Source organism: Zingiber officinale, chromosome 1A (assembly GCF_018446385.1).
Source record: "Zingiber officinale cultivar Zhangliang chromosome 1A, Zo_v1.1, whole genome shotgun sequence".
NCBI lineage: Eukaryota > Viridiplantae > Streptophyta > Magnoliopsida > Zingiberales > Zingiberaceae > Zingiber > Zingiber officinale.
Genome location: NC_055987.1, coordinates 161894215 through 161966303, shown reverse-complemented (window position 1 = coordinate 161966303; position 72089 = coordinate 161894215). Strand labels below are relative to the sequence as shown.

Genomic DNA, 72089 nt, shown 5'->3' with positions numbered 1-72089 from the left:
GTTAATCTCAGCAGTTCGTAACATACTAAGTAGCTCGGGCAGTGGCTTGTCAATCTCGTTCATGTTATAGTTGAGAATGAATTGACTATAGCTATCCGGTAAGGACTGCAAGATCAAGTCAGTGGCCAGCTCTTGGCCAAGTGGGAACCCCAGTCTTTGTAGGTTCTCTATGTACCCAATCATCTTGAGTACATAAGGACCTACAGGAGACCCGTCTGACATCTTGCACTGAAACAGTGCCTTCGAGATCTCAAATCTCTCATGCCTCGCTTGTCCCTGATATAGTTGGCGAAGATGCTCAACCATATCAAAAGCGCCCATCAACTCATGTTGCTTCTGAAGCTCTGAGTTCATGGTCGCGAGCATTAGACAGGACACATCTAATGCGTCGTCTTGATGCTTCTTGTAAGCATCTTTGTCGGCTCGCGGGGCATTGGCAGGAGGAGCCTCCGGAATGGGCTGCTCCAGAATGTACAGCTTACGCTCCTGGGTGAGAACTATTCTCAAGTTCCTGTACCAGTCCAGGAAATTCGCTCCGTTGAGCTTGTCCTTCTCAAGGACAGATCGCAGGGAGAAGGAATTCGTGTTCGACGTCATGGTTATCTACAACAGAAAATTTGCAGAAATAAATATCATATTCTTTAAAAATCATTTAATTAGGCCTTTTAATTAAATGATGCTCCCACTGAATTCTATAATTCTTGTGGGACAAGATCCACATCATACTAACCCTTGAGTTAGCTTTGGCTAATACGCCCAAGGCTTAGTATGATCGGTAGGTAACGATTACCAATTACATCTCTATGCAACTCTTGTTTATAGAATCAATATCCGCATTTATATTAAAACTCGAGTTAGCTTTGGCTAATACGCCCGAGAGTTAATGTGATATTGACCTATCTTTCCAACTATTGGAAGAATGCCTATAGTTGACTCGATCCAACCGAGTAACTATGAATACTCAATCTAATTGAGTTTATATTCACCCATGCGTTGATAGACGGGACCAAGATTGTCCCTCCGTACCCTACCAAGATAATATGTATTGCTCTGCTTTGGCAGATTCAACAATACATGTGATCGAGGTAGTAATAGGTATCACGGCACGGTTAGGCATTAGAGTTGAGTCGATTGAGATCTAATCTAATCGAGAAGGGATGCATCTTGTGCACGACTTAGATCTAATCTAATCGCAAGGGTGCATCATGTGCACGACTTAGATCTAATCTAATCGTTAGGCACTAATTAATTAACTACTTATTAAATATGCATCACATACACAAGCAATTAATTAATCTATTTGTCATTTAGTCATGGCCCTACTACAATCTTCTCAAGCCAATGAGAAGATCGATTGGTCAACCTAGGGTCAACAGCTTCTCCAAGCTCCTCCCTTTGACCACCTTGTGTTGCTCGTGCCCGCCTCGGAACTCCGTCTCGTGTGGACCCTCCACCGCTCCAATTTGTACATTACAATTTGAAACTCGAGTTACATTCGAGTCTAAATCTAATTTACAACAAGAAAATAAGAGAAGGCACGACGCGCAGGTCGCAAATATAATACAACACTCGCAAACACATAACGGCACGCAGGCCGTATTAAAAATTACAACACAACCAATCATATTGGGCTTTGGGCCATGACTATCACAAATTAATATATAATTCAAAATTATATATTTTTCATAATTTTCTATAATTTTAAAATTAATTTTTACAATTTTACGAATAAAATTTCCCGGCGGTCCCGTTTCGGGCGCAATAGAGGAACGGATCCCCTTGAGGGGCCCAGGGGCATCGCCCCTACCCGCGATCTAACCATCGCGAGGATTCCTTTGCGATCCAACAGCGCCTAAACCCGCTGTCCCAAAACGATTTGGGTCGAGACATTGCCGTTTCGGAAAAATCTTCCCGGCGGGTTCGTTTTTAGCGATTTCGGGTGCGATCGCGGAGCAAATCCCCTTGCGGGGTTAGGGGAAGTACCCCTACCCACGATCTAACCATCGTGAGTTGCTCCTTTGCGATCTAATGGCACCCAAGCCCGCTGTCCCAAATGAATTTGGGGCAAAAACGAAGCCGGTTTTGAAAGAAGCCTACAAGTGCCGAGACACTTGTGCTTCGCTTCTACGGAAAAATTACCCATAAAATCATAAAAAAACTAATTTTTACAGAAAATCACAGAAGGTTTTATTTTTCATAAAAATAAAAACAAACTCGTACAAGCCTTGCACGTGGCTCTGATACCACTGTTGGGTTTTTTCGGGCCGCGAAAATCGCTTTTCGCGTCGCGGAAACCCCGAATCGCCCAAGCCACGGATCTCGTGCAAGGTAAAACCGAATGAAAATACAAGTACGAGTTTGAAAACTTTAATCTACAGTAGATCTACATAAGGATAAACCATTTATACCTTTGATGCGATGCCCTTCGCGTTCCCGCTCGTCCAAATGATGCCGGATCTCAAGACCGTCAAGCGCCGGTCCTCTAGAAGTATCCACACGGACACACTAGATGGAGATGACCAAAAACCAAGGTGTGCTAGCACCTATGTGGTTCGGCCAAGAGAGGAGAGGGAGAGGGAGAGCTTGAGAGGGAGAAGGAAGAAGATGCACACAAGTGAATGAAAAAATCAATTTTTCACCCAAAAAACAAAGTGGCCGGCCACTTTCAAAAATCACATTAATTGCATTAATTGCAATTAATATGAAACCATTAAGAGAGTGGCTTTGTAACTTCCATGAGGTGGCACCCATGATGATGTGGAACATCATTATTGGTCCACCTAATGCCAACTCACCAATGAGGTGGCAAAAGGTCAAGTCAAAATTGACCTTTGGTCTTCCTTCTCAAGTCAAGTCAAACTTGACTCAATCTCTACCATGGTGGATCTAATCCAACCATTTGATTCGAGCCAACTTAATATAATGAATCTAATTCATTAAATTAAATTGATTCAATGAGTCAAAATCTAAATTAGACTCATTTAACACATGAATCAACTTGAGTCGAACTCAAGTTAGCCCAATTAGGATTACTCTTAATCCAATTTGATTCATCAAATGAATCTAATCCTCTTGGTTCATCATATGAACCTAATCTCCACCTAATTGCCCTAAGTGTGTGACCCTATAGGTTCTTGTAACGTTGGCAATGCCCTAAACCCATTTAGGAGCATAAGTAATGAGCGGTATCTAGCAACACATCATTACTACCCAAGTTACAAGAATGTCGAGATCCGACATCACCTTGTGACTACCAATTGTGACTACTCACAAAATAATGACAAGTGTCCTTCTATCCTAGACATCTAGATTGATCAATATGAGGCATAGACCGTGTCATCTGTTGGTGCAGTGAGCACCAGATGATCGAACCTGAGTTTTGATTATGGCAAAGGGCTCAAAGTTAAGTGGTGGTGTTATCTAACAAAGTTCATGGAGCTTGCAGGAAAGTCCTAAGTGTTACTTAGGCAAAAGTCCTAGCTGCGGTTAGGCAGGTGAAAACCCTAGGGGGTGGTAACCCTAGGTCATAGGGGGTGGTAACCCTATGCGGAAAAGTCTTGGCAGGTCGATGGCTTCAGGCAAAAGTCCTAGGGGGTGGTAACCCTAGGTGGAAAGTCCTGGTGTCGCGAACCAGGTGAAAGTCTGAACTGGCCGGTGAAGCGGATGTTCAGCAGAAAGTCCGGAAGCATCGAGTGCCGAGCAAAAGTCCAGTCGATCTGGAGGATCGTACTGGCAACAGGTAAATCTCCTGAGTGGAGTAGGTGAGGACGCGTTCCCCGTAGAGGGAACAGTAGGCGTCGGGTCGACCTAGGGTTTCCGGTCGGAAACCCGAAGTCAGACTCGGACAGTCCGGAGACTGTCTATACTTTATTTTATGTGTACTATGCTAACTTTGTTTTGCAGGGTATGTGTTTTGGGACTAACACATTTTGCAGGAACAAAGGAGCAAGTTACAACTCGGATGAACAGTGTCCGAGGCGCCTCCATGGAGCTTGGAGGCGCCTCGGGTGCGAGCCAGGAAAAGGCCAGCGCAGCTGACTGGAGGCGCCTTGGATGGAGTTCAAGGCGCCTTGGACCGGAGGTTGGAGGCGCCTTGGATAGGATGAAGGCGCCTTGAACCAGATAGAGTTCGACCAGGTCAGTGCTGATCCACGCGGGTGACTCGGCTCGTTCAAGGCGCCTTGATGAACAGTGTAAGGCGCCTTGAACCCTCTTTATAAGAGGTCTCGACCAGCAGCTCTCGACAACAATTCACAAGCTTCCATTCTGCTGTGGTCTGCTCTAGTGCTGCTTCCGAAGTGCTGTTGCAATATTCCGACGACCCGGAGCTCAGATTTCCTTTCTACTACTGTTGTCGGTATAATTTTAATTATAGTTACATTTTGTAATTCATCTGTAATATCCATACGAAATTATAGTTGTTGCCCACGGAAAGCGATCAAGGATCGCGGGCCTTCGAGTAGGAGTCGACCTAGGCTCCGAACGAAGTAAACGACCGTGTTCTTGTGTTTATCTCTTTTATTCCGCTGCTTTAATTACTCTACGAACGTGTTACGATTCTGATAATCGAACGATTTAGCCGCGAGCGCTATTCACCCCCCCCTCTAGCGCGATCTCGATCCAACAATTGGTATCAGAGCGGGGTCGCTTTGAACTGGTGCAACCACCATTCAAGCATTTTTTGTGGCTTTGTCGTGTTTATAGGTTAAAAAATAAACCTTACGCCTTTCGTTTTTTCCCTCCAAAATAATTTTCGAAAAATTCATTTTCATCCTTTCACGGTTTATAAGTATTAATAAAATATTGAATTTGGCAAAATTTGAAATAAAATTTTTTTAAATACTTTTTAAGAATATTTTATTATTATTTTATTATTTTTTCTCGAAACTAGTAAACTTCTATTTCTATCCTTCCATACAACACTGCTAATCCAGGATCAAGTCCTGGTACATTTTTTTGCTATTTTTTTGTGTGCAAGGTTCTCTTAAAATGGCATTCCAAGAAGGATTCTGCACCGTCCGACCGCCGCTCTTTTCTGGCGAGGACTTTGGATACTGGAAGAACCGGATGGAATACCACCTCAAGACACAAGTCGAGATGTGGATCATCATCCAGACCGGACTCGAACTTCCACGTGACGACACCGGAGAACTTATCTCATGCATCAACTGGGATTCTAGCACAATGAAAAAAGTTGAAGCCGATGCCAAAGCAACCTGCATGCTACAATGTGGCCTAACCAATGAAGAACTGAACCGCATCGGCCCCTTCGAAAGTGCAAAAGAGTTGTGGCAAAAGTTGATGGAACTACACGAGGGCACTTCCGACGCTCAAGTAAGTAAGCATATTTTAATAAATGATTTATTTGAATTAGATGAGCAGAATAATACTACTTCGGCCGAGGAAGGTGTTACGATGGTTGCAGGTACAAGTCAGACAGTGGAAAAGATATGGTCCGAGTCTTCAGATGAATCCGAGTCCGATGAAGAAGAACCAACGAGCTTTCTCGCGTTACCGGTGCAGGCTAACATAATTGACGAAACCGAGTCCGAACTTGAGTCCGAAGCCGAGAGCGAGTCAGAAACAGAGTCCGAGCGAAGCCACGGATCCGCATCCGTTTCCGAAGGCCAGATCCCCACTGTAAGTTCTTTTCTCGCTGAAACTCAAATAGATGAATTAAAGAATTTAATTCCTTATTTGCTTAAAAAGTTGGCTAAATCCAACGTCCGGGTTAAGTCGCTCCAAAAGGAAGTAACAACCCTTAAGGAAGCGACTACCTCGAGTTCTTTAACTGAATTAGTTCAAATTGAAAATTCGACTCAAGTCCAACAACTTGAGGAAGAAAATTCCAATTTGAAAACTCAAATTAAAGAACTCAAGGACACGTTGGAACGGTTCACCTTGGGCTCCAAGAAACTAGATCTGATTCTTGGAAAACAGCGAGCCGTTTACAACAAAACTGGACTTGGATTTAAAACTAAAATAAAATACAAATCATATTTATCGCTAGTTAATAGAAATAGTAGAAAAATTGTCCAAGCATGGGTGCCAAAATCCAATTTGGTTAATCAAGTTGGAACTGGTCACTATTGGGTCCCCAAGGATCAAGTCTATTATCTTGATAGACCATATCGAGGCTATGATCCAGGGGGAGCTAATAGAAAAACAATATTAAAAACATAATTCAAAATTCAATTCAATTCAAAATTAAATTCAAAATTAAAAATTCAATTAAAAATCAAAATTAAATTCAAAATTCAAAATTCGAAATTCTAAATCAAATTCGAAATTAAAATTCAAAATTCTGAATTCAAAAATAGATGGTGGATCCAAACTAGCTGGCACCTCCAACTGAACTACCCGACAGGGTAACTGAACCTAATTTACCCGAAATGGGTAAAACAAGAGTAGATTACCCGGCAGGGTAATTAAGGATAATTTAAAACGGACTAGGTTTAACTTGACCCACAGTACTGGTGAAGTTTTTGGATGATAGTACGTTAGGGAAGCCTTGGGCATCGCATGTCTAGGAAGATATGACTTCGACCTGGTGCATTTGGCCAAGTGGAACTGACCGAAGCTACCCTTAAATGGATCCTAACTAGTTAGATCAAGGATTAGTATTAAGTTCAATGGGTAGGACTATTTGGGAAACCTCGAAGGCATGGTTACTTTAATGAGTACCTTGTGACTCACCATAGCCCAGAAGTTTATCCAAAGAATGCTTACTTGTTGAACCCAAAGCTAAACCTGAATCTAACACAAAGTTAAATCAAAACCCTTAAATTGAACTTCAATTCATCTCACAAAAATTATAGGATTCCCTGATTGAAAATTTAGATCGGGTGAGATGACTAGGAAATTAAATTGACTTAACTTAAATCAAATTAATTAATAATTAAATTATTTTAACTTGAATCATTTTCAAATGAAAATCTTTTAAAACTCATTTCAAAAATCTTTTGAAAATCAATTTCAAAATTATTTAAAAATCATTTCAAAAATCTTTTAAAACTTAATTTCAAAATCATTTCAAAAATCTTTTAAAACTTAATTTCAAAATCATTTCAAAAATCTTTTGAAAATCAATTTCAAAATTACTTAAAAATCATTTCAAAAATCTTTTAAAACTTAATTTCAAAATCATTTCAAAAATCTTTTGAAAATCAATTTCAAAATTATTCAAAAATCATTTCAAAAATCTTTTAAAACTCATTTCAAAAATCTTTTGAAAATCAATTTCAAAATTATTCAAAAATCATTTCAAAAATCTTTTAAAACTCATTTCAAAAATCTTTTGAAAATCAATTTCAAAATTATTTAAAAATCATTTCAAAAATCTTTTAAAACTCATTTCAAAAATCTTTTGAAAATCAATTTCAAAATTATTTAAAAATCATTTCAAAAATCTTTTAAAACTCATTTCAAAAATCTTTTGAAAATCAATTTCAAAATTATTTAAAAATCATTTCAAAAATCTTTTAAAACTTAATTTCAAAATCATTTCAAAAATCTTTTGAAAATCAATTTCAAAATTATTTAAAAAATCATTTCAAAAATCTTTTAAAACTTAATTTCAAAAATCTTTTGAAAATCAATTTCAAAATTATTTAAAAATCATTTCAAAAATCTTTTAAAACTTAATCATTTCAAAAATCTTTTGAAAATCAATTTCAAAATTATTTAAAAATCATTTCAAAAATCTTTTGAAAATCAATTTCAAAATTATTTAAAAATCATTTGAAAATCTTTTAAAAATTATTTGAAAATCTTTTAAAAAAAATCTTTGAAAATTTCTTTTAAAAGTTATTTGAAAATCCTTTAAAAATTGTTTGAAAATCATTTGAAAATTCATTTCAAAATTTAATTGTAAAATTCTTTTATTCATTTCAAAATTATTTGAAAAATCTTTGAAAAACTTATTTCAAAATTATTTGAAAAATCTTTGAAAAACTTATAAAAAATCCTTTGAAAAATTTATTTAAATAAAAAATCCTTTGAAAAATCATTTTAAACTTATTTCAAAATCCTTTGAAAAATCTTTGAAAAACTTATTTCAAAATCCTTTGAAAAATCTTTGAAAAACTTATTTAAAAAATTATTTGAAAAATCTTTGAAAAACTTATTTAAAAATCCTTTGAAAATTCATTTCAAAAATCTTTTGAAAATTCTTTTCAAAATCTTTTAAAATTAATTCAATTACTATCAAAATATTAATTTAAAAGGATTTAAAAATATTTAATTCTCAAATTCTGATTGCTAAAGTTAACTCTAATTAATTTTCAATAAATTCTCAAAAGTTTAGCATTTTCTCATTTGGAACTTAAATTTTCAATATTTTCAAATATGAATTTCGTCTCAAACTCATTCATAAGTTGCACATGTTTGATAATCTAGAATGGATGAGCTGGAATTAGGATAATATAAAGTTCTTCTTATGCTTGTACTCTAAGACCCTAAGAATTTAATTTGGCATTAATTAAGGGGGAATGAACAGAGTCATGCTAGTACTTTAAGGCTAAACAAATTCCTTTAGGGCTCTGATACCCAATCAAGTTAAATAATTTAATTTGACTCATGCTTGGACACCTAAACTCAAAGAATTTATTAATGCATTTATTTAAAATTTAAATTATCTATGCAACAATTCTTTTCAAACACCTTACGAATTGAGCTAAGTACTTCACCTAAATTTTTTTTAAGTCTAGTACTTAACTATGCTACCCTTTAGGGGGAGCTTAAATTAACTAGACTATTTCTCTCTTCTTAATTCTTTTTGATTTATGTCAAAGGGGGAGAGAAAAGTCAAAGTTAAGAAATCAAGAATGAAAGGGGGAGCATAAACTTTAAATTTTATTTATGCATTGATGCTTCTGGTTAACTTTCATTATTTATTCCTTTATTTAAATGTTATGTTTTACTTAACTTTGAACCAAGATTGCCATAATCAAAAAGGGGGAGATTGTTGGTGCAGTGAGCACCAGATGATCGAACCTGAGTTTTGATTATGGCAAAGGGCTCAAAGTTAAGTGGTGGTGTTATCTAACAAAGTTCATGGAGCTTGCAGGAAAGTCCTAAGTGTTACTTAGGCAAAAGTCCTAGCTGCGGTTAGGCAGGTGAAAACCCTAGGGGGTGGTAACCCTAGGTCATAGGGGGTGGTAACCCTATGCGGAAAAGTCTTGGCAGGTCGATGGCTTCAGGCAAAAGTCCTAGGGGGTGGTAACCCTAGGTGGAAAGTCCTGGTGTCGCGAACCAGGTGAAAGTCTGAACTGGCCGGTGAAGCGGATGTTCAGCAGAAAGTCCGGAAGCATCGAGTGCCGAGCAAAAGTCCAGTCGATCAGGAGGATGGCATCAAGTATGTTCTCCCGAGTGGAGTAGGTGAGGACGCGTTCCCGTAGAGGGAGTAGGCGTCGGTCGACCTAGGGTTTCCGGAAAAAATCCAACCTGACGGTCCGGAGACTGTCTATACTTTATTTTATGTGTACTATGCTAACTTTGTTTTGCGGTATGTGTTTTGGGACTAACACATTTTGCGGAACAAAGGAGCAAGTTACAACTCGGATGAACCGGCGCCTCCATGGAGCTTGAGGCGCCTCGGGTGCAAAGGCAACTGACTGGAGGCGCCTTGGATGGAGTTCAAGGCGCCTTGGACCGAGGTTGGGCGCCTTGGATAGGATGAAGGCGCCTTGAACCGATAGAGTTCGACCGGTGGTCTGATCCACGCGGTGATTTCGGCTCGTTGGCGCCTTGATGAACAGTGTAAGGCGCCTTGAACCCTCTTTATAAGAGGTCTCGACCAGCAGCTCTGAACAACAATTCACAAGCTTCCATTCTGCTGTGGTCTGCTCTAGTGCTGCTTCCGAAGTGCTGTTGCAATATTCCGACGACCCGGAGCTCAGATTTCCTTTCTACTACTGTTGTCGGTATAATTTTAATTATAGTTACATTTTGTAATTCATCTGTAATATCCATACGAAATTATAGTTGTTGCCCACGGAAAGCGATCAAGGATCGCGGGCCTTCGAGTAGGAGTCGACCTAGGCTCCGAACGAAGTAAACGACCGTGTTCTTGTGTTTATCTCTTTTATTCCGCTGCTTTAATTACTCTACGAACGTGTTACGATTCTGATAATCGAACGATTTAGCCGCGAGCGCTATTCACCCCCCCTCTAGCGCGATCTCGATCCAACATCATCCTCTAATCAATCTAAATCTTGAACTCCAAGTAGATTCACTCGATCAAATGAGCTCAACATCTAATGTTGACTCATTTGGGCATGGCCATGCACTTAGTGGTCTCACTCTATCAAGAATACCGATGTCGCTCCCGTCATATGGGAGGGATAGATTCCATCTACATCACTCACATCCCTCTACATAATTCATTATATACCCAGTAATCGCCTTTATAGTCCACCCAGTTACGGGTGACGTTTGACGAAACTAAAGTACATAACTCCTTATGTAGGGATCCATGGTGACTTCAGGTCTAAGGACTAATAGTCATACTAATAGCCACATGAGAAAGTATATGACACTCATATAACGATCCATGATACTTTCTCATGGCGGGTCATTCAGTATACATTCTCTAATGCATACCCATGTGTCAGCTTGATATCTCTATATCCATGACTTGTGAGATCAAGTCATCGAGCTGACCTACATGCTAGTCTTATTGTATTAACATTGTCCCTGAATGCTAATACTCGACTAGGAATGATTTAGAGTAGTGTTCCCTATATCATCTCACTATCGATTCAACTAATCGATTGATATAGGTATGAACCTTCTACTCAAGGACGCTATTATACTTAGTTTATTTGGCACTAATATAAATAAGTATAATAACCAAACAAATGCCTTTATTAATATACAAGAATATGATATACATGAGTCCGTACAATCATCAAATGATTGGCTCTAGGGCTCTAACTAACACAATCATGCCCTGGAAGTTTCAATGTGTTGACAATTATTTAAGTTTAGGTTAATACGGTGGAACTAACATGCATTGTGAGTTTGCAGGAGGAGTTTCTTGCAGGTCAGAAGACCAGATGCAAGAGAAGTCCAAGAAGGTCGAGGACTGGATTCTTGGCAAAAAGAGTTCTTGCAGGTCAGAAGACCAGATGCAAGGCAAGAGAAGTCCAAGAAGGTCGGGGACCGGATTCTTGGCAAGAGAAGCTCCTGCAAGTCACAAGATTATGTGTGTGATAGGTTCACTGTCAGATATCGACTGGTAAATCGATTTAGACATGGTTGTGCGACAGATTGCCTCTGAATCGATCAGCCGATAGATTGAAGGTAAGGCAATCGATTGGTAAGGTTCTGCGCAGCACAGAATGCATCTGGATCGATCAGCCGATCGATTCAAGGTACTGAATCGATCGGCCGATCGATCCGTGAACATTCTGTGCGAAGCACAGAATCGTTCTGAATCGATCGGCCGATCGATCCATGAACATTCTGTGCGAAGCACAGAATCGTTCTGAATCGATCAGCCGATCGATTCAAGGTATTGAATCGATCGGCCGATCGATTCACGAAGTTGCGATTTCATGAGCAAGTGGCTGAATCGATTCAAATGCTGCCCCAATCGATCCAAGTCAAATAAAAGTATCTGCACCGTTGATCTTGACGCGATGGCTTCCAACGGATACTTGTGAATCGATTGGGATATAATCTCAATCGATCCACGGCAACGGCGGCGTGAGAAACGGCTAGTTTTCTCAACGTTTAAAACACGGGAAGAAACTGAAAAATAGATAACAACGAAAAATATACTGTTCCATTGCTCTCCAAGTCTTTTGAAAGCTCTCAAGTGATCAAGATTCAAACAAAAGGGTTCAAGCTCCTCTCCACTATGTACTGAAGTCTCACCTGCAAAGAAGAAGCCGGTTAAAGCTTGTAATCCTTCTCTTCTTCTTCTTTGTAGTGTTTGTAATATTTACTTTGAAGAGAAGGGAGAGTTGTATTTCTGTTAAGGTTTCTCCACCTTCGGTGTGATTCCGAGAAGGAGGGTCTTTGATAGTGAAAGAGTGTGAGTGGTGTGGATCCTTGGACTAGTCACCTCCTTGAGGAGGTGGATACCAAGTAAATACCGGTGTTAGCATTGCCTTCAGATTTTCGCTGTGCAAAACAAAGTTGGTCAGCAAAAGAAGTGAGTCATTCACCCCTCCCCCCCCTCTAGCTTAACCGATCCTAACAAGTGGTATCAGAGCATTGGTTTGCTTTTAAGGATTCATCATCAAGAAAGCACAAGTTAAAGAGCTACAAGATGTCAATGAAGGAGGGGCATAGTACTTCACGACCACCATTCTATGAAGGCAACAATTTTGCTTATTGGAAGAGCCGCATGGAACATTATCTCATGACCGAAATTGATATGTGGTTCTCAATCACGGAGGGATTCATGGCGCCAACTGAAAATGGAAAAATGCTTGAGTCATCAAGGTGGACTGCTGAACAAAAATTGAAGGCTCAAGCAAATGCAAAGGCGATTGTGACTCTTCAATGTGGATTAAGCTCGGAACAACTCAACAAAGTTGGACCCTTTAAGAGTGCCAAGGATTTGTGGGATATGCTTATTGAACTAAATGAAGGCACCAAGGATTCAAGAATTGCAAAGAGTGATTTGTTGATAAATCAACTTCAAAACTTCACCATGAAGGATGGAGAAACGGTAAGCTCACTACATGGGAGATTCAATGAACTCCTAAATGGTCTTCATTCAGTTGGAGAGAGTGTGGAGAACCGAGATCTCATACGGTATGCTTTAAAATCTTTCCCAAGAAACTCTTTATGGTCATCCATGGTGGATGCTTATAAGGTTTCAAGAGATTTGTCAATAGTGAAATTGGATGAATTATTTTGTGAACTTGAATTGCATGAGCAAGCTAACACAAGCCATAAGGAGAAAGGTATAGCCTTGGTTGCAGGTGAAAAGAGCAAAAAGAAGCACAAGGAAAAGAAAAAGGAGAAGAAGGAGTCATCTTCAGAATCTGAACAAGATAGTGATAGTGATAGTGATGAAGATCTATCATCAAGTGAAATGGCAAACTTCGTTCGAAGAATGATGAGACATTCAAGGAAGTTTGACAAGAAGGATGTTAAGAAAATCTTCAATGATGAGAAAAGAAAAGGTAAATCTCTTGTGGATTCTAAGAATAAGATTGATGTAATTTGTTATGAATATAAGAAAAAGGGGCACTACAAAACGGAGTGTCCAAAATTGAAGAAGCAAGAGGAAAAGATCAAGAAAAAGAAGAAGGCGTTGAAAGCCACATGGGATGACTCATCATCAAGCTCATCGGAAGAAGATGAAAGGAAGAGCTCAAAGCACATGGCTCTCATGGCCTTAAGTCATGTAGAAGACAGTGAAGATGAAGATAGTCATGAAGAAGATGTGGAGTCTTCAAGTGAGTCATCATCTAGTGATGATGAGGTAATTTCTCCCAAACTTGATAAGATGTATGCCACCATTGCATGCTTAACCAATGCACTAGCTAAATCAAAAGGGAAGGTTAAAAGATTACAAAATGAATTGAAATCACTCAAAAATGAAATTGTGCCATGTGAAAGTTGCATGCTTCATGAAAATGACAAAAATGATGTTGATGATCTTGAAAAAGAAAATATATCATTGAAATCACAAATTGATGATCTTAGATGTGCTTTAGTAAAATTTACTTCAAGCTCAAAATACTTAGACATGATTCTAGGAGCTCAAAGAGGCGTGTACAACAAAGCGGGATTAGGTTTTAAATCTCAAGATAAGGAAGTTAAATTCATGTCCCTAATTAGTAGAAACCATGCTTCAAGGGTTAAGGTTGTTCAAGCTTGGGTACCCAAGCAATTTGTTATTGATGCTACCGGACCCAAAGTGTGGGTACCAAAACATTTGGTTCATCGTGTTTAAATAGGCATGCGAAAAGGGGGAGCATCCAACAACATGGTTCGTAGATAGTGGATGCTCTAAGTATATGACGGGAGACTCATCAAAATTTTCATCATTTAGACACAAAAGTAAAGGTACCGTTTCTTTTGGTAATAGTGGTGAGCTAAAAGTTATTGGAATTGGAGATATTAGAATTTTCGAGAAATTTGTAATAAAAAATGTGTTACTAGTAAAAGGCATGGCTTTTAATCTTTTGAGTGTTAGTCAACTATGTGACTTGGGGTATAGAGTTGAGTTTAACTCATCTCAATGCCTAGTCAAACATAGTGAACTAAACACCAATGTTCTTATAGGCCATAGAAAAGAAAATATTTATCAAGTTGAACTATTTGGTGCTACTAATGTGTTTGCTAAGTGTCTCATGTCCAAAGAAGAGGAGACGTGGCTTTGGCACCGGAGACTCGCTCACACCAACATGAAGAATATCAAAAATCTTTCAAAGAAGGAGTTGGTGCACGGATTGCCAAAGTTGAAGTTTCAAAAAGACAAAATATGTGATGCATGTCAAATGGGTAAGCAAACCAAAGCTACTCATAAAGGTAAAAATGTTGTAAGTACTTCAAATGCTTTAGAGCTCATTCACATGGATTTATTTGATAGTAGTAAATATATTTCTTTAAATGGTAGTAGATATTGCTTTGTGATTGTGGATGATTACACTAGATATACATGGGTGTTTTTCTTGAAACATAAGGATCAAACTCTAGATACCTTGATTGCGTTTTGTAATAGAGTAGAAAATGAAAAGGCTCATAAGATAAACAAAATAAGAAGTGATCATTGAGGTGAGTTTGAAAATCATAGATTCACAAGTTTTTGTATGGAAAAAGGCTACAAACATGAGTTTTCAACCCCTAGAACACCTCAACAAAATGGAGTTGTTGAGAGGAAAAATAGGGTGTTACAAGAGGCCGCTAGGAGCATGTTAAATGAATATTCATTACATAGTTTCCTATGGGCTGAAGCAATTAATACAGCTTGTTATGTCCAAAATCGAACTTTAATACATAGGTTTCTAGGAAAAACACCTCATGAATTGTGGTTTGGTAAACAACCTACAATTAAGCATCTTAGAGTATTTGGGTGTAAGGTCTATATTCTAAACACCAAGGATCACTTGGGAAAGTTTTCCGCTAAGGCGGATGAGGGGATTCTTGTAGGTTACTCAAGTCATAGCAAGGCATACCGAATTTACAACAAAAGATCAAAACTAGTTGAAGAATCACTAAATGTTGTATTTGAAGAAAACCCCTCTTTAAACTCTATAAGAACAAACGATGAAGAATTACAATTTGAGTTAGAGAAACTAACACTAAATGAGGTAAATCATCAAGGAGAAGAAAATCAAGAAAGTGATGGTGAGAAAAATGAACCTTTGCCACTTGAACCCGAAATTATAACAAATCAAGACTCAAGACCTACTAGGACTCATGTAAATCATCCCTTAGATCAAGTAGTAAGAGACATTACTCAAGGAGTGAGAACTCGATCTTACTTTAGAAATGAAGGAAGTCAAGTTGCCTTAATATCTCAAATAGAACCAAAAACCATTGATGATGCCTTGTTTGATCCGGATTGGATTTTAGCAATGCAAGATGAATTATCTCAATTTGAGAGAAGTCAAGTTTGGGATTTAGTTCCTAGGCCTAACAACAAATCAATTATTGATACAAAATGGGTTTTTAGGAACAAACTTGATGATAAAGGGATAGTGGTGAGAAACAAAGCTAGATTGGTTGCTAGGGGTTTCAATCAAGTAGAAGGGTTGGACTATGATGAAACTTATGCACCCGTAGCAAGATTGGAGTCAATTAGAATGATGTTGGCCTTTGCCGCCCACAAGGGCTTCAAATTGTACCAAATAGATGTAAAATCAGCATTTTTAAATGGTGTAATAAAAGAAGAAGTATATGTTGAGCAACCACCGGGATTTAAAAATTTGGAGTGTCCAACCCATGTATATAAACTTAAAAAGGCCTTATATGGACTAAAACAAGCTCCTCGGGCTTGGTATGAACGATTATCAACATTTCTAGTATCAAAAGGGTTTCATAGAGAAAAAATTGATCCTACTTTATTCTTGAAAAATAATGGTAATGATTTGTTTGTGGCCCAAGTATATGTAGATGACATTATTTGTGGTTCCACAAATAAAGACTTTTTAAATGAATTCATTAATCACATAGAGAGTGAATTCGAAATGAGTTTGGTTGGTGAGTTGACATTTTTCCTAGGATTACAAATTAAGCAAACAAAAGAAGGCATTTACATTCATCAATCCAAATATGTCAAAGAGCTATTTAAGAAATTTGGAATGGAAAATGCAAAGGAAATATCTACCCCCATGGCCACAAATACTAAGTTGGATAAAGACATTGAGGGGAAAGAAGTTGACTCCAAAGTGTATCGTAGTACTATAGGAAGTCTTCTCTATCTCACGGCTAGTAAACCGGATATACTTTTCGTCGTAGGTATATGTGCTAGGTATCAATCTTGTGCCAAGGAGTCACATTTGAGTGCCGTTAAGCGAATTCTTCGTTATCTCAAGGGGACTCAAAATGTTGGTCTTTGGTATCTTAGAACTGAAACTTTTGATCTAGTGGGCTATACCGATTCCGATTATGCCGGATGCAAGTTGGATCGCAAAAGCACTAGTGGTAGCTGTCAATTTCTAGGGTCCTCTTTAGTAAGTTGGTCAAGTAGAAAACAACATTATGTAGCTCTCTCCACAACCGAAGCGGAATATATTGCCATGGGAGAGTGTGTATCACAATTATTATGGATGACTCATACTCTAGAAGACTATAGACTTACCTATAACAATGTTCAAGTACTTTGTGATAATGTGAGTACAATCAACTTAACCAAAAATCCCGTTCATCATTCAAGAACGAAACACATAGAGGTTAAACATCATTTTATCCGTGATCATGTAACTCGAGGTGATATCATTTTGAATTATGTTGGATCAAAATCAAACTTAGCCGATATCTTCACCAAACCTCTTCCCGAAGTTGAATTTAGCTTTCTTAGAAGAGAATTGGGAATGTGTTGTATTGATTAAATCAAATCCTCCATGGTCACTTTATAGGTAAAGCTTTTAGGTTCTTCACCTTAATTTTTGCCTCTCACAAACACATAGGGTTATCTTCTTTGTGTGATTTAGATGGGGGTGAGAGGTTAGGAACATTTATCTTGGTCATAATGCTTGTTATGATGCATTAAGTTGGCCAAGAAAAATGATTTTCACATGAAACATTCATTTGTCCAATCATAGGGAAAGCAAGTGTACAACTCATGTGCCCGTTGCCCTACGATTATGATTGGAAATTTTCAAAATACCATATAACAACTCACTTCTGAAACATTGGTTGAAGTGTGTTATTGGATGGGGATTATTATGAAATAGGTAGATACAAACTTCCTCATATCTTTGAAGTTTTCAATAATTTGTGGTTTTGTGAAAATTTTCACTAAGGCGAGTTCATTTTTATTAAACTTTATTTTTTTATAATTTGGGACATACATATAGTGTTTATGCAAAATTTTGTGATTTTTGGAGTAGTGTACAATTAGTTATGCTTTTCCAAATCTTGGTTCTGAAAGTTTTTCAGATGTGCAGAAATATCAGGCTTCCCAATCGATTGGTCAATCGATTGGGAGGCTCGCACTTGGCCACAGAAGGCATCTGAATCGATCAATGGATCGATTCAGAGCACCTCGATCGATCAATGGATCGATTGAGACGCTCGTCGGTTTTCCACAGAAGGCATCTGAATCAATAAATGGATCGATTCAGAGCACCACGATCGATCAATGGATCGATTGAGACGCCCTTTTCGGTTTTCCACAGAATGCGTCTGAATCGATCTATGGATCGATTCAGCCGTTTGTTCGATTTTCACAGAAGCATTGTGAATCGATCGACCGATCGATTCACTCACTCTCAATCGATCGGTCGATCGATCGCGACCTTAAAACCCGTCTTAAACCCTTAGATCCGAATCGATCCCCTCATTCTATTTCTTCCTTTTTCTCTCTCTCGACGCGGTCTTGCCCTAGGCGACTTCCCAGGCGACATTTTCGTCTGTCTCGATCGTCACTCCGGCGTGCTTCTCCAGCGAAGGGGAGCTATTCCACTTCTCTTCCAGTTCTCTCTCGACACACTGGGCAGCTCCTTTCCTCGTCTTCGCGTCCTCACACACAATGCGGACTCCAAACCCTAACCCTAGGTAAAGTGTTGCTCTCCTCCTTTTTGTTCTTTTTGCTCCTATTTTTTGACCTAATCTATATGTTTCTTGTGTGTCTGTGTGCATTGCATTATCCCTCATGCATTGCATTACTTGCATTGCCCTTGAATCTTTGCTTATCCTTTCCGTTCACTGTCAAACCGTGTGCATCTCTTGCATTTGTTTTCTATCCTACAGAAAGAAACAAAAGGTTCGTGAATCGGGCGAAGGATCGTCTGTACCTTCCTCACGTCCTCAACCTCCCACTGATCCTAGGTTTCCAAATGCTGCAATGCAACAAGCTTTCACCAAAAACGCTTTCAAACTTATACCCCCTAGATCAGTTGATTTGCAATACTATAGGACATCTTGTTTTGATACTTATAATAGGTTCAAGCATTATAAACTTGACTCCTTGTTAACCTGTGAGAGGGACGTCAATATAGGTCTTGTCTCCGAATTCTATAATAATTTACACACTTCAGATGGTGTAAATTATCGCACTCGTGTTGCAAAACGGAGCCTGGACTTCTCTTATGAGATTCTTCAATCTTATCTCGAATGTCTACCTTCAAACAATGATTTTGTCTTTTATCCAAATCTTCTCGATGAGCTGCCTCCACCTTTTGAGCATATTAGCATTGCATCCATGCATCAGTTCTTCTTTGGTCGTCCTCGTCCGGATGGGCCAGATGCTCATATCACTAAGTTTTCTTCTCTTGAGTTATCTGCTGAAAATGCCGCTTTGTTTAAAGTGATCATCAACTGTCTTTTTCCCATTGCCTCTCGTGCCCTAGCCGTTCTACGACCGCCTCATATGTTTGCTCTCTATGTCATTCGTCATTCCCTTGACATCAACATCGCTCTGAACATCTTTCATTGCATCATTCATTTTACCCAGCCCGTGCAACAGACGATACATATGCCTTTCGGGCATCTTATCACAGATTGGCAGGCGTCCCAGAAGATAGATGTCTCCCGGGGACGGCTGGAGCACATGTCAGTGGCTTATTCTCGGATTTCTTCACGCTCTTTCAAGAAGTCGGGTCTGATTGGTGGTCCAGCTGGAGTTCGATGGATCGATGGCCGTGCTTTTGGGGAGGGACCCCGGGCTCGCCACAGGGGGGATGCACAGGCCTTGGCTCCTGCGGAGGATGAGGCTGAGGAGGAGTTCCACGGGCCAGAGTCTCCGACTTTTGAGGAGACGGTTTCCACTCGCCTTGAGGAGCTGACCCTGGAGGTAGCCAGCCTGCGTACCACGATGGATACCGTGGTCCAGCAGCAGACTTCGATGCAGTGGACTCTGGATACACTAGTGGACTTAGTAGGCTCGTGGGTGACGGTTCACCCGTCTCATTCTGGTCCATCCATCGCCCCTGTTCCCCCTGCTGAGGATGCCCCTGATCCTGACTCTGCGGCGGTTCCTGCTCCGACCACTACGTCCGCTCCAGCTGCTGATCCTGATCCCACTCCTCCTGGAGACGAGCTTATCGAGTTTTATGTTCCTGTGTGATATGTTTTTATTTGTTGTATGGATGGTTGTTCTGGAGTCCTTTTTGTGAACTCTCTTTCATTTTGACTGTATGATATACTTTTATGCTAAGCTCTCCTTTTGATTCTACATTTCAGTGTTGTTATGTTCTGTTGATATATGTGTGTTTTAGGGGGAGCATTCCTCGGATTTATCGTATTTGCTTTGTGCACTTATTGAGGGGGAGTTATTTGCTTTTGATTTTTGACAAAGGGGGAGATCTATGTTGAAGTTCATGCTTATTGCTTATGCTTATCTCAGTAAATTAAAATCAAGCTTACTGCAATTATTATTTCAGCAAGCTACAATCATTATTTATCATTGTATTGGAAACTAGCCTAAACTTAAATAGATTGTCAAACATCAAAAAGGGGGAGATTGTTGGTGCAATCATGCCCTGGAAGTTTCAATGTGTTGACAATTATTTAAGTTTAGGTTAATACGGTGGAACTAACATGCATTGTGAGTTTGCAGGAGGAGTTTCTTGCAGGTCAGAAGACCAGATGCAAGAGAAGTCCAAGAAGGTCGAGGACTGGATTCTTGGCAAAAAGATTTCTTGCAGGTCAGAAGACCAGATGCAAGGCAAGAGAAGTCCAAGAAGGTTGGGGACCGGATTCTTGGCAAGAGAAGCTCCTGCAAGTCACAAGATTATGTGTGTGATAGGTTCACTGTCAGAGATCGACTGGTAAATCGATTCAGACATGGTTGTGCGGCAGATTGCCTCTGAATCGATCAGCCGATCGATTGAAGGTAAGGCAATCGATTGGTTGATTGATTGGTAAGGTTCTGCGCAGCACAGAATGCGTCTGGATCGATCAGCCGATCGATTCAAGGTACTGAATCGATCGGCCGATCGATCCGTGAACATTCTATGCGAAGCACAGAATCGTTCTGAATCGATCAGCCGATCGATTCAAGGGATTGAATTGATCGGCCGATCGATCCATGAACATTCTGTGCGAAGCACAGAATCGTTCTGAATCGATCAGCTGACCGATTCAAGGTATTGAATCGATCGGCCGATCGATTCACGAAGTTGCGATTTCATGAGCAAGTGGCTGAATCGATTCAAACGCTGCCCCAATCGATCCAAGTCAAATAAAAGTATCTGCACCGTTGATCTTGACGCGATGGCTTCCAACGGATACTTGTGAATCGATTGGGATATAATCTCAATCGATCCACGGCGACGGCGGCATGAGAAACGGCTAGTTTTCTCAACGTTTAAAACACGGGAAGAAACTGGAAAATAGATAACAACGAAAAACATACTGTTCCATTGCTCTCCAAGTCTTTTGAAAGCTCTCAAGTGATAAAGATTCAAACAAAAGGTTTCAAGCTCCTCTCCACTACGTACTGAAGTCTCACCTGCAAAGAAGAAGCCGGTTAAAGCTTGTAATCCTTCTCTTCTTCTTCTTTGTAGTGTTTGTAATATTTACTTTGAAGAGAAGGGAGAGTTGTATTTCTGTTAAGGTTTCTCCACCTTCGGTGTGATTCCGAGAAGGAGGGTCTTTGATAGTGAAAGAGTGTGAGTGGTGTGGATCCTTGGACTAGTCACCTCCTTGAGGAGGTGGATACCAAGTAAATACCGGTGTTAGCATTGCCTTCAGATTTCCGCTGTGCAAAACAAAGTTGGTCAGCAAAAGAAGTGAGCCATTCACCCCCCCCCCCCCCTCTAGCTCAACCGATCCTAACAGTTGTAATCTTCATTTTGAGATTCTCAATTTCATTCTTCTTCTTCATTAAATACGACATCCCGCCTGATTATTATCTTCCTAGTATCTAGATTGTAAAGCTTATACCCTTTTGAGTTAATATCATAAACTTCTTACTTTTATCATCCAATTTACTTTTTACTTCATCAGTCACAAGAACGTGGGCTATACTCCCAAAAACTCTTAGATGAGAAATCTCAGGTTTCCTTCCGCACCATGCTTCTTCTGGTGTCTTGCCCCACACACTCCTTGTTGGTGATTGGTTGGATAAGTATACTATACATGCAACCGTTTCTGCCCAAAGTTCCTTTGGTAGTCTCTTGCTTTTGAGAATACTCCTTGCCATGTTAAGGATGGTTTGATTCTTTCATTCTGCCACTCTATTTTGTTGAGGGGATCTTGGAACTGTCAACGGTCGTCGTATTCCGTTGGCTTCACAAAATTCTTGAAACTCCTTTGAAGTAATTCTCCTCCTCGATCAGAACGCATAGCTTTGATCTTGAGACCGCTCTCATTTTCTACAGTAGATTTAAATTTCTTGAATATGCTGAAGACCTCTGATTTTTGCTTCAAGAAGTATACCCAAGTTTTCCGAGAAAAATCATCTATAAAAAGAATGAAATAATTACTCTTACCAAGTGAACTTGGCTTTATCAGACTGCAAACATCCATATGTATAAGTTCAAGCAGCTTTTGGGCTCTTGAACTTGATTCCTTTGGAAAACATCTTCTGAATTGCTTCTCACATAGACATGCTTCACATAATTGATCAGGATGTTTGATGCAAGGTAGTCCTCTCACTATCTCTTTCTTTGAAAGCAATTCTAGTTCTCCAAAATTGAGATGCCCAAATCGAAGATGTCATAGCCAAGTGATATCTTTTATAACAAACTTTGAGACAGTTGACAGCATCATTTTGAATATTAAGCAAGAACATTTTATTTCTTGACATAGGCACCTTAGCAATCAAGCAACCAATACCATCTTTCAAGATAAGCATATTATCTTTTAGATGAATATCATATCCTTTTTTCAAAAATTATCCTGAGCTCAAGATGTTGCTCTTTATATTTGGCACAAAGAAAACATTCAAAATATATTCATGTTTTCCATTCTTCAAACGGATGAGTATGTTACCTTTGCCTTTCACCTCAATCTTTGATTCATCTCCGAAGGATACATTACCACTAACTTATTCACCAAGCTCTAGGAACATGTTTCTTTTTCCACACATATGATTGCTTGCACCAGTGTCGAGATACCAGATTGTATCTTTGCCTCTTTCATTATCTTTATATGCTAGCAGTAGAGTGTCATCTTCCTCTTTTCTTTCTTCCATATAGTTTACTCTTTCATATACTTTATTCTTGGACGATCAACATTCTTTAGTATAATGCTCAAACTTGTCACAATTGTAGCACTTAACTTGAGATTTATCATACCTCGAGTTTGTGTGCCCTCTTCCACGTCCTCTTGTTAAATTTTCTCCTCTTTCATTGTTGTTGTTGCAAACCCATCCTTGCTCATTAGTATGACCTTGGCCATATCCATGACCTCTTCCATGTTGACTTCTATTGTTACTGAAGCCTTCATCTTTCTTTATTGATTGAAGAGTCATCTTCAGGAGTTGTTGTGTAATTTTTTCATTTATCTTCTTCTTTTCTTTATGGGCTTGTAATGAACCCAAGAGTTGCTCTATCATTATGACCTGTAGATCCTTGGTCTCTTCAATGATGGTTGTGATGCTATGAAATTTTGAATTCAATGATTGAAAAATTTTCTTAATGATAGTTACATCTTCTAGTTTCTCATCATTTCTTTTTAGTTGATTGGAAATGATAGAGACTCTAGAAAAATAATCTGATACCAACTTACCTCCATGCATACGAAGAACATCAAATTGCCTTCTTAATTTTTGAAGTCGTACCTTTTTTTATCTTTTCTTCTCCTTGATATGAGACTTGGAGCTTTTCTCATGCCTGTTTGCCTGAAGTAGCACTCGAGATCTTCTCAAAATCATCCTCATCCAAAGCTTGATAAATGAGGGAAAAGAGCTTTCTTGTCTCTCTTTCTTAAATCTCTTAGACTGCCTTTTTCAGTTGGAGATAATGTCGAGTAGGGGTGTCAAAAATGAACCCGACCCGACGACCCAACCCGAGTCGACCCGAAAAAAATCAGGTTCGGGTCGGGCATTTTCGGGTTCGGGTCGGGTTCGGGTTGGAGGGTTGGAGAGTAAAAAATTTTCGGGTTGGGTCGGGTCGGGTTCGGGTTGACCCGGGTTGACCCGGGTTGGCTTAAATATAGGGTTTTGTGGGTTTTTTTGGGGTTAAATCAAATTTTATTTTAAAAATTTAGATATTTTTATGTATATTTGTATGATAATGATGGAGTATTGAGATAAAAGTGAAGAATTATAGGGAAAATAGTCCAAAAAAGTCGTTTTGAATCGAATTTTCGGGTTATATGGGTTGGGTTCGGGTTAATCGGGTTGGTCGGGTTCAGGTTCGGGTTCGGGTTTAGGTGTTTTGGGTTGAACTCGGGTTCGGGTCGAGTTCGGGTTGGGTTAAAAAAAAAAAAAAAACTCAACCCAACCCACCCGAATTGACACCCCTAATGTCGAGTCATCATGCGGCTCAACGTAGCCTTTTTCTATAATCTCCCAAACATCATGAGCTCCAAGAACCGCCTTCATCTAAATACTTGAGTTATCATAATTACTCGCCTTGAATACTGAAACTTGGAAGGTAACCATACCTCCATTAGACATGACTCTGATACCACTTTGTTGGAAAAAAGAAATTATGGGAGAAGAAATAAAAGAGTTATAAGAGGAAAATCTACTTTATATGGAGGAGAAGAATCTCTACATGAAAGAGGAGGAGAATAGAATAAAAACTCTCAACTTGCTTCATTCATTGAAAAAAGTACACATTTATAAGCTTATTAGATAAGCATTTAGATTTTTTTTTTTTAAATCTATTCTATCTCTACGAACTCTTATCCTCATAAAGATTACCACCTCATTAAATTCTATCACTATTTTCTTATCACGAACTCTCATTCTAATCAAATTCTATCCTTATCTTCTTTTAAAAAAATATCATCTCATCTCATTTTTATCTCTATTAATAAAATAAAGTTTAATTTCCAACGAGTACACGTTTGGAATAAGGATATTGAATGCAAAAAACTTCCATCCTCGTTGTTACAAGGATCAAATGCGCGCAAGGCTCAGGTATCTATTACATGAAGCACATAGTATTTATGTACATGGAACATGAAAAGTGTCGTATGTTCTAACTAGTTATTTTCATTGATTAATAATGATCAATTAGAAAAATTATTGTTGATCCATGTTTGGACGTATAGGAAAGGAAAAAAATTTGACTTTCTCTCTAGATAGTGTTAAATGGTCAGAATCTGGTCAGTCAAAATATATACTTGCATGTATATACATAGATATTTTAATAATATTTATACATATATTAATTACATGTATATCATGTATATATTATAATTGAAAGATAGAAATTTCGACCAACTAAATTTATTGTTTCTCAAAAGGTAAAACTCGATTTCTTTTACATTTAAGCTACTTCTTATCGTATTTTTTATTCAGAAAGTAAGTGAAGATTACAATAGCATATTCATTTCCAATGGAGCTAAAAGTTTCCTTACTTTTTCTACATCCTTAACCGTAACTCATCGCCTCTTGTCGTCGGCCCTCGCCGCCTGCTGCCGATTGCCGGCGTCGACTCATTTCTCTCGTCCCCATCGTCGCCCGTCGCTCTGCCAGCGAATGTTATAATAAGGTTATTAGGGAAAATCTCAAAAGAGAAAAAAAAAATCCTCTACACTGGGACCCAAAGCAGCTATCTCCCTCCCACGACAAATCACCGCTCATCCACTCCATGGCCACGCTTGTGATGCCCGTCGCTTCTCCATCCTCCTCCTTCGACGCATCCTTTCCTTCCCTTCCTTGCAATCGCATGACCTCAACCACAACTTCTCCATGTCGTCTTCCTTCCGCATCCATTTCCCCCCTCCTTTCCGACCTCTCTTCTCCCTCAACTCCTTCTCTTCCTCTTCCTCTATCGCCATTAGCCATCGGAGCAGCGGAGGCGACTTCAACCGCCTAATCCAGTCGCTATGCGCCAAGGGGAACCTCGCCCAAGCCATGGAGCTCCTCCCCCACGAGCCCCGCCCCGCCCAGCGCACCTACGAATCCCTCATCCTCGCCTGCGCCCACCACAACGCCGCGTGCCACGCCGCCGTTGTCCACCGCCACCTCCTCCAGCACGGCTTCGACCAGGACTCCTTCCTCGCCACCAAGCTCATCGACATGTATGGCCAACTCGACCTTCTATACGCCGCTCGCCAGGTGTTCGATGAAACGCCCGACAAGACCATCTTCGTCTGGAACGCTCTCCTCAAGGCCCTCGCTCTTGCCGATGAGGGAGAGGACGCCCTCGCCCTGTTCAGCGACATGACCCGTCTAGGCGTGCCGGTGGACAGCTTCACCTTCTCCCACTCGCTCAAGGCTTGTATCGCCGCCTCGTCCAGCTCCGAGCTCGCCCCCATAAGACTAAGTCAAGTGCACGCCCGCGCCATCAGACTCGGCTTCGAGTCCCATGTTCATGTCGCCACGACTCTCATCGATTGCTATGCCAAACTTGGGTCTGTTGTGCACTCCGAGCGGGTGTTTGATGAAATGCCAGATAGAAATGTGGTCTCCTGGAGTGCTATGATCGCTTGCTATGCGAAGAATGAACGACCGTTTGATGCACTGAACCTCTTCAATCACATGATGTCAACCGACCCTGAAGCCGTTCCGAATGCTGTTACCATGGTCAGTGTTCTTCAAGCTTGTGGTGGTGTATCTGCATTGGTTCAAGGAAAGGTTTTGCATGCTTATATACTTAGAAATTCACTTGACCCAACTCTATCCGTAGTCAATGCTCTAATTGTGATGTATGCAAAATGCGGAAGTTTGGAGAGGAGCAGAAGAATCTTCCACAAGATGACGAATCGGAAAGATGTGGTGACATGGAATTCCATGATTTCAGCTTATGGCATTCATGGATTCGGTGAGAAAGCTATTCAAGTGTTTCATAAGATGATCAATGCTGGAGTAAGGCCGAGCATTATTACATTTGTGACAGTGTTGGGTGCTTGCAGCCATGCAAGACTCATCGACGAGGGTAAGAGACTGTTTGAGTCAATGTCCCGTGAACATGGCATGTCACCCCGCTCCGAACACTTTGCTTGCATTGTTGATCTACTCGGCCGTGCAGGCCAACTTGATGAAGCTGTGAAGATCATAGAAGGAATGCGGATTGAGCCAGGCCCTACTGTCTGGGGCTCTCTCCTGGGAGCATGCCGGATTCACTGTAATGTTGAGCTTGCAGAGAGAGCATGTGCTCGTCTCTTCAAACTCGAGCCATTGAACGCAGGGAATTATGTGCTATTAGCAGATATATATGCAGAAGCTAAGATGTGGGATGAGGTAGACAGAGTAAAAAAGTTGTTGGAAGCCAAGAGGCTACAGAAAGTGTCTGGTTGCAGCTGGATTGAGGTCAAGAAGAAGATATACTCATTTGTATCTGTTGACGAAATGAATCCGCAAATAGAACAGCTTCTTGCTTTGCTTGGTCAGTTAGTGACAGAGATGAAGAACACAGGTTATGTTCCTAATACCAGAATCGTTCTCTATGATTTGGAACAACATGAAAAAGAGAGGGTCTTATTGGGACACAGTGAGAAATTGGCTGTTGCATTTGGGCTCATAAATAGCAGCAACGGTGAGGTTCTAAGAATCACAAAAAATCTTAGATTGTGTGAGGACTGCCACAGCTTCACCAAGTTCATTTCAAAATTCACAAGGAGAGAAATTATAGTTCGAGATGTGAATAGGTTCCATCATTTCAAAGATGGGGTGTGCTCATGTTCAGATTATTGGTGATTTAACCCGCAAGATTCTGCTTGCAAATTATTACGATATCTGACAATTAAGTTTTACATGAAATCAATCTTGCAACTATCTGCCGTCGATTCTTATTTGCACTCTTTTTCCTGAGTTGGTATGGTCATTCAAATTGCTCCTTAAAAAAAAAACATACTAGGGTCTTACATGAAATTAACCTGCAAGATTATTACCTTCGTCCAGCGCTTGAACTCCTCATTAAGGTTGTCAAACATTTGTTGAAGTTGTTCATCCCCTATTTTGCACATTGTGGCATGCCATAAATGTCGCCTAAAACCTTGGTAACAGCACTAGACTTATCTTCCACAACATCAAAGATTGTAATAACTTTCAATATGCTTGATGCTTCATATTACATGTATTTATCATACGAGTACCATTACATCTTTGTGAGTATAATTGTGGCTATACATGATCAGATGATCTTTATCATCAAGTGCCCTAAGAAAAAAAAAGGCTTTTAATGTAGGTCATCAAGTGTTATAGGTTAAACAGTACTGACTTTAATGCTGTGCATTACAATAATTACAAAATAACACTTGCTTATATATTACTATAATGTACTTCCTCAAATGATGGAGCTTTGAAATTACAAACTTGAGGCATCGGGGACACAAATCACCTCTAGGGAAAGAAAACGAGAAGCAAAATACAGCAGAACTGACTGGTCTTTTCTTTGATACACGCGCTTTTGTTAGCATGGAAAAAGTAACAGCGAAACCACAAAGAAGGAAGCAGAGCGTATTGTTTAAGAATAATCGCATGTCACAGTTTTATTTTTATTATCATTATTCATATATCTAGTTATTACCATCCCGATCATCGATTCCATCCCATAGAAAATTTTACCACCGGAATAAATTAAAAAACACAGATGAATTTTGACGATAGCTAGCGTCATATAGTTTTCATATGTCCGATTGAGATTTGAATCTCAGAGAGTCAGTCCCATTCTTTATAATGGCATGTCCCAGTGACACGTGTCGAGATCAGTCTTAAGTGTCGAGGCCGATTTGAGGGATGCGATGGTTGGGCGGTTTATGACGCAGTGCAATTGATAAAAGAGTTCAACGATGGGTTTACGCGTTGTTATCATGCATGCACATTTTGATAAATTGTTAAAAATATATTTTAATAATAAATTAAACGGCAGCACTCACTCACCTCGCACATGAGCGTGTCAACACGTTCAGCTTGTCGACGGAAGCCACAATGACACGCTACTTTGATTAATGGAAGAGAAGTCGTCGTTGGCAATTGACACCGAACTTTCGGTATCGTTGACTTTCGTAACTTTTCCCATCTATTCCCATAGTCCTGTCACATCAATTCGATAATAATTTTTATATATTTTGGAAGAGATTTTTTTTAAAATTTAAACATAAAAATATATAGTAGATTTTGATGGTAATATTTTATCTCTTGCTTTTTGATATCTTAAAATTATATATAATATGTTTAAAATGAACCAAAAATAGATTTGCTTATTAGAACTGATGCGATGATAGAAAGAATGTATTTTATGTAAGTCAATTGTCACATTAAAAGAAAGTCAAAGAGGTTAATGTATAAAAGTAAGCAATGCACAATCAGTGTGGGTGCCTCGATCGATCGAAAGGATCACTGTCCGATCGACCCGACTATCTGACCAGATGATACTCTAATTATTTGATCCGTCAGATGAGTCAGGAGCTCGTGCCTAACAGGCTGGTAATACGGCCTGATCGAATCGTCCGACTAGCTCTGGACGTGGAGTTGGTAATACGGGTTGATCGGGGTGCCCGACCGACTCTGGATACGACGTTGGCATTATACTCATAATGGACTGCCTGTCCGACACAAGGAGTAACACTACATAGGAGGGAAAGATAATTAATAAGGGGAAGAGAAAGCAAAGGAGAATACGACAACTATTAAATATGTAGAAGACAAGACGAACATGCCTTCTGTGTTGTCATTAAACCACATCATTAAATAGGGGAAGATGAAAGGTTACTCAGAAAGGTATAAAAGGGTCTATAGGTATGAGGAACACTCAAGAAAAATATTTCTGAATTCTAGGATTCTCTACTTTCTTACTCTCTTCTCATGTTCTAATTTGAGCGTCGGAGGGTCAACGTTAGAGACCCCTTCCCTGATCTTGGTTTTGTTTTACAGGATCATCGAAGTTTTCTTCCTGTCAGTGGCCACCCCATTCCCAGTTTTTCAGCTTCCTTCATTCGGACAGGATTAATTTAGCTCCATCTGTGGGAACGTTGCCTGTATCCGAATAAAAAGATAGAAGACACTGGATGACTTACAATAGTGACACTGACGCAAGAGGAACTCGATGCACTAATACAAGCTTGAGCTATAAAAATATTAGAGCAACAATAACAGGTGATGGCCGATCGACCAACGCATGAGCCTGCCGCCTCTGCAGCAGGTCGACAAACTAAAAGAGAAAGACAAAATCGAGCAGATCAATTTTCCGCTCGGGAGCGAAATAAAAGATCGATCGGCTCCTATGAGTACGTCCGCAATGCGCCAATTCCATCCAATTGAGCGCTGTCATGAGCTCCCCCCAGTAGAAAGAGGGCAAGCGGATAGAGACCAGGGATCCTCCTCGGATGAGGCGCCGGTATGGGATGAACAAAGGGGAAAAGCGCCTAGGGAAGACGACTCGCCCGAGCGGATCAATCAACAATTTTCAGAGGGAATCCTAAATGACCCCTGCTGAAGCACTATACCCCATTAACGATCGAAGAATATAACGAAACAACCGACCTCGACGACCACTTGGCCAAGTTAGACAACGCGGTCACCCTTCATCACTAGACGGACGGGGTGAAATGCAGAGTCTTCCTTAATACTCTGTCTGGATCGGCGCAATGGTGGTTCAAACGGTTGTCGAACAGCTCTATCTACAGCTTCAAGGATTTCTGAATGACATTTCTACACTACTTTGCTAGTAGCCGCTGTCACCAGAAGACTAGTGTAAATCTATTCTCGCTAAAGCAAGGGCCCCGAGAGACCCTAAGAGCCTATATCTAACTCTTTAATCAGGTGTCAATGGGTATTCCAGTGGTCTTCTTAGATGTACTGGTGAACACCTTCACTCAAGGGTTCACCGAGGGAGAGTTCTTCTGATCACTTATTCGACGACCGCCTAAAGACGTTGGGCTCCTCTAAAAGAAGGCCAATGAGTACATTAATGTGGAAGAAGCCCAGGTGGCAAAGAAGAAAGAGACAACCGCCGATCTTGCAGCAGCATCCGAGCGGCGTCAATCAAGCAGTCATCAACAGCCAAAAGGGCCCCGGATGGGAGCTCCTTCACATCAGGAGCCTAAGCCACATGTCGTATAGCAAGTGGCGGCCGCTCGTCTAATAGGCAAGAGGTGGGCGCCGATGTTTTGCACCTTCCACCGGTCAACGACGCATAACACCAGGGACTACTATGACCTGGCAGATGGCAGGTCGGTTCCACGTGGATACTGGAGACAATCAACACTTCCCGATCGGCGTCACCGAAGCTGATATGCAAAACGAAGGAATTTGGGGAGGGTGATCGGATCACGTCGTTGTCATCACCAACCACAAAGGCACCGAATCCTTGCCCGGACTTCCTCTGAGCGAGCTAGACCATCCACAAGGGAAGAAGAGAATCGAAGTAATGTCGCTCGAGGGGAGATAGGAATGATCGTCGGCAGACCGACCGACGGAGATTCTAACCGAGTAGGGAAGTTGCATGGATGACGGCTCGAGATCCACGTCGTGGGGCTGCAGCAAGAAAAAAGCTGAGGGACCCGAGATTAGCTTCGACCTTAAGGATTTGGAGGAAGTGGAGGTCCCCCGCAATGATGCATTAATCATTCAGACGATAATCTCTAATTATGTAGTCCATCGTACTTTTATTGATACAGGGAGCTTGGTAAATATCATATACTGGAAGACATTCGATCAATTGTAAATTGACTAGAGTGAACTACTGCCAATGACGACTCCGCTCTAAGGCTTCACGGGCAATGAAGTGTTGGCAATCGGCCAGATTAAGTTAGTCATCTCACTCGGAGAAGAGTCCCTGAAGCGGACAAGGACTACAAATTTCATAGTGGTAGATGCGCCCTCGGCCTACAATGTTATTTTGAGCTGACCGACATTCAATGAGTTCCGAGATGTGGTGTCCACCTTCTGCCAAAAGATCAAATTCCCGGTGGATGGTAAGGTAGGAGAAGTCGAAGGAGACCAGTTGATCACTCGACGTTGTTACGTCGAGATGGTCAGAATAGAAGTACGAGCCGCTCGGAAGATCCTACATTTGGAGGTGAATGTCGTCACTGAAACCCTCCCCCCCCCCCCCCCCCCCCACTGGTATACGAAGAAAAAGAAGAAATTTAGATCCACCCTGACCGTCCAGAAGCAAGCACCTTCATTGCTGTCGATTTGGAGGCCGAGAAAAAGATGGAACTGATAGCTTGCCTCAGACAGAACCATGATGTGTTTGCTTGGTCGACACACGAGCTTCCCGGTATCTCGCCGAGTGTGGCCCAGCATGAACTACATGTCCGATCGGATACTCGTCTTGTCAAACAAAAGAAAAGAGACTTCAACGCTGAACAGAACTTGGTCATCTAAGTGGAGATAGAGAAATCGTTGGAGGCCGGCCACATACGAGAGGTACAATTTTCGAGCTGGCTTTCTAATATTGTACTGGTCTCCAAGCCGGACAACAAATAAAGGGTCTGCATAGACTTCCGTGACTTGAATAAAGCATGCCCGAAGGATTTCTATCCGCTGCCTCAAATAGACCAGATGGTGGACTCTACGGCCGGCTGCGAGCTGATCTGCATGCTCGATACATATTAAGGTTATCACCAAGTGTCGCTCGCTCGAGAAGATCAAGAAAAGGTTAGCTTTATCATGGCCGATGGAACATTCTGCTACAATGTCATGTCGTTCAGACTAAAGAATGCTGGTGCCGCCTACCAGAGGCTCATAAACAAGGTATTCCAACGACAGATCGGCCGAAACATAGAGGTATATGTCGACGATATACTAATAAAATCCCAAAGGGCTATTGATCTTTGTGCAGACATTAAGGAGACCTGCCAAATTCTGAGGGATTATGGAATAAGGCTGAACCCAAACAAATGTTTGTTCGGCGCCAAGGGCGGCCAAGTTCTGGGATATATTATCACTGAACAGGGGATCGAGGTGAATCCAAGCAAGGTCAAAGCTCTGCAAGATATACCACCGCCATACAACTTGAAGGAAGCCCAGTGGTTGACAAGGCGTATTACCGCTCTGTCAAGATTCATATCCAAATCATCCGATCGGAGCTTACCATTCTTCAAGGTGCTGCGTTGGGCAACAAAATTCCAGTGGGATGTCGAGTGTGACCGGGTATTTGAAGAACTTAAAGACTATCTTAACTCCTTGCATATACTAGCTAAGCTGAGCGTAGAAGAGTCGCTCTGGATTTATCTGTCATCCGCCGAAAATACGGTCGGCTCGGCATTAGTTAAGAAGAATGGGAAAGAGCAACAACCCATGTATTTTTTAAGTCATATATTAAAAGATGTTGAATTCCGCTACACTGGTCTGGAAAAATTAGTTTACGCGTTGGTATTAGTCGCTCGGAGACTCCACCCCTACTTCCTCTCCCATCTAATCGTGGTGATGACCAACAACACCTTGGGAAGAATCCTTCTCAACCCAGAAGTGTCTGACTGGCTGATAAGTGGACCACTGAGCTAAGTGAGTTCAACATACAATACCAACCCTGAAAGGCGATAAAAGCTCAAGCCTTGGCTAATTTCATCACAGAAGTCCAGAGCGACGATCTAGAAGCAACTTGGAGAATATATGTTGATGGCTCTTCCACCCGGCAAGGCAGCAGGATCGACATCCTGCTCATTTCTCCAAGAGAATACCGAATGCAACTGTCTATTCGGCTAGATTATCGCGTCACCAACAATGAAGCCGAGTATGAAACCTTGATAGCTGGCTTGCAAGCAGTGTGGCATGTTGGAGCCACAAGAGTCCTCATCCACTAGGACTCCTAGTTGGCCGCCTAGTAGTTGTCGGAAATGTTCGAGATTAGCAATCCATGATTGAAGTTATATGCAGAAGCCTTCGAGAAATTGAAGATAAATTTCCAAGAACTCAGTGTATAAAAGATCCCCCGATCGGACAATCAAGCAGCAGATGAACTGGCTAAATTAGCTACTTCATTATCATCGGTCGTGATAAGTCAGCCGATCAAACATGTTTCCTTGGTAGCGCATATTGACCGGATGAAGGGATTTGTCTTTCCGAGCAACTAGAGAACCCCGTTAATCGAATTTCTCCAATCGGGAAGTACGTCGACCGACCAGGAAGGCGCGTCTATTAAAGAAGAGGGTCGGACGGTTCACCTTGGTCGGACATCAACTGTATAAAAGAGCCTTTTCTAGACCCTTGCTCAAGTGTGTGGGACTAGAGAACGTAGCGTACATCTTGCAAGAAGTTCACCAAGGCTCCTGCGGAAGCCATCCGGACAGTCGATCGCTAACTCGGAAGATTCTCTTGGGCGGGTACTTCTGGCCAACTATCCAAGAGGATGCCGCTTGGATGATAACCACCTGCCCTACCAAAAGCATCCACGGTAGCTTGCCCATTCGATCAGTGGGGTATGAACATAGTGGGACCATTTCCCATGGCAACAGGTCAGCGAAGGTTGTTGCTCGTTGTTGTGGACTATTTTTCAAAATGGGTGGAGGATGAGCCCTTAGCCAAGATAAGTGAGCAGATGGTCATCAAGTTCATCTGGCAGAACATCCTCTGTCAATTCGGCATCCCTCGCCAGCTCATCTCGGATAATGGGAGGCAGTTTGCAGGTCAGAAGCTTAGGGAATAGTGCGAAGGCTATGACATCTAACAAGCTTTCACCTTAGTCGCCTACCCCTAGAGCAACGGCCAGGCGGAGGTTGCAAACCGGGAGATCCTCAGACGTTTACGAACTCGGCTCAACCACATAGGGGGTAGCTAGGTTGATCAACTCTCAAGTCTCTTGTGGGCACTTCGCACGACTCCAAAGGAGGCAACCGACATAATACCATTCCAGCTGGTGTACGGAGGAGAAGCTGTGATTCCTGTAGAGGTAGGAGTGAAATCTGACCGAGTGCGACTCTATGAGGAGGAAAACGACGAGTGAAGATTAATGGAGTTCGACTTGGTGAATGAGGCGCGGGATAACCAACTGTTCGGCTAATGGCCTATCGACAGCGGATGAGGCATAATTACAATAGGAGGGTGATCCCGAGGTTCTTCCAGGTCGATGATCTGGTGTGGATGAAAATCAAGCCGGTCTACGACGTCACCAAGCTTGAAGCACCATGGGCAGGACCATACAAGATTGTGCAGAAACTTCGCTCGGGGGCATACTACTTGGAGGACAAAAATGGAAAACAACTCGATCGACCATGGAGTGCGACTAATCTCCAATCCTATTGGCCCGGATGAGAGGTGCACAAGCAAACATGAATGTATTTTTTTTCATATATGTGCTGGTTACAGGACAGACATGAAATAAAAAACAAAGTTCTCTAGATGATTTAGCCGATCGGCAAAGATAAAAGTCGAGCGTCGACTATAAACCCATATCTACATCAACGATCGAGTGGTGACCTTAAACTCTTGCCATCATCAGCGGTCGAGCGGCGACTTGAAACCCTTGTCGTCATTAGCGGTCGAGCGGCGACATTAAATCCTAGTCGTCATCAGCGGTCAAGCGACGACCTTAAACCCTTGTCGTCATCAGCGGTTGAGCGGAGACCTTAAACTCTTGTCGTCATCAGCAGTCGAGCAGTGACCTTAAACCCTTGTCTCCAACAGTGGTCGAGCGACGAACTTAAACCCTCACCTACGTTAAACGGTCAAACAAAACTGATCGATCGACCAAGTTGGTAAACCGTTGCTGATCGAAAGCCAACACGAGGCCACATGAGTCTATGCGACGCTCGAAAAGTGAGTTGCAGAATTAAAATACAAGAAAATAAAGGCTATTCGGACGGATAAAGCATTCATTAAAACTCCAAAAATATTTAGAGGCAACACTCTCAACTGGCTCACTCCAGATAATCTAATACGTCGTTAGGCAGCGACGCAGTCAACTGGTCTCGACTGATGACTTTGCTTGATAGAGCAGCAGGGAGATAATCGCCTTCCCGGAGTTGGCCGAACGTCCTTTCGTTCACTAGGTCGAACAGATTGATCGACAACCTTGTCATTAAAAGCATCCGAGCGAATGTAGGCTTGTTTTATAAGCTCAAACCTACTCGATTCATCTCCCTGATAAGTCTCTAGGGCCGCTTGGGAGGCCACCAACTCTTCATTCAATTTGGTCAGCTCCTCATCTTTGACGTCGAGCTGGGCCTTTGCTGCAGTCTGCTCGGCCAGTCGTCCATCTCGCTCAGCCTACAGTGTGGTCTTAGCCTCTTTTAGGTTTTCGGCCAACATCTTGAACTCATTGTTTTTAATCTCCAAGTCCTCGATGGCCCATAGCTTCCTGGTGTTAGCTAAACTCAGCTTCGTCATAAAGGAGCTAACTTTTTTCTCTAGTTGAGCCAGTTGGGTGGCCTTAGACCTGACCACGGTTCGGAACCGACGGTTCGACGGTACGGAACCGCCGGTTCGACGGTTCGGAACCGCCGGTTCGATGGTTCCAGGCAGGTCGACCCTTAACCTTAACTGCCCAAGACGGTTACGGTTCACGGTTCAGAACCGCCGGTTCACGGTTCGTCACGGTTCGTCACAGTTCAAGATTAATATGTTAAAAAAATTAAAAATTAAAAATTAAACATTAAACATTAAAAATTAGAAATTAAAATTTATTAAACAAAGGACTTGCACTTATTTAAGTTGCCTACGTATCCCTTTAGGGGAATCAAAGCCCACGTAGTTCTTTTACATTTTTTATCCTTTTACATTTTCATTCACTTCCATTTCCTGTTCCTGTCGTATTTGTTCCTTCAGTATCAAAATCTTCAACTTCGTCATCTGAAAGTTGCATTCCTTGGATTCTTTTCTCCGCTCTGGTCCAATCGTCCAATAATGCTTTGGCTTCCAAGGAGTCGGGAGACAATGTTGATCGTCGTTCATCTAATATGTTGCCGCCGGCACTGAACGTCTGCTCCATAGCAACAGTTGACACTGGACAAGCTAAAATTTCTTTTGCGATCACGGAGAGAACGGGAAAGCTTTGAGCCTTCTGTGACCACCACTTTAAGATATCGAAGTTTTCGCTATCTGCTTCATTAAAATCAAAAGAAGTCATAAAATAATTCTCAAGTTCCTGTGTGGAACTTGAGGATCCCCGTGGACGTTTTGTCCGTTCTTTTAATAAGAGTTGTGCTTTTGTAAGTTTTAAATTACTACTAGTAGTTTGTTGAATTTTAGAAATATTAATTTGTGTTCCATATTTTGCATAATATTGATTATAAATATCATATAAATAAATTCTAACATTATATATAATATTAGCTGGATCAGGAGAAGAAGAATCTTTAATTGGAATTAAAGCATCATAATATAAAGTTAACATTTCTTGTAAAACTTCTAATTTAAATCTAGGATCTAAAGCAAATGCAATTAAATAAATTTCAGGAATTAAATAAAAATATTTTTCCCATTTAGTTTTCATAGCTAAGATGCAAGGAGATAAAGATTCATTATTAATATGTTCATTTAAAACTAATATTATATTAGAAAAATTTTCTAAAACTAATTGAGCAGTGGGATAATAAACACCGGAAAGTTGTTCGGTTGCATCATTAAATACTTTTAAAATTTCACAAATACTACTACAAATATTCCATTGTTATGAAAATAAATATATATTAGTATTAATGTTTTGTGCAAAAAATGAACATAATAATTCTTTATATTGAAATGAATCTTGTAATAATTGGTATGTTGAATTCTAACGTGTTGGTACACCACGTGGAAATTTTTAGGTCTCACTCCATTAATTTTACAAAACCTACCTCATTGTTTCATTATAGATGGATGAGACCATAAATAAGAAATTACAATTCTAATTGGTTTAATATAACTTTCTAAAATTTTTAAACCATCTTGAACACACAAATTTAAAACATGACATACACAACGAATATGAAAAAATAAACCTCCAATAATAGGTTGACAAACAAATTTTAGATCATCTATACAAGCGGTATTGGAACTAGCATTATCTAATGATATTGAAAATATTTTATGAGTTAAACCATATTCTTCTAAAATTAAACATAATAATTGTGCGATATTATGAGCATTATGTGATTCATCAAAAACTCTATAAGCTAATAATCTTTTTTGGAGGTTCCAAGAGTTATCGATCCAATGACAAGTCACACCCATATACAAATGTGTTTGCCAATGATCACTCCAAATATCGGAACATAAAGAAACTTTATTATCTAATTTACTAAATTCATCAATTAAAATTTTTTTTCCTTGTTTTACTAATTTTTTAATTGTACGAGTAAGTGTAGTCCTAGGAACACGTTTAGCACATGGATTAAGAGATTCTTTACAAAAATCTTCAAATGTGCATTTAGATCCAAAACTAAAAGAAAGATGTTCTACAGAAACAAATTTAGCTAATGATTCTCTTAATTTATTATCCGAATATAAAAATAAACCGGAATCGGTACTACCGCTAGTTGAAGAAAATCTTGATAATTGTGTTTGAGAACGGTCGAGTCCATATTCCGTCGGGTGCTTCGTTTCTACATGTCGTTTCAACGACCCATAGCCGCCGCCGGCTTGGAATTTGTAGGAAGCATTGCAGTGCTTATATTTTGCACGCATTTCTCCCGACGGAAGAGTGACCTTCTCAAAATGTTTAGTAAAAATAGAAGACTTTAGAGGAGGAAGTTCCCGAACCTTAGAAGTAATTGCATCGGTACTTCCTTGTGTTTCGGGTGTCGGATTCGGAAGATGCTCGATCTCATCATCGGTAGATTGAATGTTGGGGTCCTCCTCCCGCGGATTCATTATTTGCTTTTCCTTCCGAGCTCGAGATGATGCACCTCCACGGCCTCCTTCCATTGTAATTGAAAACGAAAGCGCGTAGAGATTAGAGAATACGAAAATGAGATTAAGAGTAGAGAAGATGTGTGTGAAAAATGATGAAATGAGCTCTCTATTTATAGAGTTTTGATGGTAACGGACACTAAATCATAGCCATTGATCAAAAAACGGTCAAATGATCCTAACCGTTGAAAAAAAATACCTAAAAAACCCTCCCAACGGCTACGAATCGCCGGTTAACCGGCGGTTCCAACGGCTATGAACCGCCGGTTAACCGGCGGTTCAAGCCGTTTAAAAAAAAAAAAATAAAAATTTTTGCGGCTGAACCGCCGGTTCAACCCGCCGATTAACCGGCGGTTCGCCGGTTTTTACATCTAATGAACCGGAACCGGCCCGGCAACTTGCCGGGCCGGTTCCGGTTCGGCCCGGCGAACCGGGTCAACGGGCAACCAGCCCGTTGACCCGGTTACGGGCCCGGGCCGGGTCCGGGCCAGACCCGGCCCGGGGTCGGGTCTAGGTGGCCTGCTCAGAGTTTTTCTTTTTCTCGGCCTTCAGCTGCTCAGAGCTTGTACCCAGATCGACTCTTAATTGAACCAGTTCAGCGTTTAGTTGTTCCAACTGCGCCTGGGAAGCTTCTACCTGGTCGCTTGGAGCGCGCAGCTTTTTAACTTCTTCCTCCAAAAAGGTGAGCCGCTGGCACATGACTAAGCTCTCCACCCAGTACTGCAAGAAAGCGAAGACATTTATTAAGAGCCGAGTGACGACAATAATAAATACAAAGTATTACCTAGTAGACATCTGGGTATGGCTATCAACGATTGCCTCGGGGGCATGACCGCCACACGAGCACGAGCGTCAGCCCAGATTTGTCCAAGTGGCCTCCGGATGATTATTTGATGCTCCGGAGCTTGGGACTTAGTGCTTGCAGTGTCGCACCACTCATTCGTGGGCAGGTGGATGACTGCAGTTATGTGGAGCTGGCCACTCGGAACAATTGGGGTTGAGGTTTCCCTACCAGTTGACCGGGACATTTGCACCGACTGAATGAAAGATTTCTGAATCTTCGGTGGTATAAAGGACACGGGCGACACAATGATTGCCCCTTAGGGTAGCCTGGATAAGGATGGCATGCGATCGGACAAAGGTGAAGTATGTGTGGCAGCCATCCGCTTTCTCGGGCACTGGCGTGGAGGTTGCGCCCCGCTCGGATGTAGGACGCAGACTGGTCCTGGACGGAGTCTGTGAAGCTGACACAATAGAGCGGGCGGTCATCTCCTCTCGATGTCTCTTTCGGCTTATTAATGGCTCCCCAGAAGAGGCCGATTCCGAGCCCTCGCCTACGACAATTACTGGATGATGCTCAGGTGGAGGACTCACTATAATAGTTGCCTCATCGCCAATCGTATGGCTGGCCACTCCGCTTCCTTGGGCTGTGACCTCTGCGCTCTCCCCGAGCGGGTCTTCTTGTGAGCCGATCGGTGGCAGACCACGACTCTCCAACTTGGTTATGACTGTCGCGTTGATCTTAGCATCCGCGAGCTTGGCTTTACCGGTCAGACGAGCGCGCAACATGACTTTTGCTGCGAAAGAAAGGAAGAAATCAGCTAGATTCAAAAATGGAGCCAAGAAAGAGTGTACCTAGGCTGCACGGGAGCCTTGTACGGATCGGGCTCAGACCGAACACGTATAGGACACCCTCTAGCAGGAACCTGCGTATATGATACTTTTGACCGGCCAAACAGGAAGCCGCGTGAAGGTAGTCTGAGCGGCTCTTGTATTTCTTGAGCTCTGGAGGATTCGACGCCTCTATTTGCCATCTAGTTGGGAAGTCCGGTCGATCAGGAAGCGAACAAAAAAGTAATATTCTTTCCAATATTTATTGGAAGATGACATCTTATCAAAGAAAATAAGGCCCACTCGGGCTTGGAAGAGAAAAGTCTCCAGCTCGGATAACTTGAGATAGTAGAAATAATGGAAGAACTGAGGAGTAAGGGGAATGCCATGAAGGGGGAATAGAACAACGATCCACACAGCAACCGAAAGGAGTTCGACACTAATTGATGTAAGAAAATATGAAAATATTTACAAACTGCCAAGAAAAAAGGATGGATCAGGAACCGCAGACCGACGATAAATTGGTCCCGGAAGAAACAAACAAAGCCCGGAGGTGGCTCGTTCGGGCGGTCAAAAGCTGAGGGAAGGCTAATTTGATAACCAGAGGGAATTTCAAAAACATCTCTTAAACTCTCAGTATCACCTCCATCAAACCTGGACTCAATGGATGTATACCAAAGTTCGGGGACGGAGGCGGTAGGCTGGGAAGAGCTTGCCATCAGAATAGTGGCAGGAAATCAATGAGTTCGATTGAAAGAAACAAAAAATGTCACGAACACTGGACATATTCGATGGAGGGAAGGTGAGGGCTTACTGGGAAGGGTGCTAGGATTGTCGAAGAAGACACGGGGGGCGGTGGCATTGATGCTCCTTCGCGAAGACGAAACCGCAACAAAGAAGAAAACGCCAAGTGCAGAAAACGGCAAAGCAAGCACGCTTACAAATCAAGAATCAAGATCTCCGATCTAACTTCACGAAAATCTAGATGAAGATCTGATCGTTGATTTTGAAATGATGCACGTCTCGGGATAGGCAAATATCCGCCTGTCACATCAAGCATGCGGCGGCAATAGTCGACATGTGGCATTCGGTTATCGGACGCATTTAATGAGCTTAATTACAAAAGGTATGGTCTCGTGCTCGACCATAATCATCAAGGATTTGCATGGTCTTCAAGATATTTGGATGACATCAGCCTACTCCGCGCTCACTCGAGGAAAAGAATTTTTTCAAGTGTTCGTACTCATCTTCCCGATCAGCGCAAGGAACGAGCCACAGGATTAAATCCTGCATCGATAGTGAAGCTAAGCGACGTCGGCTATCAGTTCGATCCATGATTGCAGATCGGGCATAGTCCGATCGGACAATGGAGCTTTCGAGCCGAGCAGACCTTTGATTCACTAAAAACATATTTTGTCTAGTCAGTCGGACTTACAACCTCCTTCGACTAGACTTAAAGGGGAGGCTTGTGATGCGGCGATAAGAACAGCCTACCTGGCGCAAGTCAATTGCTACGTTGAAGGAAACTCAAAGAGGTCAACGCATAAGGGTAAGCAAGGTACAATCAGTGTGGGTGCCTCGACCGATCGGAGGGATCACTATGCGGCCAGCCCGACAATCTGGCCAGATGAGACTAATTATTTGACCCGCTAGGAGCTCGCGCCTAACAGGCTGGTAATACGGGCCGATCGGGTCGTCCGACCGGCTCTGGATGTGGAGTTGGTAATATAGGTCGATCGGGTTGCTCGACCAGCTCTGGGTACGACGTTGGCATTATACTCATAACGGGCCGCTCGTCCGGTGCAAGGAGTAACACTACACAGGAGGGAAAGATAATTAATAAGGGGAAGAGAAAGTAAAAAAGAACACGACAACTATTAATCTGTTTATTATTAAACCACATTATTAAATAGGGGAAGATGAAAGGTCACCCAGAAAGGTATAAAATGGTCTACAGGTATGAGGAACAGGTAAGAAAAATATTTCTGAGTTCTACGATTCTCTACTTTCTTGCTCTCTTCCCCTGTTCTAACTTAAGCGTTGGAGGATCAACGCCAGAGACCCCTTTCTTGATCTTGGTTTTATTTTATAAGATCATCGAAGTCTTCTTCCTATCAGTGATCACCCTATTTCCGACTTTCCAACTTCCTTCGTTCGAATAGATCAAGAACAATAATTTAACTAAATTACTCATAAGAACAATAAATACATCTCATTTCAAATGAGGATTAAGAGTATCCAAATCAATTATTTTATTTAAAAATTTTACTTTAAATTTGAAATAAATTCTACATTTTGAATAGTCAAATATATATGGATACTTCAACGGAGTTGCGCTGCATTAATGCGTAAACAATGCTGCATTGGTATGTACAAACTCGATTTGACTAGTATTAACATTAATACGTAACCCAAGGACTGGGCTAACATGCAAACAACACGCTACGAACAAACTATCTACGTGGATAACAGCTCTCAAATAATTAAGAGTCGTCTAATAAAAGTTATTCAAAAATTATTAATCTAATAGCCCAATTATATAGTGAGTTCACTTTGATTGAAATAAGCTTGCCGACTATTTCCCGTTGAATTTAATTAATAAGAAAATAGAAATATAGAATATACGATAGCATTTTATTTAGGGTAAAATAAAAACGACGTCTGAATTATTGGAATTATTAAGAGATTTTTTTTATAAAAAAATGAGAATAATATTTTACTATATTTTTATATTAATTTTTTTCTGATTAATGGTACTCTTTTTTTTTATACATTTCGAGTTTTTATAATATAACCATATTCTATTCATAACAGCGAATCCATCCATAATTAATACTATATATTAAAATAAATTATTTTTTAAATTTAAATGGATCAAAAAATTATATATAAAATAAATTACATAAATTTTAAATAAATTGTCAAAGAGTTTTTTATATAAAATATTTAATATATAATATTTTTGATAAGTTGAAGCTATTTATTTTTAACAAAGTCTACGGATTACTAATTAGCCCTAATTAGAAATAAGAATATTTTTAATTCAACTTTTAAAAAAAATCGTCTCATTAATTTTTTAAAAGGAACGTCTTTAATAATTAGAAGTTTTTTTTTTTATATATATTTGCCTTTTTATTTATGGTCAAATAGATATATAGCAAAAACAATTGGATCGCACCGACCTGTCGAAGGACAACGACATCACTCTGTTCCTCCGTTGGACTCGTCGGAAATCTCGCAACCGCGTTGAGGAAGCTCCCTGAAATGGCCATGTCCATCTCACTCACCCTTCCTCTTATATTATATCACCCCCTGCGATTCTCCCGCAGCGCACACTAAATTGAATGAGAACAGAGCACGAACAGAGGTTTTGTGATCAGCAATCATGGGCGTTTCCAAGGTTCTCGCTGACCTCCGGCCTCGCCGTGCCTCCAGCGTCGATCCTCCAGTGAGCCCCGTCGTCGGAATCCTCGCTTTCGAAGCTGCAGCTGCCATGTCGCGCCTCGTCTCCCTACATCGCTCTCTCGCCGACAACGAGGTCCGCCGCCTGCGCGCCGACATGAGGTCTGCCGGCGTCGGCTACCTGACCTCCAAAGACCAGACCTTTCTTCTCCGCCTCTCTTGCGGGGAGGTGATCTCCGAGCTAGACATGGCCGCCGCCACCGTTTCCCGCCTTGGCCCCAAGTGCCGCGACCCCTTGCTCCACGGCTTCGACCGGATATACGCCGACCTCAAGGCCGGATCCGGCAGTGTTAAGGTGTTCCTCCGCGAGTCCCGTTCCGCCGCCGACCTCGATCGCCTCAGCCTCGGCTCGACCGCGAAGCGGGTGGAGAAGCGGGTCAAGAAGATGGAGAGGTACGTGGCGGCGACGTCGACTCTCTACGCGGAGATGGAGGTGCTCAGTCAGCTGGAGGCGTCGAAGAAGCGGATTGAGCTGCTGCAGCAGCAGCATTGGCGTCGGCATAGTGGTCCAATTCCGGTGCCAAAGCCGCCTGGCGTACCTCCGCCGTCTGGCGTGCCTCCGCCACCAAATCCGATCCATTTGGAGCTCCGTGCGCAGCGCCACGCGATCCGTCGGCTCAAGGAAGAATCTTTGTGGAACAAGACCTACGACAAGGCGGTGGAGCTCATGGTCCGCGCCGTCGTCACCGTCTTCGCAAGGATTTGCCACGTCTTCGGCCCCTGCGTCCTCGGTTTGCCTCCCAGCCGCCACCAAATCCATCAATTCAACCTCAATCACCCCGGAAAGCACACCTCCGGGCCGTTAGATCGGCAGGTTGTGCCGAAGCACGTGCCATCGCTGAGGAACTCAGCTCCGATATTGAGTGTGGCATCCAATGACGCGCTCAAATTGACGCCCTTCGAACGTTTGAGCAAATTGCTGAAAGAAGCCCCGCCCAACACCGTCGGCGGATCAGGGCTGGCCTTGCGGCACGCCAACTTAATATTGGCGGCGGAGAGGTTGTATCAAGAACGACAACAAATGGCGCCGGAGGTGGAAGAACAGGAGGTGGATAAGAATGCAGCGGCGGCGGCGAGAGAGGAATTGTTCCAGATGATGCCGTCCGGGATGCGGGCGGCGGTGACGGCCAAGCTGAGGGAGTGCTGGCGGAGGGAGGGCCGGAAGTCGTCGGGGGACGCGTCGATGGCGGAGGGGTGGAAGGAGGCGGTGGCGGCGATCCTGGTCTGGCTGGGTCCGGTGGCACACGACACGGTGCGTTGGCAGGAGGAACGCAACATGGAGAGGGAGAGGCGATTCTACACCCGACCGCGAGTGCTGCTGCTGCAGACGCTGCACTTCGCCGACGTGGAGAAGACGGAGGCGGCCATCGTCGAGGTGCTCGTCGGGTTGAGTTGCATGTCATGGTATATATGAGGAACGTGGATGGGCGTAGATCAATCAAAGTTTAGGGTAGAAATCAAACAATACAGTATAGAGAACTTTATACTCGGATTAAAGATCAATCAATTTCTTTTCTTTTCTTTTCTTTTTTTTTCTTTTTGTTTTCCTACAGGAATTTACATCTACTATGTTATAGACTATGAACCATTGAATATTCTTGTTTATATGTCTATTTATGTTTATATTTTTTAATTTGTTTGGATTCTTTGATGTGTGGAGGATGAAGAAGGCTTCCGTATAGCTACATATTTTCGCTAGAAGAAAAAGCCATGATGTCTTTTGTTCTTGTTGGTAGTTGGTAGTCGGTGAAGATGGACAGTTAATGAGATGATGTACACGCTAACTACAAGAAGACCTTAAACGGAAGGAGTCTCCAACCGTGAGAGCTTACCACATCACAGAGCATGGATGAAGAAGAAAACTTCAGTAGACGAACCAGGGAGGAGTCTCCAACATAGTCACTCCGACTCTCAAATTAGTAAGAAAGCTGAGTGAGGGTAATCGAAGAACATTGATAAGGAATAATGAAGAACAATCAGAAAAATTTATTTGCGTGTGAGGAAGGGACCCCTTTATATATAGTGTTGTTTCTCTTAACACATATAACAAGACATATTATTATAATAAGGCCAACCATACTGTCGTACTACCCAAATTACACCACCAGTTTCTACGTACAGCTAGTGGAAACGTCCACTGTACTAACTGTGCAGAGAATATTCCAGTGATTCCTTGACGACGACCGTTATACGTAGTGTTAAAAGACCTATCAGGTTGATGGGCCGAACAAGTTGATGGGCTATTATCCCGTATCGGTGGGCCTTTTGGAGCTTTTATGCCTTGATGGACTCTGATCATGTTCCTACAACGCCCTAACCTTTTATGTAATCCGATTGGACCTCACTCCTAATCAAGTCCGATTAGATAAAAGGGACTGGATACTAGCACGATTTAGATGACTTTCAACAACTCAAATCTATCCGGTGGTTGCCATCTACTCAGCTAGAAAGTTCGGTCGGACCTAGAGGACCATATATCCGATAGGACATGGAGTTCAGTAGGACCTGAGGAGAGAGATCTAGCCCATCGGGCCCTAGGTCAACCATTGAAAAGCATCCGCTCGAATCTGTACAGGGAAACCTTTCCTTAGCTCAAAGGAAGGCCTCGAGGGTGAGACCACGCATGGCTATTCGAGTAGTCTTTGTCCAACCAAGGATCAAGGGATTATCCCCTTACCTCTTCTCTCTTCTTGAGGAGTTAGGTTAATCCTTCTGATCAGTCTTTATGGGCTGGCTCAAGCTCTAAGTTGACCCCTTCTAGACTTTGACTATCACATCAACTAATACTTTAACTTTAGTACCCACTTTGGGGGTCCCACCCTACCCACCGTATCATAAGTTTTCCCTTCAAGTCTAGTTGAAGAAGACTACAAGTCTGACTGACTAAACAGCTGTGTGCTAACACCTTCTCGCAACCTCCGATCAGCTATTCTACCTAAATTGTATTATTCCACTACCCATGCTTCCCATACCATACTAGTGACTTGAAATTGGCGTGTCATACACCATAAATGTGTGATAATGCTCGCATGAATATTAACACATGATGATGATCACTTTATCCCATCCTTAATAAATGTTGCCTGTACTTTTCCACCATGTGGCCCACGCTTGCAAAAAGATAGACATTTGAAATGACAGGCTATTGTTGCTATTCGATGTGACATATAACTATTAGGCTTCAACGGTAGTGATCTTTTCATCCCCTTCTCTCATTCAGATCGGATGATGGGCGATTGAAGGCCTTAGGGCTTTTAAGGTTTTGAATGTTCGAAAACTCATTCACTGCTCATTCCTTTCCTCACCTCTCCTGTGCCTTCGACACTGGCAATTTCACTCTTCTTTCCTTTCATGTTTCCTTGTAAGTTCCCTTTGTCTCTTCAGATTAACCTCTTCTCTAACTTACATGACCTAAGAAGTTCCCCTTCACGTTCCCACCTTTTGGTACACCTCGACCCTCTCCGATATCAATTAGACCAAATTAGACTAATCTATGAGGTCCCTAAAGATGATAGGATCATCACCCCCAATGCCAACGACCACCCCATTTGCCTCCTCTAGTTTTTTTGCCTTGTTCAAAGATCATTTTATAGGTGGTCCTTGTTGGGATTGTAAGGTTGAAAACATAGTCTCATATTAAAAACACATGGGAAATATCAAGGGTTTATAAGAGAAAAGATATCTCCATTGGAATGAGACCTTTTGGGGAGAGCCCAAGAGCAAAGCCATGAGGGTCTAGGCCCAAAGTGGATAATATCATGCTATTGTGGAAATATCTAAATTCTTTTCGATCCTATAATTGGTATCAGAGTCCGGACTGGTAGAAGGTTTAACCGCCGACTGTGCACAAGAGCTATGGTCTGATTGAGCCATGTGGGTATAATATTGACCTTGAACAAAGAAAGTGGAGGCTCCTATGTTCGGATCAAGAGGGTCATACACCAGGCAGGAAGTCCTAGTTGCGACTAGGCAATGAAGTCCTAGTAGGTCGGGTGGACCGAGGGGCAGGAAAACCTGGTGGGTCGAGGATCGGACGTGGGAAGCCTATAGTCCTTTGTTTGAGGGGAGATTGTTGGGGTTGCAAACATAGTCCTATATTGAAAACACATGGGAAAAATCATAAGTTTATAAGAGCAAAGATATCTCCATTGGCATGAGGCCTTTTGGGGAGAGCCCAAGAGCAAAGCCATGAGGGTATAGGCCCAAAGTGGACAATATCATGCTATTGTGAAGATATCTAAATTCTTTTCGATCCTACAGTCCTCACTTTCCTCACCACCCCTTCCTCTCTGAGATTTCTTATTACTTTCGAATCCTCCTTCAGCAGCTAGCACTCAATTCCATCTGACTGCTCTACTAGATTGTGAACATCTTCCGACTATTTTGCCTCCCCCTTAATCCAGGTTTCTTTTATCCTATTCAAAGATCATTTTATAAGCGCTCCTCGCTTTCCTCACCACCCCCTTCCTCTATGAGGTTTCTCGCTATTTTCGAATCCTCCTTTAGTAGCTAGCACCCAATTCCATCTGACTACTCTACGGGATTGTGATCATCTTCCAACTGTTTCATCTCCCCCTTAATCCTCTCATTTTCATTATTTCTACTACCCCAAGAAAATTGAATCGGGGGTTTTTATCTACTAGACCCGGATGATGGCCGTCCTCTTTGATAAAATGCCTTTCTTTAAATATGAGTTGGAAATCCTACTATATTTTTATTAAGCCTGTTCCTTTCATTTCTTGGCCGACTGGGTGCTTAATGGATAGGCACCATCTACCAGAACTCGGGAACTTTCGAGCGGAGCCTACCTTCATGATGGCGACTAGTGTCCTGATCAGTTTGAAGTCTAATATAAATATATTACTTTAGGAGGGCATGTTGCATATGTTTGGCCCGAGTCCCATCGAATTGGGTTGTCATACTCGTTTGGTAAGATATTTGTGGTTTGAACTTCTATTTTTTCTAGCTGAGATCTTTTTTCTGTTCTTTATAGCTAAAACTATGTGGAAAGTCACCCTTGACGAGTCCATCTAACTTAATGAGGAGGAGCTAAATAACCGAGTGGACATTGAGTTGGAATTGCATGGCGCTTAACCGACCGATTCTTCTGCCACAGTGGAGGGTAGTGATGCTGTTGCCAATACTAAAGAACTGTCTCCTCCTCATTCTTCTATGGTCCCAATATCCATACCCTCGAGATTATCGGAGTACGTCGAGCCTCTTGCAATGAGGTAAAAAAAGTGTCACTTGGTGAAAGTCGGGGATCAAGCTCCTTCGTCATCTTCTGGGCTGCACCCCCCTCCGCTCGAGGGGGCCTATCCATACAGGTGCTTGCCCCCTCGTTGCCAATAGTAGATGAGGCTACTAGCAAACCTCCGACCGGTCGTTCACCGACTCGTCTTTCTCTTGCTCCCCTTACACCCTGACTACCTCCGACTGGAGCCACACCAAAGGACCTCCTGTCCTTGCCCCCCGAATCATCCGAAGGACCTCTTCTACGTGCCCCTAGCACCACCATGATGCTTCCCTCCTGGAGAGGAGTCATCCTCTCTGAACCAGAATCCTCTGAAGCTCTCCGTCTAAAGCCAAGGGACTCCATGACGCAGTCCTATCAAAACGGTATGGATCTCATCCAGAAACAGCAGTCCATTGGGGCAACGAATTGTTTCTCCCAAGAGCTTACAAAGGTAGGCTATTTAATTTGTTTAAAAACTTGTAATTGCATTTCTTATGCGACTGCTTCTTGGTCAGTGTTGGATAGCTAAGATGGGTCTAAGCTATCATTTGGTTGAAATGACCCATGTCTGCAGCAAGGTGTAAACACGATTGGTAGTCTTAGAGGTGTCCTAGGCAAACCCCTAGGCTTGGAGGAAAGCTGGGCAGAAGTGACGTCCTTAAAGGCCAATCTGGTTAAACAGAGTGAACTTCTTGAATGTGTTGCCCTGCTTGTGGAGGAGGAGGAGAAAAATAAGGTCTCTAACACGGCTATTTTGGAGAAGCTTTAGAACCAACTCAGCGTATTAGAATCAAAATTGAAGTTAGAGAGTATATGGAGGCAGTGAACACTGTTTGATTTGGACAAGAAAATCATGGAGGCCAAGGCCCTCTTTGCCCAACTTCAAGAGCTTACATTTATAAGTACTCGGATTAGTTTTGATGTGATTAACCAAGTTAAATTAGGTTCTGCTCTTTTTGATGTCTTGTGTTTAAGTGTGATGGGACTTAGGAACACAAGAAGTCGAGCGTAAGATACGAACGAGTCGACGGACTCGATGCATCTGAGGGACGAGAAGCTGTGGAAGAGTATACCTATAGACAAGAAGGACACACACAACACTTTCGAGGATGAGAACCCGGGGAGGAAGATTTCTCGAGGAGAAGGCTAGAGTTGAGTTCGGGTGAACTCAATTCTGGATGACCAGAAGATCACCCAAGCAACCAGACAAGTCAATTGCTATGTTTTGACTTTGTCCAAGCGCTCGAACCTGGTCTAGGCACCCAGAACTGTTTGGGCCACATCAACAAGTCATTCCTGAAGAGATCAGGACAGAATTCACGTTAGCCGACTCTAAGTGCCGAGACTGGGCCCAAGCGCTCAGGAAGTTGATAATCTTTAGAAAAGAAGCCATTGCGGAGTGGTTCGAGTCAACCATATTTAGGCACCTGGACCGAGTCCAAGCGCACGGGAGGTGCCACGTCAACCAACGGCTAACTTTGACTAGTGGGATATAAATAGAGTCTTGGTCCTCAAAGTTTAGTACAACACACTCTTTCTTAACTTCTGTATTCTGTAATTTCATTTCATACTCGTAATTGTTATAAGAGGCTACTCCGTCTTCAATGAAGGAGAATTTTTTAGTGGGGCTTTCACTGCCTTTGATTATCAACCTCTCTGGTTGCAAATCAAGTAAAATTCTTGTCTCTTAATTTTGCTTATGTTTATTTTAATTAATTAATGTGTGTTTGTCCTTTCTAAGTTCACATAGCAAGAGAATTATTCTAATTTTATTTGTAGGATATTCACCCTCTCTAGAGGGCTTACTTGGATCTACAAGTAGTATTAGAGTGAGGTGCGCTTGAGAAGGACTAACCGCTAATCGAAGTAACAAAAAAACGGCATGATCAAGCATTCATCCATCTTAGTCTGAGGGAGATTTCACGATTTGGAAAAAGAAGATGGAGGTATTATTTAAAACAAAATTTGATATTTTACTAACAATCAAATATGATTTTGTAGCACTTATAGATCAACATAAAGTTGAAAAGGAAGAACACTTATGGAGCAAAAGGGATCAGACTGATTTTGTGGAAATGACAAAGCAGAGTTTCATTCGTTGAACGTTTTACTACCATAAGAAGTCAATCAGATCAACACATAAGACTCGGTAAAAGAACTTTGGGAGAAGTTTCTAGAGCTATATGAAGGGACCTCAGAGGCTAAACTTGTAAGACAAAACTTGCTTTGGAACCAACTCAGCAACCTCCGAATGATAAAGGACGAGACAATAGCTCATCTATACGCAAGGATTAAGGAGTTGATCACGGGACTCATGAACCTTGGAGAAATAGTAACAAATCGGGACTCAATTTGATATGCTCTCAATGCCTTTCCAAGAACTCAAGAGTAGACATCAATAGTAGATGCCTACTACATCTCAAAAAATTTGGAGGTAAGTAATTTAGAAGAATTATTTTCAACTTTGGAGTTACATGAGTCTAGATGTGTAGGTTTAAGAAAAGAAAAGGAGGCAAGTAAGAATCTAGCGCTGAAAGTCAAGAAGGACGAACCGAATTCCGACATGTCTCTTGACGAAGATGAAAGAGCATGCATGGTAAGAAAATTTTCAAAGTCCTTTAAGTCTAATAATTTTAACAAGTTGTAGGCCAAGAAGTTTCTTCGAGGTAAAAGGAAAAATAAGGTGATACAATTGTGATGAAGAAGGACACGAAGGATAAAGACAAAGGGCCAAAATGATCGAAGTATAAGAACCAAACAACTACATGGGACAAAACATCATCAGAATATGAAGTTGAAGCATACATCAAATTTGTGCTAATGGAAAGTTGCCAAGATGAAGAAAACAATGAAATCTCATCCGATATGAGTATAGAGAGCATTGATGAAGGGGAGCTTTGAATTATAAGTCTGACATGATAAGTTGTTGGTGTAGTTAATACCAATGGTCAAACTCAAGTTTTGATGAATGATAAATAAATTAATGTTAGATGTTATGCTTGTCTAATTTGTCTACCAAGTGTGCAAGATGTGAACTTGATGAGTCTAGAGGACCGAAACACCATGCTGAAGTCCAACTAGGTTAATAGCTAGCACAAAGTCCAGATTGGTTGAGATATGACAAAAGGAAGTCCAGTTGGGATGTTTGATTCCAGACGATTAGCTGAAATCTTGATGTGCGATTTTAGCTGGAAGACCTGGTGGGTTAAGAGGCAAGTCAGGAGATTGCAAATGGTAAGTGAGATAAGAAACTGGAGGAGAGATTAGTGAGGACACGTTCCCGGTTATGGGAACAATAGACATTGGTCTGATTTAGAGTTTTAGCAAAACTTAAAGTCAGGACCGGACAGTTCGAAGGCTGTCAAATGCATTATTACTATCTTTTCATATTATTTTTTATCGGTCTAACTTTGTGATGTAAGAAAGCAAAAGGATGAAAAAGGGGCTCCAAGCGCCCGAACCTTGTCCAAGCGTCCAGATTTGCTCTAGTCACTCGAACAAGTGGATAAGGCACTTGGGCAATAGTTTGAGGTGGTGCTCACTAGTTGGCTAGCACATGTCAGGTCTAGGCACTCAGACCGGTCCGGGCGCTTAAAGGTGAATAAAATTTATGGGATAAACTTTCGACGAGGTGCAGCCATGTTAGTACACTCTGGTGCTTAGGGGTGGTTCCAGGCACCCAGAGATGTCTTATAAAAAAACCTTTGAGTAGCAGCTTCATGATATCAATTAATCCGACTTTTGTTCTCACGCACTGCTCCAAGAAGCTCTCCATGATGCCAAAAAGCTACTCCGACAATTGATACTAAAACTTAGACTCTACTTGTTGTCAGTACATTTTAGTTTATTACATTGTAGTTAAATTCTTGTAATATTTTTGAGCTTACAGTGATTGTCCAACAAAAGCACTTAGCGAGTGTGTTAGAGTAGGAGTCGTCGAAGGCTCCAAACCAAGTAAAACTACTTGTGTTAGTGTTGTTTCTTTCATTCATTTATTTTTTGTTGCATATTCTCTTGATTTTTGAAAAAGCAACAAATGCTATTCACCTCCCCTCTAGCATCTTTTTGATCCTATAAGTGGAATCAGAGTCAGCCCGCTTTGAATTGGTACAACCACCGATCAAGCAGAGAGTTTCTTTTTTTGAAAAAAAGATATAATGTTTTTGATTAAAAAATATTCTTATACCTTTTTTTTATTTTATATTTTTATTTTTTCACTATTAGCCAAAATTGGTGCAATTACCTCTTGTTACAAATTTGTCATATTTTTATTTTATTTTATTATTTTATTATTTTTCTTCAAAAATAGTGTAACACCACTCGAGCTTTTTTCTTTACTATTATTCTCCCACATTACTTACCCCAAGATCTATTCTTTTAATTTTTGTAAAAATTTGAGCTTTCAGAATTAAATGGCCCAAACCGAAGGATAGAACACTGCTTGCTCTCTACTCTTCAACGGGGATGACTTCCTGTATTAGAAGAAGTCAATGGAAGTATACCTAAAGACCGACATCGACCAATGGTTAAACATCCGAAGGGGATATACAACCCCGATTAACGATAGCACTGGAATTCCACTTGACCCAGAAAAGTGGGATCCATAAATGAAGAAGAAAACACAAGTCAACTTGAAGGTAATGAACATAATCTAGTGCAGACTTATAAAGGAAGAACTGAGCAACGTCGGTCTACACAAGAATGCAAAAGAGTTATGGGACAAACTCATTGAACTACATGAAGGAACAAACAATGCTAAGGTAATGAAACATGACCTTCTCTTAAATAGTTTATTTAATATAAAAATGCAAAACGAAGAGACGACAAGTCAATTACATGCAAGGATTAAAGACATCCTCAATAGACTTCACCTGATCGACCACTAGCTAGAAAATAGAGACATAATAAGGTATGCTCTTAACTCTTTTTCTCGAAATACGCTGTAGGCATCTATGGTAGATGCCCATAAAGTTTTAAGGAATTTAAATAAATTAAAGTTAGATGAATTATTTTATGAGTTAGAATTACATGAACAGACTAATTCCCAAAAGGTCAAGAAAGGTGTGGCTCTTCTTGTAGGTTCATCTAGGGAAACAAAGACTAGAACTCATGTTAAGCCTGAGTTAGAAGATGAATCTAACTTAGAAACAGACGAAGAAGGACAACTAGTGAACATGATTAGAAAAGTGTTCACTAGAAGAAAGAACAACTTTACAAAGGACTTATAAAAAGTGATCAAATCAACATCCAACGATACAAAGGCGAAGATTACATGCTTTAGATGCAACAAGAATGGTCATTTCAAGCATGAATGTTCAAATCGAAAGGACAAATTCAAGAAGATGAAGAGGAAGAAGTCACTCTAAGCCACCTAGAACGAATCCTCTTCAGAAGAATCGGACATCAAAGATAGAAAGTAAGCAAGTTACCTCGCACTCATGGCAACTGGACCCAAGTCAGAAAGCGATTCAGATCAAGAGGACGAGTCCGAATATGAATCAAGCCATGAGTGCGTACTTATTTCCGAAGTTCTAATGAGGTACAAACTATTTTAACTACAATTTTTTTTAAAAAATTATTGCATGTCTTAATAAAAAATTAATTAAATCTAAAAAATAAAATGATACACTCCTTAAGAAAAATCAACATATTTAGGAATAACTTAATTCCTAAATAGAAAACACTAACTCAACTCAAGTTGAAAGACTTAAGGAAGAAAACTCTAACTTAAAAACTGAAGTAACCAATCTAAAAGAATTGTTAGAAAAATTTACAACCAGATCCAAATACCTAGATATGATACTTGGATCTCAATGAACTGTGTACAATAACTTCAGACTTGGATACAAGTCCAACTCAAGAAATAAAATATTTATGTCACTAATTAGTCAAAATAAAAATAAAACTAAAGCATGAGTTCCGAAAACTTGTCTAACCAAGCAAGTAGGTCTGAACAAATTTTTTATACCTAAAAATGAAATGCACTATATAAAACAAGATAAATCCTTAAATAAATCTAATAAATCAAATTCAAATTTGGGCTACAAGTCCAACTCAACAAAAAGATTTAAATCCCATGAACAAAGCTATAATCAAGTATATTTTAACTACAAAACAAATTAATATAAACCTAAACAAAAACTTAACACAAGACATAAGTTCAATGATTCAGGGGGGGACTCCAAATTAATTGATATCTCAAGAATATAGTCTACCCGTCTGGGTAATTATAACTAGATTAAAAAAGATAGTTTAACTCTTGTCTAACCTAGTACCAGGATGGGGGCGAGATGATAGTACATTAGGAAAACTTGGTATATGGATTCAAGTAGGGTAAGGTGTACCCTATTTAGTCTACTTAGCTAAATGAAACTAACCAAAGCTACCTCGCCACAATATTTATCAAGATTTATTAAGCTAAATGAAACTAACCCTGTTAGACTAAGATTTATCAATAGGAAAATTAAATGTCTAATTTCTTAAAAAGATTTTGTCTAAAAGGTGATCGTTGCTCCAATATTCAAGACGACACTATTGTCTGGAAGCTAATTTTTGAAATAAATATTTAATTAACTGATGGTTAAACCTAAATCTAACACAATGTCAAATGATCTTTAAGTATAAAACATTAATATAAAATATCTCACAAAATTTTAGAATTTCCTTAATTGAAAACATAGATAAGGTGAGATGAATTAGTATCAGTTAAATTTTCAATCAATTTAATTAAATTAACTTTCAAATAACACAAATTTTTAACCAATTAATTATTAAATTATAAACTTTAAATAAATTTAATTTAAAATTATTTAAAATTAAACCTTTTAAAAACTAATTAAACATTCTAAAAATAATAAACTTTTAAAATCAAATCTTTTAAAATTAATTAAACTTTTTAAAAATAAATAAACATTTTAAAAATTAATTAAAAATTTTCAAATTAATTAAATTTTTTTAAAATTAATTAAATAATTTAAAATTAATTAAAATATTTTAACATTAATTAAATATATTTAAAATTTAATTAAACTTTTTAAAATTAATTATTTTTAAAAAAAAATTAATTAACATTAATTAAATATTTTTTAAATTTAATTAACATTTTAAAACTAATTAAAGGTTTTAAAATTAATTAACCTTTTTGAAATTAATTAAAACTTCTTAAAATTAATCGAACTTTTAAAAAATCAATTAAGCCTGTTTAAAATTAATTAAACCTTTAAAATTAATTAACCTTTTTAAAATTTATTTAATTATAATTTGAATATTAATTTAATTAAACCTTAAAATTAATTCAATTAAAACATTGACTTAATTAAACCTAAATTAAAACTTAATTTAATTAAATAAAATTTAACTAAACTAAATTTAAGTTAATCTAAAATTGAATAATTAATCAATATATCTTAATTCAATTAACTCTAATCTAATTAAACAAATCAATACTATATTATTAAATTAAGTAAATAATTATTGATAATTTTTTACAAAAATTAATTTTAGCTATATATTAACAAATAATAATAATAATAAATTTATTTATTAATCCAAATTTAATTAAGTACACTTAATTCAAACTTAAAAAGTTGAACTTAATTAACTTATTATTAACTTAATAATACACTATTATCCAATCGTTTCATTTAACCTAAAACTTAATTTTAACCTAATTAAGTTAATCAAGGTTAGTTTTTTTAAGAATAATTGATTAATGATTAATTTACATAATTTTATTTTAATTAATCAAACTTAATGAATAATTACAATAGGTAAATAGAAAATACTTATGTAAATAATGTATTTGCTAAAGATAAGTTTTACCAACATTAAATTCCCTAGGCACTTAAGTTAGAACTCCTTATTACTAAGAAGGGTAACTAGAAGGTATTAGGTTAAGGGGGAGAAAGGATTGAATTTTTTTCAAATAGTTTAAAAGTAATTAAATTTTCTTGAAAAATCTTTGGTCTTTGAATACCCTTATAAATATTTTGAAAATACCCTTTGAAAACTTTTTTTTTAAATTAATTTAAAAAAAATAAGGTTTGAAAAATGTATTTTGAAAATATACCTTATAAATATTTTTAAACTATTAGTTTGGATATACCCCAAAGACATTTAAGGACTAATTTTAGATAATTACTTTAAAAGTAATATCAGGTTAAGGGGGAGATTCTATTTTAAAATTAACTTTTTATTGTTAAAAAATCCCTAAAAATTTTTGAAAAATATTTGAATATATTATTTGAAAATCTTTAAAATAACTAAGTAATTTTTAAAAATTTACTTAGAACATTTTTGAACAAAAGTTACTTTCATTTTTTTTGAAAAATTACTTAAAACTTTTTTGAACATTACTTGAAAATTCTTTTGAAAAATGTTTGCAAAACTACCTTGAAAATAGAAATAAAGCTTTCATTGTCGGTGAGCCTTCCGACATTGTAGTAGCTTGCACGAGCATATAAGATGTGAATTAATGCAATATGAATTGAGGAATCGTAGAAATTAGTTGCTGTGCTTGGATTCCCGAAATCTTCTTTTATAGGCACTGTTCGATCGACTGAATCATCGTTCGATCGATTGAACCACCGTTTGGTCGACTGATCCTTTCGATCGATTGATCTATCTATCGGCCAACTTAACATTGCAGCTTTCTTCTGTGCTTTGATTCAATCCAGTCAATCCTGTGATTTTGTTGTTCGGTCGACTGATCCCTGGTTCGTTCGACCGATCACTCTGAGTTGCCATTCATCGATGATTTGATCTGATTCTTTGCCACTTCCTTTTATGGTTTGGTTAATCAATCCTCAGGTTTGATCGACCGATCATGCTATGATACCATGTTTGCGAGCCTGATCTATTTTTCCATTTTTTTCATGTTCGGTCGACCGAACCTCTGTTCGATCGACTGATAAAATGACCTGATCAGTCGACTAATAAAATGACCTGATTAGTTGACTAAACCTCCTATTCAGTTAACTAAACTCTTGGTTAAATGAAGATTTTTGAGTTCTACATGCATGACCACTGACAGAGTTTGATTCTGAGTTCTGAGTCAAAAGTTATGATCCTTTGAAGTTTAAGAAGTCATATGATTCTACAACACAGAGTTAATTTGATATAATAATAATATTCCTGCAAAATAGAGTTAACACAATATGCATGAGTAAGAGAATATAGTAAGACCTATCTTGATCTCAACTTGGAAACCTTCTGATTTCTTAAATTAGATCAGTGACCTAGGGTTTGTCCATTCCCGTGACATGACCTCCCAATCGCTCCACTTAGTTGCTTACCTCAACCTACCCATCAAATATCAGGTCCTCTAAACTTGTTTGGACTTCAACTCAGTATTAGATCGGCTCACCAGGGCTTCCCTTCATAATTAATTAGTTAAGGATTAATTGATTAATTTGTTAGGAATTAAGTTTAAGTTAAAATTAAGAATTAATTAGATAAATATTTAAGATCAATTAATAAGTTAAAATTAATTAGGTTTAAATTAATTAAGAGTTAGAGATTAAGTTAAAATTTTAGTTTTGATTAATTAAAATTGATAAAGAAATTTGTTTATTATCTTGATTTATTGATTAATCATGAATTAAATTTTAATTGTTTTTGAATTAAGTTTTAATTAATTTTGAATTAAATTTTGAATTATGTTTTAATTAATTTTGAATTAAGTTTTAATTAATTAATTTCAAGTATTTTATTTATTGATTAATTAATTTAGTTTTGATTAATTATTAATTAATTATTGTTTTGTGTTTTGATTAAGATTAATACTTATTATTTCAATTAGTTTGAGTTATTAAGAATTTTTGAAAAAAGCTGTTTGACTCTGATTAGATTCAAACTTAGCTTTGAGTTTATCATAAAGAAGTTTATAGGGTAAGTTTTTCGACTATGGTGAGTTACAACGGACATCATTAGAGTAACCACATCTGAGATAACTTTCCAAAAATAAATAATCCAATGAACTTAATACTAGATTTTGGTTAAACTAGCTTATGTTTAATTGGGGTAGCTACGACCAGATCCACTAGGTCCAGTACACCAGGTAGAACATATATGATTCAGCCTAGACATATCTTTGGTAAAGTTTTCTTAGTGTACTATCATCCGAATCCATTCCGATGCTATGTTATTAAGGTTTGGTAAACCTTTTTATTTCTAGTCATCCTAATCTAAGTCTAAAAGTAAATCTAAACCTAAGCATGCATATTTAATCAATCAAGTAGGATGAATAATTTTTCTATTTGCTCCCTTTGAGTCATAGTTTAGATATGATCTATCTAAGAAATGGATCTGACTGACCCATGCTTAGACTGGTTTTATTTCATTTTGACTAAGTAAAGAAAAGTATGATTTGTTTGCTTTGTTTGGTTTGTAACTAAGTCCAAATCTGTTGTACATGACTCGTTATGATCCAAGTACCATATTTAGACACTTGGATCCAATTCAAACTTTTTCAATGTTTTCTTGAGTCGCTCCACTTAACCTTTCAAGTTAGAATTTTATTTCTCGATTTTTACAACTTGAGTTGAAGTTCCAACTTGAACTTGGTTAGTTGAGTGACTCAAGCTAACTTTCTCCTTAATTTTCTTAAGTAGTAAGTTATTTTATTCCTCAAACTTGGTTAACTTTTTAAACAAACATTTTATAACTTTAAGTAAGTTTAACTTGGAAGAAAATGTTATCATATTGGGGTCTTTGGAAAAGGATACAGATCCCTGGCTTCTTTCAGACTCGTGGTCAGACTCAGACTCATATTCATCCTTAGACTTGAACTCAAATTCTAGTTCGTCAGTTTGTTCTTTTGATGTTAGTGCCATGAAGCATCTATGCTTTGGTTCCTCCGTGTTTGACTCTTTCGAGGATGATTCGTTGTCCTGCATTTTATTATTATAAAAATTATTTAAAATAGGATTACTTTTGGAGCGTGGGCTTCATGATGAATTTTGACCAACTTATCCCAAAGCTCCTTCGTATTATTGAAGTAGCCAACTTTATCAAGTTCTTCATTCGTCAAGCCACATTAGAGGGTGTATGTGGCCTGAGCATTGAGTTGATCTTTCTTTTTCATATCCAGATTCCATTTCTTTGAATCTAGTTGGTCTCCGAGTTTATTCACTGGTGTTGTATACCCTTTCTTGATGGTGAACCATAAGTCGATGTCTGATTTAAGGTAGCACTTCATCCTTCATTTCTAGTTGCTAAAATTTTATCCGTTGAAGAGTGGTGGATGAACAATGCTATAATCTTTTTGGTGGGAACTTGTCATTCTTATAAAAAGAAAAATGACCAAAAGAAGATTTCCAAGACTCTTGTCTTGGATTAGCAGTGCGAGATAAAAGAAAAAGGTATATGACTATGATTAAAGAAACACCTTTAAAGAAAAAGAAAAAGATTTTGAAATTGCTTGACAAACTATTAAGTTACTTCAGAGCTACCAAGCTTTGATACCAATTGAAGAATCGAAATAGATGAGAGAGGAGGGGTGTGAATCTCATTCGTTAAAAATCTTTTCTTTATCATAAAACTGAATTAGAGTAAGCAACGAAAGTAATAAAATAGAAGCAATACAAAAGAGGCACAATTATTTACTTAGTTTGGAGCGTATGTCGATTCCTACTTCAAGATCCACGATCCTTGATCGCAATGTTGGGTAATCCACTAAAACTCCTCTTTCCAAAGCCTTCAGAAAAGAGGTAATTAGTACAATGAGGAAGAACGATAGTAACACACTACTATCTTCTTATAATAATAATGATGCAAACTAAAATAAAATATACTGACAAATGAAGAATAGAAATAAAGCTTTCATTGTCCATGAGCCTTCCAGCGTTGTAGTAGCTTGCATGAGCAAATAAGATGTGAATGAGTGCATTATGAATTGAGGAATCGTAGAAATTAGTTGATGTGCTCAGATTCCCGAAGTCTTCTTTTATAGGCACTGTTTGGTCGATTGAACCCCTGTTCGATCGACTAATCCTTTCAGTCAACTAATCCATCTGTCGATTGACTGAATATCACGCCTTACTTATGTGCTTTGATTCAATCCTGTCAATCCCGTGATTTTTGTTGTTCGGTCGACTGATCTCTAGTAGTGTTCGATCGATCACTCTGAGTTTCCATTCATTGATGATTCGATCTGATTCTCTGTCATTTTCTTATATGGTTCGATCGACTAATTCTTGGGTTAGATTGACTAGTTATGTTGTGATACCATGCTTGCAAGCTTGATCTATTTTTCTTTTTTTACCTGCTCGATCGACTGAACCTTTGTTTGGTCGACTAATAAAATAGCCTGATCGATCAACTGAACCTCATGTTCAATCAACTGAGCCCTCGATCAAATGAAGATTTCTGAGTTATGCATGTGTGGCCACTGACAAAGATTGATTTCGAGTTTTGAGTTAAAAGTTTTGACTCTTTAAAGTTCAAAGGGTAATTTGATTCCACAACACAGAGTTAGTTTGATATAACAATAATATTCTTGCAAAACATAATTAGCACAGTATGCATAAGTAAGAGAAGATAGTAAGATCTATCTTGATCTCAACTTAGAAACCTTCTGGTTTTTTCAGTTGGATCAACGACCTATGGTTTGTCCCTTCTTAGGACACGACCTTTCCGTCGCTCTACTCCAGTTGCTTACCTCAACCTACCTACTAAACATCGGATCCTCCATACCTATTTAGACTTTAGTTCAACATCAGATCGGCTCACCAGGGCTTCCCCTCGATATCAGGTCCTCCAACCTATCGAGTCCAACTACCAAGTGTTATGTCCTCTATCCACCTGAACTTCCTTCCTGACTTTCATGATCTGCTAAGACTTTCCTGCCTAGTCGTGACTAGGACTTTCACGTTTGAGTAAACATCCTGCACACTCAGTTAATTTATTAGATTACAACAACAATTAACTTGAACCTTTGATAACATCAAAACTCAAGTTCGATTCTAGTGCACCCTGTACCAACAAATATTATTTTGCATAGTTTTGAAAATTGATTAATTTTTTTTAATCTTTGACAAATTACTTTCCCAAGTGTTTCAAATATTACATTAATTTTTTTTCAAGCATTTGACATTTTTTTTAACTTTAAACTTTTTGAAAATGTATTTAGAAAAATTACTTTGAAAAATTTTGAAATTACTTTAAAATGTCTAAATCTTGAAGGTTTTGCCAAAATTACCTTGAAAGTATTTGAAAAATATTTCACCTTTGTTTGCAAAATACCTAAAAATTTACTTTGAAAAATTACTACAAAAAATGCTTGAAGTTTTTTTTTTGGAAAACTTTTAGATAAGTGTTTTAGAAAATTTATTTTGAAAGTTTCCAAGTGTTTGAAAATCTCCTTTACAAAACCTTTTCAAAAAGTACTCGAAACTTTACTTTGTAAATTTATTTTCTCTCCCTAACATAGGTCTGGAAAATATTATTCTTATCTGATTTTCTTAACTTATACTTCTGGTGTGATATATTTACATATTTATTTTGATGAATGTCATGGGGGAGGGTAAGAGTTTAAGTAAGAAAACAATACAAAACTGATAGTCTAAACCCTAAAATGATCACGAGAATAAAAAAAGTTAAATTATTTAACTTCTCTTAAATCATATTTATATTTTTCTTTTGTATATTTTTTTTTAACTTTAACTCAGGTTATCATTATATAAAAAAGGGGAAGATTGTTGGTGTAATTAACACCAATGGTCAAACTCAGGTTTTGATAAATGATAAATGAATTAAAGTTAGATGTTATGTTTGTCTAATTTGTTTACCAAGTGTGTAGGATATGAACTTGATGGGTCTAGAGGATCGAAACACCAGGGTGAAGTCCAGCTAGGTTGATAGCTGGTATAAAGTTTAGATTCATTGAGATTTGGCAGAAGGAAGTCCAGTCGGGATGTTTAATTTCAGACGACTGGCTGAAGTCATGATGTGCGATTCCGGCAGGAATACCTAGTGGGTTAAGAGGCAATGCAAGAGACAACAAATGGTAAGTGAGGAAAGCAACTAGAGGAGAGATCAAATGAGGACGTGTTCCCTATTGAGGGAACAATAGGCGTCAGTCTGACCTAGAATTTCAGCAAAACTCAAAGTCTGGACCGAACAATTTGGAGACAGTCAAATGCATTATTACTATCTTTTTATATTATTGTTGATCGATCTTGTAATGACCACCCTTCTTACTACTACTACTACTCTCTAAGAGTGACCGTTACTTAACTACTAACTCTACTTAATCGGTACGCTACTTAACTACGAGAAATCCCTACCGAAAAATTTCGACAGAATCTCCCCTGTACCGGTGACCAAATCAACAATACAAACAATCTATACTCAGCCATAGGCGGCTGGAACATATATTTTCACAACCACGCAGTATAATAACACAAATAAAAGAAGGAAACTACTCTAGCAATAGCAAACAACTATATCACTCCATCAATAGGACCCAACTACAAGTGCGGAATAAACTTAATTACAATCTCAACTCATAATATCATTTAAAGAAAACTAAAAGAACTCTAAACAAAAAAGTCTTGACAATTCCTTAGCAAACTCTTGATCTCCCCATAGTTCAGCCATCACACACCTTCATCACCACCACCTTGTCGCCTTCCTTGCTAAATCTTTTCCTTTCCTTTATCTACAGTAAGAGGAAGTGCAGTCTATAAGCAAAATTTGCTTAGTAAGCGCTATCTAACTCACAAAAACACGAATATGCATGTAAACAGAATGAACTAGAATCTATATGCTCTAAAAGAAAGTAAAGCATAAATATATCTGCTCATATCAAACTAATATCAAAGAAAATCTAAAGAATCTACTCATATAATTCTAATAGCTAATCATGCTATACATGGATAAAACTGCATGCTAAAAGATAAAGCTAATCATGCTATATATCAAATCAAGAAACAAACAAAATTAATACTGCATGCTAGAATTCAAAAGAACTAAACTTACTGATTCTAAGCATATGTGAAACTTGTTTTATTTGTGCCAAAACTTATACTTTATTACTTCAAAACAATAATAAAGTTCTTTTTGATTAAAAACTTATACTTTAATACTTAAAAATAATAATCAACTTCTTTCTTGGGCCCAGGCTTAGTACCAATGCGCGCTCCCTAATAGGGACTGTGGTAGCTAGTCACAAGTCCTATGAGGGTAAAGACCTTGGGCTTACCAGGGCCAAAACCTTGGAATTGGTCACCTGGATTTGTTTAACGACAACCTTGGAAGTTGGGTACTAGCCTCTTTAAAGTAAAATACTTATTATCTTCTATTACTTCTTTCATAAGTGTCTTGACATTTTAATAGGCACCTTGTGTGCCAAAATCTCTAAAGTCTTGACTTTGGGATCTACTTAAGGCCTTGTCCTTTTTCTTTTTTTTCTTTATCTTTCTTATACTTTTCTTAAACCCAAAATACTGCTAGGGTATTTTCCATATGCATATTGAGGTAGCAAAGAAACTTAAATCTATATTTTGCTACAACCTAATCACCTCAAGCTAGTATACAAAAAGAAATCTAGAACCTTAATGCTTTAAAAGAATGGTTGCTCATGTTATTCTAATAACAAATGAGAAGTACAGCTCTTGCTCTACTAATAGCATAAATGAAATCTGCATTTGCTAAAGAACTAACCAAATCTGCACTTAAAATTCTACATACAAAGTTTAGAAAAATCTGCATACTAGCTTAGAAAAATCTGCCGAATTCTCTTAAGACTAGGTTGTTCATGTCAAAAACATAGCACAAACAAAACTAAAACCTGCTGAAGCTTAAAATCTATGTAAACTTATTGGAACAAAACTAGATTAACTAACTGCTGAATTTGTAACAAAAGGAATCAATTTTGCTGAATTGAACCTTAAGAAATCTGTTGGACCCCGTGGTAGTTTTGATGTGATCAACCAAGTTGGTTAGGTTCTGCTGTATTTGATCCCTGTGTCTGAGTGTGTAGGAGCTTAGGAACACAGGAAGTCGAGTGGAAGACGCAGCTAGCGAGAAGGACGGCACGGGAAGGGAGCCGACGGGCTCGGTGCGCCCGAAGGACAAGAGAGCTGCGGAAGAGTACTCCGGTGGGCGTGAAGAGCGTGTGCGGCATTCGAGGGACGTGAAGCCAGGATGGAAGGCTGCTCGAGGAGAAGGTCAGAAATTGGGTTCGGTTGGCCGAAATCACCCAAACAAACGGAGCTTCGGAAGATAAAGTGAAGAAGAAAAGGAGTCAAAAGAGGCTGGAAGTTACTGTAGCAGAAATTACTGTAGCAGGAACCTTGAAGGCGCCTTAAACACATTGAAGGCGCCTTGAATGGATTGTTTAAGGTGCCTTGAGCAGGCCAGTTTGACCGTTTGCGCTGCGGTTAAAGTTTTATCCGCAGATTGAGTTGGAGGCGCCTTAAACCCTGTTGGAGGCGCCTTGGACTCTCGGGATAAGATTTCTAATGCATATATAAAGGCCCCTGGAGCTAGGAATTCAACAACAACTCAAGCAATCAACTGTGTAGTGTTTCCTAGCAATAGTTCTGTGCTTCCAAAGTGTAAAAGGCTTCTCCGCCTTCAGAGAAGGAGAATTTTTCTACTGCCCTGGATTAACAACCTTCTTGGTTGTAACCAGGTTAAAATCCTGATCTTCTCTGTATTTCTTTATTTAGTTTTTATTGCTTTATTAATTTATCACTATTGCACTAAATGAGTTGAAAGTACGAGGAGGGTATAGTTTAATTTTTGTTTTCAGCAATTCACCCCCCTCTTGCCGGCCTTCGCTGCACCAACAAGTGGTATTAGAGCCGGATCGCCTCAGAAGGACTAACCGCCAACTAAAGCACTATGATCAAGACGATGGCCGGAGCGAACATCCATCCCCCGAAGTTCGACGGAGACTTCGCCACCTGAAAGCGCAAAATGGAGGTATTTTTTAAAACCGATTTTGATATTCTTATTACAATGAAATATGGTTTTGCAGCGCCGAAAGACAAAGAAGAAAACACATGGAGAAAGAAGGAGCAAGCCGATTTCGTCGCCAACGGAAAGGCAGAGTTCCACCTGCTCAGTGTGCTGCCGCCGCGGGAGGAAAATTTGATCGGAAGCTACGACTCAGCGAAAGATCTCTGGGAGAAATTCCTGGAGCTTCACGAAGGTACTTCCGAAGCGAAGCTAGAGAAGCGCGACATCCTCCGGAACCAGTTAACGAACCTCCGGATGAACCAAGGCGAGAAGGTAGCTCAACTCCAAGCGAGAATCAAGGAGCTGATAACGCAACTAACGAATCTTGGAGAAGAGGTAACCAACCGGGATTCTATCCGATACACGCTCAATGCCTTCCCGAGAACTCCAGAGTGGGCCTCCTTAGTAGATGCATACTACATCTCTAAGGACCTCGAGGTAATTACGTTAGAACAATTATTTTCGACTTTTGAACTTCACGAATCTCGAGTTTCAGAACCCAACGGAGCAGAGAAGACAAATCAGAACATTGCCTTAAAGGCAAAGATGAACAATTATGACTCCGAAGCCTCAGTCGACGAATCCGAAGCGGAACTACTGGTAAGACGCTTCAATAAGTTTTTCAGTTCTAATAAATTTAAATCGCAGAGGCATCATCGAAAGAAGAGGACGGTTCGTTGCTACAACTGTAACGAAGAAGGGCACATCAAGGAGGACTGCCCAAAATTGAAGAGAAAGGAGAAAGAAAAGGAAAAGCCAAAATACAAGAAACCAGAACCCTCCAAGTACAAGAATCTGAAGGCTACTTGGTCAGATTCGTCAACCTCTGAGTCGGACATCGAAGAATTCTCAGGGTTAGCGCTATTGGCGAACCATCAACCGAAAGAAGACTCAAGCTCAGAGATGAGCATCGATGAAGGGGGAGGAACATCAGAAGAAGAAAGCAGCAATGAAGGGGGAGCGTCACCAGACCAGGTAAGTAAGGTACGCAATCTAATCCCAACTCAATCTTTTAAATTTATCAAGTCTCTTTCTAAAGAGTTAGATCAATTAGAAAAAGAGAATGCTGAACTAAAGTTGAACCTAGTAAGAGCATGCCCGTTAGAAATGTATGATCATCTAAAATCAGAAAATGAAAATTTGAAATTAGAAATTGAAAAACTGAAATCTGATGCATTCTTAAATCAATTTCCAAATTTAAAATTAAGAATTTATAGTAAATTAAATTGGTATATAAGGAAGCATCAAGGTCAACTTAGAAAAATACCAAGAAACTATGTACCCCCTAGATTTTTGAATAATCTTGTAGGAAGGAACCTCTATTGGGTTCCAAAATCTGTGCTTAATTAATTTTTTAAAAAATTAAGAGCTTACAGTGAGAAAAATTAAACATTGAAATTCTTTATGGAAGCTTTGTCTAAGGAAGTGGTTGTTGCTCCAATAACCAAGAAGGCCTAGTGCCTCGCCACGACCTGGAAGCTAAAATATTGAAAGAAAATGTTTAATTAACTTTTTGAAAAAGTATTAAACAAGAATTAAATAATGCTTTGAAAGTTTATCAAATATTTGTTAAAATAAAAAAAAATTCCTTAGAATTTTTTTTTTAAAAAAATTCTAACTTAATTTTTTTTTGGATTAGAAATTTTCTTCTGGAAAATTCTAATAGTTCATCCACTTGACTTAGACATTTTTTTGGGAACATTTGAACATTTACTTAGAATTTTTTTTTACTTAGAAATTTTTTTGGAAAATTCATTTTAACTTAGCAATTTTTTCAAAAATTCATTTTTAACTTAGAAAATTTTCAAAAACTTTAATCTTACTTGAAGATTTTTAAGACCCCATTTTTTGCTGTGATCAAAGGGGGAGAGAAAAGTACAAGTTTTGGGGGAGTTAGAGAAAACTTAAATTTTTTTTTATAAAAAGTGTTGCAATTTTACTAATTGCAAAAATTATTCTTAACTTGTTAGTTTAGTAATTTTTCTTTAAAATTACTGTTAATGTCTATTTTTAACCCTAACTTGAACTTGGGTTGATGCACATCAAAAAGGGGGAGATTGTTGGACCCCGTGGTAGTTTTGATGTGATCAACCAAGTTGGTTAGGTCCTGCTGTATTTGATGTGCAGGAGCTTAGGAACACAGGAAGTTGAGTGGAAGACGCAGCTAGCGAGAAGGACGGCACGGGAAGGGAGCCGACGGGCTCGGTGCGTCCGAAGGACGAGAGAGCTGCGGAAGAGTACTCCGGTGGGCGTGAAGAGCGTGTGCGGCGTTCGAGGGACGTGAAGCCGGGACGAAAGGCTGCTCGAGGAGAAGGCCAGAAATTGGGTTCGGGTGAGCCCTATTTCGGTTGGCCGAAATCACCCAAACAAACGGAGCTTCGGAAGATAAAGTGAAGAAGAAAAGGAGTCAAAAGAGGCTGGAAGTTACTGTAGCAGGAACCTTGAAGGCGCCTTAAACACATTGAAGGCGCCTTGAATGGATTGTTTAAGGCGCCTTGAGCAGGCCAGTTTGACCGTTTGCACTGCGGATAAAGTTTTATCCGCAGATTGAGTTGGAGGCGCCTTAAACCCTGTTGGAGGCGCCTTAAACCCTGTTGGAGGCGCCTTGGACTCTCGGGATAAGATTTCCAAGGCCTATATAAAGGCCCCTGGAGATAGGAATTCAACAACAACTCAAGCAATCAACTGTGTAGTGTTTCCTAGCAATAGTTCTGAGCTTCCAAAGTGTAAAAGACTTCTCCACCTTCAGAGAAGGAGAATTTTTCTACTGCGCTTTTTCTACTGCCCTGGATTAACAACCATCTTGGTTGTAACCAGGTTAAAATCTTGATCTTCTCTATATTTCTTTATTTAGTTTTTATTACTTTATTAATTTCACTATTGCACTAAATGAGTTGAAAGTACGAGGAGGGTATAGTTTAATTTTTGTTTTCAGCAATTCACCCCTCTCTTGCCGGCCTCCGCTGCACCAACAAAATCAACTTGCTGAATTGAAACTTTAAAAATTAAACTTGTTGAATTATCAAAAAGAAAGGTTGTCCTATGCTCTAATAGAGCTGTACGTTTTTGCAGTGAACACAAAGAAAACTTGGACTGAAATAAGCTCCAAAGGGGGCTGTTCTAAGCTCCAAATAGAGCTGTTCTTGTCTGCAGAAATGCACAAAGAAGGAGGTTGATCTCTGCTACAATTGGAGCTATTCTTAACTACTGCAAATACCACAGGAAAATGGGACTGTTGGTGCCCCTTTCCTAACACAAACCAAACTAAACCTGTTGGAAACTTAGAACCTATATAAAGCTTGTTTCGTTTCAAAATCAAATCCTATATCTAGCAACAGGATACTAATTCTTGCTACTACAGAACTTAAAAGAAAGGAAACCAAGAATGCATGCTACTAAAATTTCAATAAAACAGAACCCTAACCAAAAAGGGAACAACATGGCAGCAAACTTCAGAACAAAACAGAACAAATTCGGAACACAAGAATAAGCAGGGTTCAGAATCTAATCCAATCAAAAACCCTTTCCCTCTTCCTTTGCAATCTCATGGCAGTAAGCCCTAAACCACAATCAAAACCTAAACAAATTCTCCTCTTGTATCCCTAATGAAAACCCATGGCAGCAACACAAAGCACCCTTCTAGCGGCATATATCAAAGAAAACAGCTAAAAGAAGCAAGAATTCGAGAGCTACCCTTACCGCAGGTGAGTAAGCGACTTACCCTTCGTGTTCTTGAACTCACAGCCGACGGGAAGAATTCTAGGGTTTCCGGAGAAGTGCCTCCTCGGCGACTCCTTCGCATCCGTGTGTCCTCTTCGACGAGAGGGATTCGTAGATGTGAAGATCTCACAAAGGAACCCCTTGGCCGGCCACCGGAGGAGAAGCCCTGTGTTTCCGCCCGAGACTGTCGCGCGCCATTCGCGAGCGAGAGAGGAGAGGTTCGCGAGCGAGGATTAGGTCTCGGGAAAAAAATAAGCCCTCTTTTATAACTAGGGTTTTTTTATTAAATACTATACCTTAAATATTAGTCACTGCATATCTGATCAGCATGAACCGCTGGCACAGCTGGTCAGCCGAGTTTTGACCTAAGCCAAAGGCCACAGGTTCAAATCCCCAGCCACGCCCTTTTGTTTCAATTTATTTCCATTTTTCCTTACTACTTAAATATATTTCATTCCATATATGTTAACAAAAAGAGCGCGGACCAGTTGGCTAGCCGGATTCGGTTATGGTTCGGTTCAGGTCCGAGGTCCACGGTTTGAATCTCGGCTTTGACAATTTTTTTTGTCAAAACTTCCTTCGTTTAGTAAAAATATCAAACGACCTCCAAAAATTGCATAAAAATACTCTAAAAATTTCTAAAAATCTCTAGAATATTTTAAAAGCATTTTCAAATATTTTTAAGGACATTTAGAACTTAAAATAGGAAAAATTGGGTCGTTACAATCCCCCATATCTTATAAAAAGTTTTTCCTCGAACTTAGAATAGTTCTGGATATTTCTGTCTCATACTGACCTCACGCTCCCAAGTGACTTCCTCGTGCTTCTGGTTCTGCCAGATGACCTTCACTAGTGGTACTTCTTTGTTTCTTAGTCTCTTGACTACTCTGTCCACTATCTGTGTAGGTCTACTCTCATAACTAAGATCCTCTTGAATCTGCACTGACTAAGGGTGAATCACTTGGCTAGGGTCGTGAATGCACTTCTTTAGCATAGAGACATGAAATACATTGTGTATTGCTGACATGTCTTGTGGTAAATCCAGCTTGTAAGCTACTTTCCCAATCCTTTCTATGATCAGGTAAGGTCCTACATAACGAGGACTTAATTTGCCCTTCTTACCAAATCTCATCACTCCCTTCATAGGAGCGACCTTGAGAAAGACTGAATCCCCTACTTGGAATTCAAGTGGCCTACGACGTGTGTCAGCATAACTCTTCTGTCTACTCTGGGCAATCTCAATCCTCTGCCTAATCTTTTGGATAGCCTGAGTAGTCTCATCTATCAGTTCTGTCTGAATGCCAGTTCTACTTCCATTTCTTTTCTCTCACCTGCTTCTTGCCAGCAAATGGGTGATCTGCACTTCCTGCCATACAGTGCCTCATAAGGTGCCATCTTGATGGTGGCCTGATAGCTGTTATTGTAGGCAAATTCAGCTAAGCACAGGTACTTGCACCAACTTCCCTTGAAATCTAGTGCTCAAGCTCTGAGCATATCTTCTAGAATCTGATTTACTCGCTCTGTCTGTCCATCAGTTTGAGGATGGAAGGCTGTGCTGAACTTGAGTTTGGTGCCTAGTACAGTCTGAACACACTCCCAGAAGTGAGAGGTGAAGCTCCCATCTCTATCAGAAACAATAGATTTAGGAACTCCGTGAAGTCTGATCACCTCTTTAACATACAGCTGTGCCAACTACTCTATAGAGTGGGACACCTTGATGGCTAGAAAATGAGCAGACTTGGTCAATCTGTCCACTATCACCCATATCACATCATATCCATTTGTGGTTCTGGGAAGACCTGTTATGAAGTCCATGGATATATCTTCCCATTTCCATTCTGGTATTGGAAGAGGCTGAAGAACTCCTCCTGGTCTCTGGTGTTCTGCTTTGACCCTCTGACATGTCAGGCAGGTACTGACATATTTAGCTACATCTCTTTTGAGTCCAGACCACCAGAATCTCTGTTTCACGTCTTGATACATCTTGGTAGAACCAGGATGCATGGAATAAGGTGTACTATGAGCTTCTTCTAAAATTTTCTTTCTCAGCTCTTCATCATTGGGGACACAAAGGCGGCTCCCCTGATAAAGAATTCCACTATCTGATACTCGAAACTCCGAATTTCCTTCTTCTTGTATCCCTTGCTTGATCTTTTGGATATCTGGATCTTCACTTTGTTTTCTCTGTATATCCTCAAGTAGGGTTGACTCTAAGGTCAGTGCAGAGAGTTGCCCATAAATAATTTCCATTCCAAAATCTGACAACTCCTTCTGCAGTGGTTGGGCTAATGATGACAAAGACATCAGGGATGCACTGGATTTTCTGCTTAGTGCATCTGCCACTTTATTAGCTTTGCCTGGGTGGTAGAGGATTTCACAGTCATAATCTTTGACCAACTCTAGCCACCTACGCTGTCTCATGTTTAAGTCCTTCTGAGTGAAAAAGTACTTAAGACTCTGATGGTCTGTGAAAATTCTGCACTGAACGCCATACAAATAATGTCGCCAGAGTTTTAGTGCAAAGACCACAGCTGCCAGCTCAAGATCATGAGTGGGATAGTTCTTTTCATAATCTTTGAGTTGTCTGGAAGCATAAGCTATCACTTTTCCTTCCTGCATGAG

At 39.7% G+C, this 72089-nt stretch overlaps 2 protein-coding genes across 2 annotated transcripts; both read left to right on the top strand.

Annotated features, from left to right (window-relative positions):
* Positions 1–25096: 25096 nt before the first annotated feature.
* LOC122038228 (pentatricopeptide repeat-containing protein At3g46790, chloroplastic-like) lies at positions 25097–27474 on the top strand. The gene has a single exon (XM_042597873.1). It carries the CDS (start codon positions 25445–25447, stop codon positions 27392–27394), a length of 1950 nt encoding a protein of 649 aa, XP_042453807.1. The 5' UTR covers positions 25097–25444; the 3' UTR covers positions 27395–27474.
* A 15919-nt stretch (positions 27475–43393) lies between these two features.
* Positions 43394–45169, top strand: LOC122038227 (protein PSK SIMULATOR 3-like). The gene has a single exon (XM_042597871.1). It carries the CDS (start codon positions 43470–43472, stop codon positions 44958–44960), a length of 1491 nt encoding a protein of 496 aa, XP_042453805.1. The 5' UTR covers positions 43394–43469; the 3' UTR covers positions 44961–45169.
* The last annotated feature ends 26920 nt before the right edge of the window (positions 45170–72089 follow it).

Bases quoted from the DNA above. Each gene is read 5' to 3' on its own strand.
- LOC122038228 (XM_042597873.1), top strand. From the start codon at position 25,445: ATGTCGTCTTCCTTCCGCATCCATTTCCCCCCTCCTTTCCGACCTCTC.
- LOC122038227 (XM_042597871.1), top strand. From the start codon at position 43,470: ATGGGCGTTTCCAAGGTTCTCGCTGACCTCCGGCCTCGCCGTGCCTCC.